The 72089-nt window shown below is 38.3% G+C and overlaps 1 protein-coding gene, 1 non-coding gene and 2 pseudogenes across 2 annotated transcripts; 1 reads left to right on the forward strand and 3 right to left on the reverse strand.

Moving 5' to 3' along the window:
* Positions 1–7945: 7945 nt before the first annotated feature.
* Positions 7946–14744, reverse strand: LOC104425697 (long-chain-alcohol oxidase FAO2). Its single transcript, XM_010038468.3, is given in 6 exon segments — positions 7946–8268; positions 8271–8753; positions 8756–9073; positions 9076–9910; positions 11123–11395; positions 14456–14744. Coding segments are annotated over 6 exon segments (2238 nt in total). The 5' UTR covers positions 14675–14744; the 3' UTR covers positions 7946–8158.
* Positions 14745–33842: 19098 nt separating this feature from the next.
* TRNAM-CAU lies at positions 33843–33916 on the reverse strand. The gene has a single exon. It is a non-coding gene; the product is annotated as a tRNA-Met (tRNA).
* Positions 33917–33937: 21 nt separating this feature from the next.
* Positions 33938–34739, forward strand: LOC120289865 (annotated as a pseudogene).
* Positions 34740–42108: 7369 nt separating this feature from the next.
* On the reverse strand, positions 42109–49414 carry LOC120289520 (annotated as a pseudogene).
* Between the last annotated feature and the right edge of the window lie 22675 nt (positions 49415–72089).

A 72089-nucleotide genomic window follows, 5' to 3' on the forward strand; every position in this document is an offset into this window, starting at 1 on the left:
ATTGTCAAATTAATATTCTGAACCATCAATTTGAACCCATTTGTCACCGGCCCAATGTAAATGCAAATTAAAATGGATGCACCAAAACTATATGCTATGCAATTAATTAATTAACTAATATTTTTTTAGGGGTTAAAATTAATCCCTAATTTTTTAATGCAACTAATAATTAAAATGGTCACCAAAATTTAGGTGTCAACAAGGGGCTATACTTCCCTTGTAAGTTTTAGCAAGCAGGAAAATGCTCTTGTCCGTTGTGGGGATGGCAAAGCCTTTTAACAGGTAGAGATGCTATTGCCCCACAAATTATATGGGCGGTTAGGAATGGAAAAAGAATCTTGATTCGAGAAGATAAATGGCTGAAGAATGGACCTTTAGGTGGCCCAATGACTAGAGATGAGCCACTTAAAGTGGCAGAGCTAATTTGTAAATGGAATGAACATTTGTCAAGGTCTATGTTTGATGATCATCTAGTCTCGAAAAATCATAACTATCCCTATAGGCCTCCCGTTCATTGAAGACAAATTGGTTTGAATAGACAACAAGTCGGGGAATTATACAGTAAGAAGTGATATCACTGCACCAAAATAAATTCAGCCGGCCCACAAACATCGACTCCAACAACTTCCTACCATGCTAATCCAGAACTTTGGAAGCTCATCTGGAAATCAGTAATAACCCCCAAGATTAAATTCTTTCTATGAAATGTCCTGCCAACCATGGAGAATTTGTACAAGAGGAAAGTAGTACCTACACCCATATGCCCGATTTGTAAACTTGAACCGGAAACGAATGAGCATACCTTGCAAGTAAAAATCTCAAGAGTGGGTTTAACCCACTTTGACGATTGGTTGTATAGTGTGAAAGAAGATCCATGGAGCTTACCAAAATTTGATTAGATCGCTACGGCTTTGTGGTGTATTTGGAAGGACATAAACCACTTTATCTTCAAGAAAAGCCCTCTGAATCTGTATCATACCCTGTTCAAAGCCTCAACATTACAAGAAAGCTTTGCGAACTAGAATTTAAAAACAAAAGATCAACAAAAACGGGATACCTCATCTCAGAAGTGGCGACCTCCAAATCCAGGAACGATCCAAATCAATATAGACGCCTCCTATGTTAACACCCTCAACGACTACCAAGCCGCTGAAACAGATCAAGGCGAGGGCACCTTCAACTTAGATACCTCCCCAATATCAGATCTACCAAGAGGATCCTCTTTCTCTCAACCCAATGAACCCCCAGATTCTGTAACAACCTCAGCACCTGTCTTCTACAACTCGGGTCCTTCTATTGCCCCAAATCTGACGCAAAGAACTAGTCACCATCAAAGTCACAACTCCCTAGCCTTCGGACCCAATGGTGTGCTCATCCCTAGTAATGCTTCAACCTGTTCAATAGCTGATCTTGTCAGAATTGTTGCCGACCCATGTGGAGGAGCAGCCATCTGCAACAATAGGGAACGATGCACACCAACAAGAGGAGTAGCCCACCTAGACTCGAACTCAAATAGGGAAGCCGCCCCCTACGATTCTGACCCCTCCAAGGTAGCAGATCTATCTTGGGCAGATGAACACCCCACCCTCGGAGCAAACAGAGGAGATGTCCCCTGCAACGTGAGCCATTCTACTACTGCTAATAGGAACAAAAGGGCTGTTGGGGACCAGTTTTGCACCTCTCCAGCCATCAATCCCACTAGTGGGCTCACCTCCAGCTGCAACACAACACGACCAACCTCCACCCCAAGCCGAGGAGCTGTCGCTTGCATATGTCGAGATTTTCTTGGAAGAATAGTTGACGGGTTCACCAAATCAATAGCAGTTAGCTTGGCGAAACAATCAGAGGCTGTGGTGTTCGTCAAAACCCTAGATTTTCTCCTCCTCAAGTTTCCCCTGAATAGAACTCAACTGAAATTGAAGGTACACTCTGACTGTTGGAGACTTGTGCGAAGCATCGTAAATTCAGAGGAGTTCAGCTGGGATGCACAACCTTTGGTGGATCGGGCCAAGACAAAGATGCTAGCCTTACCGGGCCTAACACTAGCCCATTGCAAAAGAGAGACTAACAAAGTAGCAGATTGGCTTGCGAAAGTCCATCGCATGAATTTTCTTCCTACAAATTGGGTCTCCCAACCCCCGTTTGCTCTATTAGATTTGCTATGTACTGATTCCCTAGATGTATTTACCAAGCACTCGGCTAATTAATATATTTCATCCGTATTTTCGACAAAAAAAAAAATCTTGCAAATGGAGCGCGAGAGCTCAATAGTGGCTCAAATTTGTTTCAACGAAGTAAAAAAGAAGGTGAGTGTTATTGTTATTTTTTTTTGGTAAAGTGAGTGTTATTGTTATTATGGGTTACCAAATCCAAAAAGAACATTTTGGACTCGATTGAATCCCAAGAGAAGATCCATGGATATTCTAGGTGTAGAGAAGGCTCAAAGTGCAAATATTTTAAATGAGTCGATGTGAAATTTTCCAATTGAGCAAGAGAGGTGATCTTAGAAAACCACTTGAAGGACGGTATCAACCTCCATCTATAAAAGTACGAGTTTTTGGATGATATTGACTCAATGCAAGTTGAAATGAAGACTTTAGCATCTTTAGCTAACCATTTAAAAATGGAAGTTTAAAGAATGAAAAATGAAAGGAAGGGTCATTGAGCGTTAATTGTGTTGTTATTCTCTTGTATAACCTATTTTATGATCAAATGTAAAGTAATTAATGAAAAGAAATTTCTCAATCTACCATAGTTGAAGATCAATGGAACATGTACTTGTATTAGACCATTTATAAATATAGTTGTATTGGGCAATTTTTGTATGGAACAAAAGGCTTGTTGCAATCTATGAGTGATCCTGATCGCTGAGGACCCGTGCATGGCCTTTATAAACCCTAGCTTGCGGGTTGGGACTAGAGTTTGAGCATTGGGGACTCCAGCATAGCTTTTATGAACCCGAGCTCAGCTATCAAATAATTGGGATTTCAAACTTGACCTTGATGTACTCAGGGATGGGTGACGAGACCCAAGCTTGAGCATTGGGATCTCGGGCCCAGCCATAAGAGACCTAGTCTTATAAATTGGGACCTGAAAACCAACGTTGGGATTTTCATGTTCAAGTGTAGAGTTTCGAGTTTAAATGCCGATACCTAGTTATATTTTGGAAAATATTTTTTAACTTTTACAAAGAGAAAACCATTTTCCTAAATTTAAGCTTTGATAAGCAAATGGGGTCTATAAAGATTCGAACTGGGGACCTTTAACTTTGATACCATGTAAGATTTTATGGCACTACTGATAACTATTTTAAAAACTTAAATTATTAGATAAAGATGTGATTTATTATTTAAATATTCTAACAATTTAAATGAAAATCATTATGCAGAAAAGGAGTTTGAATTTAAGCTTCTTGTGTCCTTGAGATTATATATAGAGAAAAGGGGAAAATTATCGAACAGGTTATAAATATATTGCATTTTTATCAATTCAATTATAAATATTTTAATTTTACCAATTGAATCTTGAACATATTCATGTTTGTTGCGACTAAAATTCCGAGTGCACCACCTAGAGTTTGCCTATTGGATTATTAAGTCTATACTTAGCTCGAGTTCTCCCAAGCCCATACCAATTTGCAACTTAGGTTCAAATTTCTTAACATGCAAATACATTTTATCCATGAGTCGCCACTAATCAGTTTATGATAGGTAGATTAGACACTTAAGTAAAATAATGGGATAATTATTTTACTCCTGCGAACTAGAGACTAAAGGTACGGGGACTTGGTTACACTAAACTTCTTTAATGCCATTTCGGTACCATTTCTTCTTCTTTTTTTCTCAAAAAGTTTTTGCAGACAGTTTGGATTGATTTTAAATCTATTTCCCTAACATATGAGGTGATTATGCAGGTGCGTAAACCACCAATTTAACACCCAAGAAAGCAATGAATAAATTACGGAACTTATACCACCGCTTGCGGTGGTCTAGTTGGATAAGGCTCTCCAATGAAACTAACGAAAGTGGAGGGGGTCGAATCCCGCTGGCCGCACGGGGTTTTAAGTGCGACATCGGGGTGGTGGGTCCTCCGCTAGCGTCGCTCCAAGTTTACCCCCGGTTACCCAGTGTACGGGGTTCCACAGGTATAAAAAATAAAAATAAAAATAAAAATAATAATAATAAATTACAAAACTTATTTTGTAGAAGAACGAAAGCATCTATAATGTTAGATCGAATTACATCATCAATCCTAAACATGATTTTTAATTAACACGCAATTTCTTTTTTTTGTTTTCACTTATTCAATGAGAATCATGCAATGCGTGCTACTAATCTAACATGAAATGATATGGCACGTCAATATGATGACATAAATAAAATATAAGCATACGGTCTATCCTAAAGAATGAAATTGATTTATTCTAAGACAATTTTTTTTTTGTTTTTTTCATGAAATTCGAAAATAGGAAAAATGTGAAAATTGTCTAACTAGATTAAGATTCTATTCAATTTGTATTAGAAATTAGGTTAAGCCAAATCCTAATTTAAACTAAGATATTATCTTAACTTAGCAATTTCTAACCTAAGATGCAATCTATCTAAAAAATCAATCTAAACTAAAAATGAAATATCCTAATGTGTAATGACGTACAAATGATGCCCTAATTCTACATGACATGCATGATGATTTTTTTTTGTTGTTTTTCTTTTTATTAATTTCGAAATTAAAAAATATGTCAAATAATTAAACATGCAATTTAAGCTAATGAAACGAAAATCTAATATCCTAAATTTATTTTTTTTAATTTCGAAAATTCATGATAAATTAAATGCTTAGTCTAAATATACAAATAACCCTATGAACCTAATCTATCTCAAACATATTTCAAGATAAATAAAAAAATCAAAACGAGACAAGCACCAAGCCATTGAGAATCATCAAAGATATCATATATCATTCAGATCAATGAATAATATTTCGCTAATCAAATCGATAAATTGATCTTAAGCTTAAAGATCAAAATATCAATTTTATTCCCGCTTGATTAATTACTCATTCTAAAGCCTTATAAATGAAATAAAAAACCCATATGTGGTTGCGAATCAAGTGGTTTGTCGGAATTTCCAATTATGCATATAGAGAAATATTTCAAACAAAGAGTCCTTACCAAAAATATTTCAAACAAAGAAACCAAGATATAAAAAATAAAATAAGATAAAATAAATTTGCCTAATAAAATAAAGTAAATCTACCTAATTTGATTTTTTTCCCTTTTCTTTTTTAAAGGGCAGCCGGTTCGGAGCTCCAGCGAGGGCACAGCAGGCGCGCGGCGAGGAGGCTCGGAACGGAGATGGCCGGCAGCAGGGAGGTCGCTCGGGCGTGAGGTGCGGTGCGCGAGCTGCTGCGGACGACGGGGCTGTGCTGGCCGCCGGATCTGATGGCGTCGGGGAAGGGCAGCGGCGTCGTGGACCGGCGCGGGTTGGAGGTGAGGCGGAGCGCGGAGGGGCTGGCGTCGGCTTATGGGGACGCGAGCAGCAGCGGCGTCGCGGGCCGGCACGGGCTGGAGGCGAGTTGCTGGTCGGAGGCTCTGCGAAGGTCGGCAAGCCTCACGGACGGCAGGAGGTCGCGGGTTGCTCGCGGAGGAGGCGCGGCGGGGCAGGACGGCAGATCCCGGAGCGGCGTGGGAGCGGTGGCTTCGCGGGCCGGCGCGGTTGCAGGCGAGGCAGCGCGCGACGGCTTCGGGCTTCAAGGCAGACGCAGTGACACGAGCTCGCGGGCGAGGGCAGCGACGAGCAGCGGTGGTCGACGGGCGAAGACGCGGCTGCTGAGGGGCGTCGCTGGTGACGGTGACTTGCTGCGGTTGCAGGCTGCTGCGGCGGTTCGGTGACAGGCGAGCGGCGCTGCAACGAAGGGATGAGCGGCGGTGGCCGGCCGAGGCGGAAACGCGGTGGTGCGGCCGCGGCGACGCGGGCGCAGCAGTCAGCGGCTGCGCAGGGGATCGGCTACGGTGGCTGAGGCGTCGAAGAAGATGAACAGTCCCCTTCTTTTTTTTTTTCTTTTTGTCTTTTCCTTTATCTTTCTTCTCAGCTGCACACGTCCGGTCACTTCCTCTCTCTTTCCTCTGCACACTTGCTTTCTTTTCTCTTTCTTCTACGTTGCTTTTCCCAAAGGAACCGACGGAGCAAGGGGAAACTTTTCCTCTCTCTTTTCTTTTGTGTCGAAATTTTTTTTTGACCTAGCAATTGAGAGAAAAAGCCCCCACTTGAAACCCTACCGTTTTTCCTTTTATAGGGTTTTAATCTTCCCAAATCAAAATTCACGAAGATTCTTTTTCTAAATGCAATATTCATTTTGTCAAACGCAATATTTACTTTTCATATCTACCTTATAAAAAAAAAATCATCATTAATTTTTGAGCCAATTTGCTCGCCGTGAGTTTAGTCAAGCTTGCCAAGTTAAAAGCTCGGAACCATTAATTCGAATCCACTCATTACGGGTAAAATTACCATAATTTTCTATACAATAAATAAATAATTAGATCGCCAAAATTTAGGTGTTACCAATGTTTTGCCAATTGAGTTCATTTAGTCAAGTTTTACCATAAAACATTATCGTCGATACTGGTCATTCTACATGACATGGTCAATGCTAATATTGATAATTCTTAATAATATTTTAATATTTTCTTAATTATGTATTTATTTATTATCGTCTCTCTTTTTCTTTCTTTTTCCTCCCTTCTTCTTCCTCCACCTAATCATCCGGCCTAAGCGATAACCAAAGACCGGCTAAATGCATCCACTGTTGAAGGGCGACCCCATTGAAAGCTGGCGAGGCTCGACCTCACCTAATATGATGAGGGTAATCGTCGTCGATTGTTTCCTTTTGTTAGTTACTGAACATCGCCCAAGCTTGCCATACCACGCAGACATCAACGTCCACGTTCTTGATTTCTAACCAAAATGAGTCGGATGGACTAAATTGGCAAATCATAAAAAAAGTTTGGGATTTAGTTGACAAAATTAAAAGAATTACGACCAAATTGGCTAAAGTGTAATAGGTTTAAAAATTTTTGAACAATTTTCCCGTAGAAAAAAGTATTCAAAGCGAACTCGATCTCATTATTTAATGATCGACTCTATTAAAGTCTCAAAATAAAAAGTCTAGCTACATTTTAGTCATAATTACTGGCAGTAAAGTAACAATAGGTCCAAATAGTGTGTGCTACAATCCATTATTTAACGAGGCTTTTTGATTGCTAGTTCAAATATACTATGTCATTTTTGGAGACAAGGACAAGATTGGGAACTTTCTCCAATATTGGGAATAATATATCAGCCCGAAATATTTCTGGGGCCTCTTGTAAGAACTCGGTCCACTTCTCTTATGGCGTTCTCTGCACTTTCCAGCTACCTGTTCTCTTGTGGCGTTCAGCTGATTTGGCTTATTTTTTTGGTTCGTATATTGAAGGAGGTTCTTGCGTCGATTCCTTTTGCTCCAAAAATATCCAATTCGAGATCGCAGCAGTAGGCACCCAGTTTGGCAGGCAACTAGATAAGCAAGTGATGACATTTGATTTTTGGAAAATTCAGTTGTTGATCCAATTAGATCAACCCCAAGTCCAGCTTCTGTGATATTTAGAAGATGGCGAACTTGTACAGCGAAATTGTTTTCAACATTCAACATGCGGAGTTCGTTAACCGGTCTTCCTAGTTTTGCTGAGTCTTCTATCCTGTCTCAGTTGCACAAGCTGAGGAATTTGTCTAGGCTGCTCGATTCTGCACTGGACTGTTAACTAAACTACTACCCAATTCCCACCTAATTTGCTATGATGACGAAACGTTAAACCTCCTGAGTAACCTCCTGAGTCACAACTGCCTAGAGGAAAGCTTCAGAATATAGAGACCAACACAGTGAAGCCTTTGACAGACACATGAAGGAATGGATGTACTGCTAAAAAGCATTATGCAGAAACAAGATCCTACACCAGTAACTTCACATCGTCTTCAACTAGAAAGATATAGTAGACATAACTTTCACCGGACATTATATTATCTTACATCACGATTCATTTGGATCCGGGAAGCGACATATTCTAGTATTCAACATCAAGAACGAGATGCAGCATATGTGAATCATTTAGCTCAGTCATAGTTCAGAGGTCTTCTTGTTTACTGCTCAAGGATTCTGCAATCTTCTTGGCAATGCAATATGCAGTGGACTCAATGGTGATCATGGGGTTGACCCCAATTGCTGTAGGCATCAACTTCCATCACAGACAAACAAGCCCTTAGCTTCCCAGCTCTCCCCGCTCTCATCCACTGCACCATCTCTCTCGCTAGCCCCGATCCTACAACTTCCCATGGGATGTGCACAGCAGTACAAGTTCCACAGCTCTTCTCTTGACGTGGGCCCTCCACTGATCACGATGTCGTTCAAGAACTCTTCGATGTCTTCTTCCTTAGTCCCTTGGCATTTCATCCTCTGCCCATCGCTCCTGTGCGTTCCCACTTCCTCAGCGCCTGCAGCAATCAGTATCCTCAGGGCTTGCCTCAGCCCGATTTTCATGTGCTCCTTGTCGAATTCGCTTAGGTTGTAGACGATTTTCCCCTCCTCTCTCACTTCTCCCGAGCCCTTGTCTCGGACCAGTGTAAAGAGATGGGCAGTCCTCGAATACTTTCTCATTCTTTCCTTCATGTTGGCGCCCGAAGTCCAAGGACATAAGGCAGAAAATAGGCCGGGCCCGAGGAAGGAGTTTCTATAATCGCTGGGACAGGGGCGCCGGTTTCCGAGACAACCCTGTTGAGCGAAGTGATGATTCCTCCTTCGTATACTTTGCCTTGGATCCCAGTCAGATTCTCTGGGAAATACCCCCAAGCGAAAGCGCACGGGTGCAAATGCAGGTTCCTCCCAATGTTTGGGTTCTTCAGGCCGCTTGAGATCAGCAGCGGTGGTGTTGAGACTGCGCTGCACGCAGCGATCGTCACTTTAGCCTCGATGTGAAGCTCCTTTGTGACGTCCTTGTTGAGGACAGATGATGCAATCACTCCTAAGCATTTTTGGGTTTTTCTCCATGTGGGGTATTTTCCAGAATGAGCTTCTTGGCCTTGCAACCCGTTAAGATGACCGCTCCATTCTCTACTGCGTCCACCAACCACGTTGAATCGGTCCCCTTCTTGTCCCCTGTCCTACACCCATAACAGCAAGATCCACAGAAATGACCCTCTGATGAGTTCCTAGCGACAGCTTCGACTTTCAAGCCAAGACTCTCACACCCTTTCCTGAGAATTTGATTCTGAAACCCTTCCTGTTCACATTTCTGAGTGACACCAATCTTCTTGCACACAGCATCCATTGCAGAACCATAGTCAGGTGTTCCGAAAAGCCTTATCTTGTGATCCACCGACCATTCCTTCAGGACATGGCTCGGAGTCCTGATGCAAGCCGACCAGTTCACAGCGGACCCGCCGCCCACAGTGGAGCCGGCTAGGACCACGATTTTCCCGTCGACAGTGGACAGCAGTGCGCTGGATTCATACAGCTGATCCAGTGATGGCCCTTCTAGTGACGAGTAATCCTGCGGGACGAAGTAATTGCCCTTTTCAAGAACGACCACTTTTTGGCCTGAGTGTGCGAGGACTGCGGCAGCAACGCCTCCGCCACAGCCGGAGCCGATGATGACGACGTCACATTTGATCTTGAAGGCGTTGTGCTGCGGAATTTGAGTGACTTTGAGTCCCTTCTGGGTGAGGGATTGAATGAGGGATGAGTCAGTTTCATGCACGGTTTCCACAAGGCCTCTTTGAAGGGGCCTCTCTTGCTTGTTATGGGACTCGTTGGGTTTCTGTCTCTTGTCCACTCGGTACCCGATTGCTTCCCATGCTAGGTTGTTTGAGTTTTCATCTGTCTGCAAGAGGAAACGAGGAAGATAAAAGAAGAACAGAATTAAATCAATGTCTACGTATTATTTTAGCGTGGCACACTAATCTTCAAAAGTTCTGGACGCCTACTTGACCCGTTTCAAATAAGAACAATTTCTTTCAAAGTTGTAGATTTCAAAAAAAAAAAAAAAAAAACTGTTGGCGGAAGAAAGATTATATGTCACAAGTTTTCCTATAACTTGGATAACCACTTGTACAATATGAACAAAAATTGTCAATAATTCTTATACTTTATCAAATTTTATTCGCTTTCTTATATTTTATCAAATTTTATTCGCTTTTCTTATCAACACCTTTAATTAATTAACTGTTATATGATTTATCAACTTTTTTCCAATTAAATTACCATTACCAACTCTCATTTGACTGACTCAATAGCCATTTTTTTTTTAATTTATCAACTTTTGTCACCGTTTACAAACTCTTATTTGTATTCTTTTACAAACGCCTCTTACCATCTTTTTTCCCCAACTCATTTTTTTCTTGAATTTACCAACTATACTATTGAGTTGCCACTTTTCATTGATTTGCTTATCAATCATATTTCTAGGATTAACTTTCGAACTAATTTTATATTTCGAACTCTTATTTAAACTAGTTAGAAATGTTTATTTGGTTTTTTAGACTACCAGTTTTCTCACCAATGCCTTTAATTTATTGATTGTTATATGAAATTACTAGCATATATTTGAGTGACTAACTAACTTTTCGGGTTAAGTAACCCAATAGAAAAATTATCAAATAAACGTTTGTAACCAATTCGAGATGAGAGATGGTAACTAAATAACAATTTGGCATAATTGGAGAAAATTTTATAAAACTTTTAAATTATATTTACTAATTTATTATAAAAATAGATTACCCAATAGCATGTATTTGCTTCATATAAAAAATCATCTATCGGTTTTTTTACCATCACTAATTAAAGTCTACGAGCATGGAAAATGATTTGTATTTTTTAGCACGGAACAATAAAAGTTCTCCCCTTTATTGAATTTGGTTTACGAAATCAATTCACAAAAAATGATGCGATTTGAATTTTAATTAACCGTTTCATAGGATCCACTATTTAAAGTGCACTTTGCCAATTTGCCATTGTCATTTGTGAAATAATTTGGTGCAAACTATAGAGACACTAAAAAAAAAAGAAAAAAAAGAAAAAAAAAAGGTAACCTTACCCTAGTGTAGAAGATGAAGAGACAATAAATTTTGATCATCACGAAGACAACTCTCAGGGGAACCACGAACTTCTGTCTCGACCAGTTCATGAGAACTCTCTCTCTCCTCTCCACAGGCATTTCAGAGAAGTTGAGGATGAACGGCCATGTCGAAGCCAAGCACGAGCCCCAGCACAGCACGAGCATGCCCAGCCTGAAGGACAGCATCTTCAGCACTATGCTCACCATCACGACAACTTGGCGTTGAGCCCTCTTTGTCAAAATCTCTGCAACCTGCTCTCCATTATCATGGAAGGAATCAGAAACGAACACCTGCCATGGGTTCTGATAGAAGTGAACTATATAATAGGAAATTAGGGTCATGTCGTATGTATTGAGATTGGTCTATGAAATTGGTTTGGTGTAACGATTAGTTTTCCACGAGAGAATTAGATCACTAACGGTTCGAAGTGAAACAACAAGAAAGGGGCAGACTTTTGGAATTTCGATTAAATTTCTTGTAAGAAAACAAGACAATGCACGGTCTTGGATAGAAGAGAATTGCATTCTTTCCACGCCAAGATTTCCATCCATCAATCTAAGAAAAAAAAAATAGCTAGATAAAATCACTTTTCTAAATTGTTAGAAATAAAAATTTTCTATTCTTAATTTTGAAATAACTGATCTTATCCATAAGTATCCAAATGAAACTTCATATGAAAAGCCTTTTTTTTTTTTTTTTTGCTTATAATATAAAATAAAGAATCAAGTTAGGGATTGGCTCTCACAGCACGGATCAGCCACTTCTCCGGACAAGATAAAGCGATCCTACAGAAGGAAATTTCGAGAACCAGTGAGTCAAGAATCAAAGCGTGCGCGTGGACATGAATTTTTGGATGAAAGGGAGACGGGAAACTGCCAACAGCTGCAGCAGTCCCACATCGCCCAACGCATAAGGAACTGAACAGTTTATTAACTTCACGAAGAGCCCTGCCGGCCTTCAGGTCTCCGAGCTCAGTTGCGCTGGCTGGAGACCCAAGTGGGGCCAATACAGTGATAGAAAATGGGCCGGGCTCTTGGTGGCTAATTTTCTCTGCCGCCGTTCCAAGCCCGGAGTAGATCCGTGCAGGCCGAGCGAAGGCTCCCAACAGTGAAAGGATAACGGGACGATGCCGCTCGGGCCCATCATGACCCAATGGGCTAAGCCTGCCAAACCCCCACTTTTATTTTTTATTTTTTATTCTATCTGTTTTCCCTCTCAGAAAATACTCTTCAAAAGCCTCAGGCTGGATGTGAGACCAAAATTCTCTGCGCCAGACCCCAAAAATAACATTGAAATTGCGGTTGTGAGCGATGACGTGCCCATAGTTTTGCAAGAGAATTTTGATGCCTACCTCTTCTTCTTGTTTTTGCAAGGTTTGATGCTCATACTTCATCGTTATGTTTTTGTTTTGTGAGTATTTTAACCGCTCACATTCTCACTAAACACTGAACAAACGGCGAAAAAAATTGCTTGCGAAGATTCATTGCTTTGCTGACAACGCATGCTCTAATTACTCTCCTTCCAGTGGCCTGCCATCTACTTAGGTTCCATTTATTTTATAGAAAACAACTTTCCGGGAAAAAAAAAATCAGCGTTTGGTTAACAGGAAATAAACAGTCTAGAAGAAAAGACACTTTCGAAAGTAGTAGATTTTCTCCTCTTTCTTTCAGTTAGACCAAGCATGTTCTTCCGTGCACTCATTATTATTGTTTTTTCTATTCTTTTTATTTTTTATTTTCTTTTCTTGAAATATCAAATTTTCAATTATTTATTTCATTTTCTTTCTTTTTCTTTTTCTTCTTCCTCAAGTAGTCGTCGGCCATGATGACGGTCAACAACCAACCACAAGCAAGCTTGAGCCTCATCGAATTGTGGTGAGCTCAAAGGTCACCGATCTTGCAAGGCTCAAGACCTCACCAGATGCCTATGGCAAGGCTCAAGCTCACCTGTTTGGTGTGGCCTCTAGGCTTGTTGGCCTATGGCGAGCTTTAAGCTCATCGGCCTTGAGTGAGCTTGACCTTGTTAGATTTGGTGAGTGGAGCCTCGCTTGAGGTTGGGAAGGCTTGGCTCGCTAGAATTTGGCAAGCTCAAGGTCGCCGATGACCAATCACTATCCATCACCACAATAAAGGAAGAAACAAAAACAAAAACAAAAAAAATAATTAGGGAACTTTTTGATAATTTTCCTCAAGAATAGATTTTCCATACCAAATGGCGAAAATATTTTCTAATTCATTTTTAAGTTTCAATCAAATATCGGAAAATATTGTCATTTTCTTATAAAAAGATTTTTGGAAAATATTTTTCAAAAAGCGATACATTGTACGTGAAACAAATGGATATTATTATTGATTCCAATTTCGGGAAGAGGAGAGGAAGAGTACGTTAAAGCTTCATTCATTTTGCAGAAAATGTGGCATTTTTGAAAAATATTTTCTAAGAAGCTATTTTCTAGAAAATGTAATTATTTTCTAATATTCAAATGAAATATGAAAATAAAGTGGAAAATATTTTCTTTTGTTTTGTAAGGAAGATCTTTTCCTCCATACACTCTTTTTCATTTATTTTATTTTTTAATTGATTTTTCCATTGCTTGTTGGCCTCGAGGTTCACCGGATCGATGAGCCTCGAGCTAGACACTTGCGCTCGCCAATTTGCCAAGACAATGGCCAGCGACTGGCCAATAAAGAGAACAAGGAAAACAAAGAAAAGAAAAATAAAAATAAAAGTAAAAAATAATTCGAGTTAAAAAAGGAGGAGGATGAGGAGGAGGAGGAGGAATTGAGGGTTTGTATGGGTATGAGATAATAGATACCAAGTGAGGAATATATTTTTTCCAAGCAATTTATTTTTCGTGAAACAAATGCATGAAAATATGAAAAATAATTTTCTGTAAATTGTTTTCTGCAAAACGAATAGAAACTTAGAAGAAGATGTGAGGCGCTTAACAATTTTCTCTCAATTAAAAGGTAGATGAAATGGAAGAACGGGGAGTAATCTCACACTTAGAGATAAATAAATGAGTGGCACGAAGAAACCGAACTGATAATATCATGTCAAAACATCTAAAATCCTAGACAAATTACATAAAGCACGTGACCAAAATATACTGCCAGTACGTGGTTCAAGCAACATGAGTCTAGACAAAAATACCTGTCGAAACTAAAAAGTGTCGGAGGCTATAATTGGCCGCCAAAGATGTATTAATTAAAGGTTATATGCTTCATGAAATGTGATAATAAAAATAGCTAACTACTTTTTCTGTTTCTTCGAATTTTCCCCTAATAAAAAATTGAGAAAGATAATTTCACCTCGTCGGGAACAGAAGGCTGAGACCCAGAAGCGCTGTAGAAGCCATGCAGAGCCGGATCATCATGTGGTATTTTGGGGTTGATGGAGTCGAGCGAGACGGAAGGGATTAGGGTTTCGCAGATGGCGGCAAGAGCTTGAATCTGAGCTGGAGAGAATCCATGGCCGTATCTACTCTCTCTCCTTCCTCCTCTCAAGAGAGGATGGCACTCCCCCGCCATTCTTTTTAGCTTCTGAAGAAGAAGAAGAAGAAAGGATAAGGATCCCAAATTGGTGAGTATCGAGTGGCTTTTGGTGGCTTGCCTATATTTTGCTCCAAAGGCCAAGCATCTATTTTTACACACTCGCACACAAATATTTCGTTCTTGGAGCTATTGCCTAACCAGCATTGGCACTGTGCTAACGAAAATATCTCCGCATTTTGCACATTTGGCTTCTGTTAATTTCACAAAAAATGAAAGATTGAAAAAAAATATTTCTCCAAAAATAATTAATTATATCTCTTGAAATAACCAATCGATTGAAAATGTTCTCATTATATAAAATAATTTATATTTTAAAAAACTTTTGTAGACGATAGAAATATTTTCCTTTTGTTCATCTAAGCAATGGGATAGAGAATTTTTAAGATAGATATTTTTCAAGACCCTTAGCATTGCTCTTGTCCGACTGATTTGTTGTGGTTCTCCGACTTTTCCAAGCTGGGGTACTCTTCTTGTCTCTTTTATGCGTTGGGGGTCCTGAAGCTTTATTGATAAAACGATCAATTAAGTGTATATATATTTATTAGTCTCTTCAAAGCCATCAGTACCATCATAGATATAATTAGAGGTACTATCAATGACGCTTTCAAAAGATACAATCGTTAAGCAAACGACAAAAACAAAAGAGAGAAAGAATCACCGACTGTTTTTAGAATCACTGAAACTTATTAGTCTCTTCAAAGTCATCAATACCATCATACATATAATTAGAGGTATTGTCAATGACGCTTTCAAAAGATAGAATCGTTTGCTTTTAAGCAAAAGACAAAAACAAAAGAGAGAAAGAATCACCAAGTGTTTTTAGAATCATTGAGTGTTTTCGGCCCTAATCATTAGTTAAGGAGGGATTAGTCATGCACCAGAAAGACATACATTTCCTCCTAAGCAGTCTCATATATAGGAGCCGTGATCCTTCATCATCTTCTAAGTTGTCTAGTTCTACTTGCCTTTTCCCTCTGACTAAGGGTGGAGTTTTTCGTGATCAATAAATCTATCAAGTGTGCTTGGAAGACACAGCGTATAATCTAGAAGACGAGTAATCTCTCTGTAGTTCTCAGACTTGTCCAAGCTGGGGTATTGTTCTTATCTCTTTTATGTGTTGGGGTCCCGAAGCTTTACTAATGAAACGATCAATTAAGTGTATATATTTATTAGTCTCTTCAAAGTAATCGGTACCATCATAGATATAAGGATTAATATCTTGAAAAATCCCAATCTGGTACACCCGTAACAAATTTACTCCAAACTAATTTTTTGACCATTAAAACCCCAAACTAGTACAATTGTAACAAATTTACGCAATGTTAGTTTCCGTTAAATTTTACTATCAAATTATTAAGTTGAATAACACGTGACAGTTAACTGATATATTAATTTAGGATTTTACTTTCCATTTGTCATAGTTTACAATTTTTGTGTTTTTTTTTTTTTTGTGGTGATCCAAACAGAGAGTATATTTGTCACAAATATCAATTTGGGGTTTTTTGCGGTCGAATAAATTAGTTTGGGTAAATTTGTTATAGATATATCAGTTTAGGGTTTCTTATAGTCAGTTAGGGTAAATTTGTCACAGTTGTACAAGTTTAGGGTTTTTCATGATTAAAAAAATAGTTTGAGGTAAATTTGTCACACGTGTACCTAGTTTGAGATTTTTTAGAGTATTAACCCTAGATATAATTAATCAAAGGTATTGTCAATGATGCTTTCAAAAGATAGAATCATTTGCTTTTAAGCAAAACACATGAACAAAAGAGAGAAAGAATAACCGAGTGTTTTAGAATCACTGAGTGTTAAGGAGCGATTAGTCATACACTAGAAAGACGTAAATTTCCTCCTAAGTGATCCCATCTTTAGGAGCCGTGATTCTTCATCATCTTCTAAGTTGTCTAGTTCTACTTGCCTTTTCCCCCTGACTTAGGGTGGAGTTTTTCCCGACCAACAAATCTATCGAGTGTGCTTGGAAGACACGATGTATAATTCAAAAGATGAGTAATCTCTCCACGGTTCTCAGGCTTTTCCAAGCTAAGGTACTGTTCTTGTCTCTTTTATGCGATTTTTATACGTTGGGGGTCCCGAAGCTTTATTAACGAAATGATTAGTACCATCATAGATATAATTAGAGGTATTGTCACTTTCAAAAGATAGAATCACCAAGTGGTCCCATCTTGAAAACGCGAGAGAGAGAGAGAGAGAGAGAGAGAGAGAGAGAGAGAGAGAGAGAGAGAGAGAGAGAATCACCAAGTGTTTTTAGAATCACTTAGTGTTTTTCTGCCCTAATCATCAGTTAAGGAGGGATTAGTCATACACTAGAAAGACGTGCATTTCCTCCTTAGTGGTCCCATCTTGAGGAGCTGTGACCCTTCATCATCTTCTAAGTTGTCTAGTTCTACTTGCCTTTTTCCCCCTGCCTAAGGGTGGAGTTTGTCCCAATCAACAAATCTATCGAATGTGCTTGGAAGACATAGCGTATGGTCCAAAGAAGAGTAACCTCTCTGTGGTTCTCAGACTTTTCCAAGCTGGGGTATTGTTCTTGTCTCTTTTATGAGATTTTTATATGTTGGGGGTCCCGAAGCTTTATTAATGAAATGATCGATTAAGTGTATATATTTATTAGTCTCTTCAAAGTCATCGGTACCATCATAGATATGAGGATTAATATCCTAAAAAATGCCAAATTGGTACATTTGTGACAAATTTACTTTAAAGTAATTTTTTGACCATAAAAACCCCCAAATTAATATACATTTGACAAATTTATTCCAAACTTGTACACTTGTGACAAATTTACCTTCTGTTAGTTTCCGTTAAATTTTAATGTCAAATTATTAAGTTGAATGACATATAACAATTGACTAATATACTAGTTTGGGATTTTACTCTCCATTTGTCACAATTTATAATTTTTGTATTTGTTTGTGATATTAATCCAATTTAACAAATGATATATTTGTCACAAATGTACCAGTTTGAGATTTTTTGGCGGTCAAATAAATTAGTTTGGGTACTTGTCAAAAAAAAATATACCAGTTTAGGGTTTCTTATAGTCAATTGAGGTAAATTTGTCACAGTTGTACTAGTATGGGGATTTTCATGGTCAAAAAAATAGTTTGGGGGTAAATTTGTCATACGTGTACCAATTTGAGATTTTTCAGGATATTAACCCTAGATATATTAATCAGAGGTACTATCGATAATGCTTTCAAAAGATAGAATCGCTTGCTTTTAAGCAAAACATAGGAACAAAAGAGAGAAAGAATCACCAAGTGTTTTTAGAATCACTAAGTGTTTTTCGGCCCTAATCATCAGTTAAGGAGGGTTTAGTCATACACTAGAAAGACGTAAATTTCCTCCTAAGTGATCCCATCTTTAGGAGCCGTGATCCTTCATCATCTTTTGAGTTGTCTAGTTCTACTCGCCTTTTCCCCCTGAGTTAGGGTGGAGCTGTTGCCGACCAACAAATCTATCTGAGTGTGCTTGGAAGACACGGCATATCGTCCAGAAGAAGAGTAACTCTCTCCGCTCAAGAAAACGACTTGGATCCGCTGTCTCTTCTTAGAGTCCAATCTGCCGTCTCCGAGCACGAGATTATGACACTTGGAATCTTCGTTTGAGCTCATTCACGTCAAACCTAACAGTCCCCTTCTCTCCCCAGTACAAACCTAACATTAAGGTCTTGGAGGGCCTTCCATGGCCAATCAATTTGCTTCAAGATATCTACAAAGGGAAAGGGGATGGGAATGGGACGCAACCTCCAGCTGTGCCTCGTAGTCATACATCAAGTGGACATTGATGTTTGTCTATTGGATGTAAGCTTTGTTTTTCATCTCGTGTTCTTATTTATATTCCAATTTTGCAGTCATTCCATTCATTTACCCGCGGGGAACATTGACTCCACACATGTTCTCTACCCATTTCACCCTCCGCAGCTGCCAATATATCTCGCGATAACAGGTCCCTCATTGTGAGATTGTGCGCATAAAAAGAATCGACCAAAGACACATATGATTGTCGAATTGATTAAGATTATCATCTCCTCGCCAGCATGGAGCCATCGCGCGCGATTCTTTCTTTTCCACGTTTATCTTCCACCGAACTTCGCCAGACCCATAATCTTGGCTTCATTGATTCTGACTTTCGAGAGGTCTGCCAATATCATTTCCTTAGACACCAAAAATTAGCGAGATACACATTGAACTGTAATAAGAATTAAAGATAAGTTTCCCATCTTACTTTACATAGTTATTTACTAATTGAAAAGAGGTCTGGCGATATCATTTCCTTTATCCATTGAAAGCTCGTGGGCTTTGATGGCCGATAGTTTTCTACGGAACTCGTAGTATATAATTTCATACTAATGAAAGTACTAATCCAACTCTTGTATTGTTTATGTTGGAAAGATATCTATGCAGCAGACTCCAAATTTAGTAGGAGATTTGGCTCAAATCTATAAAGAAGGAAATAACAAATTGTATTTGCTTTTCCAGTAGATATTCATATTTATAACTAGAGGTGTATTCTATCTTATTTAAGGATAATGAAACCCCCCAAGGTGATATGATGAGTTGGGGGTTTCTCATTGTGACATAGGCTTCCATGGGTTTTCTCCTTGGTTAATTGAACCACGTTATGTGACACCCAAGGTACGTTACGCGCTACACGTGTCATTTCTATTTATACTCATAATTGTAATTTAGCATGCGGAAGCACTATAATACGTCACCATATATCATACAAGAAAGTCGTACGAGTTTAATACATATTGCTTCTTCTATATACGACATGAGTACTTATTATCACCACATAGTCTTAGGACTTGTGGGTTGCAGGCCACTACTACTACTTCTCCCATACTATTACACAATCAAGCCACCATCTAATTTAGGGGTTGGTGGTCTCAAGCATCACCTTGTCCCTTCCACTGTTATGTCTAAAGGGATCCTCTTACACACTGAAAATAAGGTCTGCCCAAAGCTTAGTAAATGAAATCATTAGGTCTAAAGTAGGAGATCGTCTTAATACTTAAACCATAATTGTTATTTAAGTGATCACTTTAGCCAAACTTGGCATTCAAACAATCATTATTTACAACTTAAGGCACTGAAATAATCACTCTTGAACTTGTTACCACTCCATAATTTGACTAGCGTTTACAGCAAATCAGCAAACCGTCACCAATAAACCATTTTAGCAAACCAAATATCTCAAACAAAAACTAAGCATACCAAGATTGAGAATAGACAACTAAGAAAGAGAACTTGTAAGTGTTCACAACCAATGAATTCCAACCTTCTATCTCCACCTGTTTCCTCACCCGAGCATGAAGTTTGGGATTGGATGGATCATGAAATCTATGTGAATCTAAGTCCAAAGGAACTTAATAAAAAGATTGTGAGGAATTTAAAATACATTGGAGTCGAAGTACGTTTAAATGGAATATATGTTTGAAATTGGAAATTATATTACTATTAACATAAAAGTGTTGAAAATAAAAAGTACGAGGACAGGAAAATATATAAGATAAAAATAAACTCTTGGACGAGTTGATAGCATTATATGAGATGAGATATTCTACCTCCGTGGACGTCTCCTTTCGATATCTCATCTATCCAAATCATAAATCAAACAAGGAGGATATAGATCCTCTAACATCTACGGTGCTCCATCAGATGCCTCAATTGATCTCAATTATTAATTAATAATATAAGACATCGGTTCAAATGAGTTAATCTAGCCAAATATCCTCTCTCTTCTTCTTTTTTTTCCCCATTTTTCCCTATCAAGGTGAGGCTGGTTGAGAGTTGCAACCCTCGTGGCTCCAACAATCCTTGCTGACCACATAAAGGAGAAAAGAAAACGGAAAAAAAAAGAAGAAAAATCATTAAAATTAAAATTTTTGAAAAAATATAAAAATATAGAAATTATCCACATTAGTGTCATACATACTATTTAGGATAGTTGACATCCACTTCAATAATTGTAGAAATTTTAGAACTTAACTAGCTTAATAAAAAAAGTTTAAAACTCAATTAGCACAAATATAATGAATTTAAAATTATTTTGATACTATTTCTTATTAGATAGCCGTGGGCGCTCGTTTGATTCTTTTTATGATATACGCGACGATAGACGAAAATTACGTAAAAAATGCATACATCAATGCCCTCTTGATTTGTGACAGCGAGGTACGGCTTGAGTGTGTCGCATTCGCATTCCCTTGTGGTCATCTTCGTTTGCACGGATCCACAGACAAAGCCAATTGGTTTCCTCGATGTGCACGACGTTGGGGATCGAATAGACTGTGAAATCTATGTGAATCTGACAGTTTATAAATGTAAGGCGGTGTTGAGCTCAAGCCATCGTGAAAACGAGGGAATCGCGTGTCATAACTCCATGCTGGCCACGAGACGAATAAATTTTAATTGATTCAATATTCATATTTGTCCTCGGTCGATTTTTTTTTTTACTGTTCATTTATTTTGTGAAAAACATTTTCCTCATTTTTTGGCACTTGATTCGCTTAAAAACTAAGTCAATAGAAATTTTTTTCCTACCTACCAAAACTTGAATTAAGAAAAATAATATCCTCTTCAAAAAATTTGGAAAACGTTTTCCAAAATATGACTAAGGAACTTGAAACTCTATTTTTGAGCATGAAAACCCCAATGTTAGTTCTCGGATTCTAACCTTTAGGATCAAGTCTTTGGCGACTAGGCTTGGATCCCTAGTGCCCGTGCTCGATACCCTAGCACTTGAGCCCGGATCCATAAAGGTCATGCACTAGTTCCCAACACTCAGGTTGGGCCCATAAACTTCTTGTGTTGGTCCTCGATGCTCAGGCTTAGGTCCTTGGTTAATGAAACATTTGTTATTTATTTAAAAAAAATTGAATTTTCATTATTTTTATTTTAAGAAATTCGAATTTTTTAAATTATTTTTTAATTTTCTTTTTTCTTATATTTTTGCTTCTTCTTTGGCCAGTCGTCGGCGATTGGCCACAAGCAAGCTCAAGCCTCGTCAGTTTGAGGTGAGGCTCCACCTTACTAGATCCAACAAGGTCAAGCTCCCTTGAGGTTGGGAAGGCCGAGCCTTGCCGAAAGTTGGTGAGCTAGGTGAGGCTTGAGCCTTGCTAGGCTCAGGTGACCTCGGGTGAGGTGAGGTGAGGCTCTAGCCTTGCCGGCTTATTCGCCCAAGGCTTGATTCTTCATTCAAGCTCATCGCCGTCCACGTGAAACCCTTTGCTTCGTCCATCGTTAGCCTTATTCAAGCTCGTGCTCACCAATCCAATGAGGTAGAGCCTCATGAACCTAGGGGGAGCTCACCCATCACGAATTGGCTAGAGACAAACCGCCAAAAGGAGATGGGGATGGTGGCAAGGAAGCAAAGGAGTGATGGAGAGGTAGAAAGAAAAAAGAAAAAAAAATTAAAGAAAAAAAAATTTGAATTTTTTAGTAATTTTTTCTGAGAAAATCAAATGAGATTTTCCACATTAAATGGTGGAAAATATTTTCTAATTGATTTTTAGGTTTTAACTAAACATCGGATAACTAAATTATTTTTCTGGAAAAAAAGATTTGGTGGAAAATATTTTTCAAAAATGATACAATTTTTGCAAACAAACGGACCTTATGATACATATATTAAAAAGCTTACGTTAAAAAAAAAAACATTAATGGCCACTTTATTTGGGATTATGAGGCACAATAGAGGTGTTAAATGGGTCATTGACCCATTTCTAGTTAAATGGGTCGTTAATGGGTCAAGCCTCATTTCTCAAAACACCCATAATGAGTTTTGAAAATAAAAAGATTGAGATATATGGGTCTTAAATGGATCTGCTAGTCTTAAATGGATCGAGAGCGGATCCATTTAAGACTCATTTATCAATCCACTAAAAATGAACTCATTTACAGAGAAAGAGTCTCTTTTCTCTATTTAACTTTACAAAAATATTTTTTTAATAAAAAATGAAATTATAATTAATTTTTTATTTTAATTTTATTTTCTTTCCTTTTTATTTTCTTTATTCTTCCTGCGGTCGTCGGCATGGCGATGGCCAACAATCGGTCATGCGAGCCTCGAGCTTGCCGGATTGGGCGAGCTTGAGGCTTGCTAGCGTCGGGCGAGGCTTGAGCTCGCTCGACGCCGGCAAGCCTCGAGCTCGCCGGATCCGGCGAGGCAAAGGCCTTGCCGACGTCGGCGAGGCTCGAGCTCGCCAAATCTGGCGAGGCAAAGGCCTCGCCGATGTCCGGCGAGGGGCAGACTCAAGCCCACCCGACACCGGTGAGCCTCGAGCTTGCTAGATTTGGCGAGGCGGAGGCCTCGTCGACGGTCGGCGAGGCTTGAGTCTCATCAATCTTGCGAGACTCAAGCTCGCCTATGGCCGTCCGCCGGCCGTCATCGTGGCTGGCAGACATCCAAAGAAGAAGAAGAACAAAAAGGAAAAAAATAAAATAAAAATTAGAAATTATATTTAAAAAATAAAAAAATAATTAAAAATTTAATTTAAAAAATAAAAAATAATTAAAATTCGATTTTTAAAAATAATTATTTTAAAAATGATAAAAATTTTCCATTAAATTTGTGTTGTATAAAACTATTTTAGTAATACCATTTTTTTTTAAAACATATATATAAGAAATAAGCTTTTTAAAGTTTAGTTAAATGGGTCGGGTATGGGTCGGAAATTTACATTAAGCATAACTGGGTAATAAATGGGTTAATGGGTTGTTGACACCTAAATTTTTGCATAATTTTTGGGTTAATTTTTATTAAAATAAAAATAAAAAACACACATGGCATATAGTTTAGAAACATTTTATTTTTAATTTTAATTTTATTTTGCTTTATTTTATTTTAGGTTGCCGATGAAGGGAATATTTTTCACATATTCCATTTATATTTTTCATATTTTTAGGTAATATACACTAGGGGTGTATTCTGTGCAAAGAGGGAATTTTTCTGGATAGAATATACGAGAAATACAAAAGGGAATATTGCGTGGGGTATGTATATTTCAATGACATATTTAGGGGTATCGTGCGCAAGCAAAAAAAGGAAAAAATATATGTCGTGAGGATACTTTTTTTGGACCTATAAAATACATTGCGCGCAAAGTAATTCTTTCGGGTGAAAAAGTACATAAAAATTAAAAGTTGAAAAAGTGACGTGAGAGAGAGACCAAACCAATAAAAAAAAAGGGATAATACCCTAAAAAACCTCAAACTGGTACACTTGTGACAAATTTATCCCAAACTATATTTTTGATCACCAAAAATCCCAAACTGGTATACTTTTGACAAATTTACCCCAAACCTGGTACACTTGTGACAAATTTACCATACGTTAGTTTTCGTTAAATTTTATTCTCAAATTATTAAGTTAAATAACACGTGAAAATTAACCAGTATACCAATTTAAGATTTTACGTTCCGTTTGTCACAGTTTGCAATTTTTATGATTTTTTTGTGGTATTAATCCAATTTAGCATAGAGTATATTTATCACAAATTTACCAGTTTAGGGTTTTTTGTAGTCGAATAAATTAGTTTGGGGTAAATTTGTCATAGATGTACCAGTTTAGGGTTTTTTTTTATAGTTAGTTGGGTAAATTTGTCACAAGTTTACCAGTTTGGGGTTTTTCATGGTCAAAAAAATAGTTTGGGGTAAATTTGTCACAAGTGTACCAGTTTGGGGTTTTTTAAGGTATTAACCCTAAAAAAAGAAGAAGGAAAAGCCCCCATGCGACTGTTCATCTTCCTTGTGGGGGTGTCCCTGCCGACGTCGGTGCTGCTTGCCCGCACCGTCACCGTCTCACTCGCCGCCGCCGCCGTGACTCGGCCGCACTCGCGACGCCGGACCATCGCTCCGAACCTCCACCCGCGAGCCCGCGTCGATCCGAAGCCCCTGCTCCGTCGCGCTCCGCCTGCAACCTCATCGCGATCTCCAATCGGTGACCTAACGCCACAGATCCAGTGACCTGACGACCCGGGGTTGCTCTCCGCCTTGCTTGTGATCGACGCCAGGAGATCCGAAGCTCCTACTCCGCCCGCAACGCTGCCCGCCGGTCCTGGTCGTGCCACCCGCGACACTCTCTGTTGCCTCGTCGCCCGACGCCGTCTCCGCCTTGCCTCTGCCGGCGCTCGGAGTCCCTCGCCCGCACCCGGACTGCGACGCTTCCTGTTGCCTCGCCGCCGTCACGCCATCTCCCGATGTCCTCGCTGGAAACCCTCGCTAGCGATTCCCCCTAAAACCAGCGGCCAAGATTTCTTTTTTTTTTTTTTTTTTTTTAAAGAAAAAATTTATTAGGTATTTTTGCTTTACATTATTAGGCAAGTTTAGGTTTTTTTTTCTCTATTTTATATTATTATTATCTCTTTATATGTTGTTTTCTTGGGTTGAAATACCTATCTATGCATAATTGGAAATCCCAATATATCATCTAATTCGCAACCGTGCCAGGGTTTTTTTTTTTTTTTTTTCATCTATAAAGCTTTAGATGAAATAATTAATCAAGTAGAAATAAAATTGATATTTTGATCTTTAAGGGTTAAGATCAATTTATCGATTTTATTAGCGAAATATTGTCCCTTGATCTGAACGATGTGTGATATTTTTTTGGGTAATTTTGAATGTACTTGATTGCTTTATTTATCTTGAATATGTCTGAGTTAGAATATTGCATGTTTTAGGGTTATTTACATATTTAGGCTAAGCATGCAATTTATCATGAATTTTCGAAACAAAATAAAATAAAAAATTTCAAATCAATCAATTTAGGTTGCTAGATTTTAATTTGGATTGCATGTTTAATTATTTGGCAATTATTAATTTCGAAAATTAATAAAAAAACACAACAAAAATCATCATGTATATGTTATGTAGAATTAGGGCATATTTTGTACGTTATTGCATATTAGGGTTAAATTGCACTTAGTTTAATTTTAGATAATATTTTTTCTTAATTTATTATAAGTTTAGGTATTTTTAGATATATTGCATTTTAGGCTTATTTAGGTTAAGATAATGTTTTATTTTAAATTAGGATTTGGCTCAATCTAATTCCTAATATAAATTAAATAAGATCTTAATCTAATTAGGTAATTTTCACATTTCACCAAATTTCGAATTTCATGAAAAATACAAAAAAAAATCATAGGTTAAATTAGTTTTATTATTTTGGATTAAAATGCATTCTTTTAGGAAAAAAATGTCATATGCACGTCATTAGGGTTAGATTCACCGAGATGCATGTCATTCAGTATTTTTGCTAGGCCCATTTAATTAGAAATTACATGTCATTAGAATTAGGTCATTTAGTTAATATTGCATTGCATATTGCATGATTCTCATTAATTAAGTGAAAATAAAAAAGAAATTGCGTGTTAATTAAAAACCATATCGAGGGTTGTTGATGTTGATTTTAATTTAACATTGCAGATGCTTTTATTGCTTTGAGGTAAGTTTTTGCAATTTATTTATTGTTTATCTGGGTGTTAAATTGGTGGATTGCGTACCCGCATGATCACCTCACATGTTAGGGAAATATATTTAAAATCAAGTTAAGCTGTTTGCAAAAACATTTTTTTGGAAAATAAAATAATGGTACCGAAAGGGCATTAAAGAAATCCACTGTAACCAAGTCCCCGTACTCATAGTCTCTGGTTCGTAGAAGTAAAGTAAAACTCTCGTTACTTTACTTGGGTTTCTAATCAACCCATAAAAAATAAATTAGTGATGACTCCTAGATAAAATCTATCTGCATGTTAAGAATTTGAACATAAATCGCGAATTGGTATGGACTTGGGAGAGCCCCAGTTAAGTCTAAGCTTAACAATCCATTAGCCAAACCCTAGGTGATCGACACTCGAAAAATTGGTCGTGACATGGGTCAATTTGGGTCGGACCATTAATGAGCCGACCCAAACCTGACCTGATCCACCCATTTAACACCTCTAGGCACAGCTTGAGGTTGCCGCACCAATCAATTAGAGCTATTCAACGAGATGGTGTGAGGGTTGTGGGAGGCATATAAATAGGACAAAAGTTGGATTAGTACTTTCATTAGTATGGGATAAAATAAATTTGCCTAATAAAATAAAATAAAGTAAATCTACCTAATTTGATTTTTTCCCTTTTCTTTTTTTTAAAGGGCAGCCGGCTCGGAGCTCCAGCGAGGGCACCGCAGGCGCGCGGCGAGGAGGCTCGGAACGGAGATGGCCGGCAGCAGGGAGGTCGCTCGGGCGTGAGGTGCGGTGCGCGAGCTGCTGCGGACGACGGGGCTGTGCTGGTCGCCGGATCTGATGGCGTCGGGGAAGGGCAGCGGCGTCGTGGACCGGCGCGGGTTGGAGGTGAGGCGGAGCGCGGAGGGGGCTGGCGTTGGCTTATGCGAACGCGAGCAGTAGCAGCGTCGCGGGCCGGCACGGGCTGGAGGCGAGTTGCTGGTCGGAGGCTCTGCGAAGGTCGGCAAGCCTCACGGACGGCAGGAGGTCGCGGGTTGCTCGCGGAGGAGGCGCGGCGGGGCAGGACGGCAGATCCCGGACCGGCGTGGGAGCGGTGGCTTCGCGGGCCGACGCGGTTGCAGGCGAGGTAGCGCGCGACGGCTTCGGGCTTCAAGGCAGACGCAGCGACATGAGCTCGCGGGCAAGGGCAGCGACGAGCAGCGGTGGTCGACGGGCGAAGACGCGGCTGCTGAGGGGCGTCGCTGGTGACGGTGACTTGCTGCGGTTGCAGGCTACTGCGGCGGTTCGGTGACAGGCGAGCGGCGCTGCAACGAAGGGAAGAGCGGCGGTGGCCGGCCGAGGCGGAAACGCGGTGGTGCGGCCGCGGCGACGCGGGCGTAGCAGTCGGTGGCTGCGCAGGGGATCGGCTACGGTGGCTGAGGCGTCGAAGAAGATGAACAGTCCCCTTCTTTTTTGTCTTTTCCTTTCTCTTTCTTCTCAGCTGCACACGTCCGGTCACTTCCTCTCTCTTTCCTCTGCACACTTGCTTTCTTTTCTCTTTCTTCTACGTTACTTTTCCCAAAGGAACCGACGGAGCAAGGGGAAACTTTTCCTCTCTTTTCTTTTGTGTTGAAATTTTTTTTGACCTAGCAATTGAGAGAAAAAGCCCCCACTTGAAACCCTACGCGTTTTTCTTTTTATAGGGTTTTAATCTTCCCAAATCAAAATTCACGAAAATTCTTTTTCTAAATGCAATATTCATTTTGTCAAACGCAATATTTACTTTTCACATCTATCTTATAAAAAAAAATGCAAAAATTTCAAATAAGAACCTAAAGTGAATCTATTTTTTCAAATAAAAACTCAAAGTGAACTTTGTGTCAAATAAGGACCTGAAGTTGACCTATTGTTTCAAATAAGGACCCGAAGTGAATTTTGTATCAAATAAAAACTTGAAGTGATCAAATTAATCTCGATTGAAGACCTTAGCTTGCCGACAGATATTTTCTAGTGATTAAAATATGGGCAATTTTGTCAGAAATTTGTGATTGAAAAAAAAGAGGAAAATTCTAAATTAATTAAGTTTAGGTTATTCATTTAGATGTTTACGTTTTCTTCTTTCTTCTCCTCCACTGCTCATCAACCAAATCGCTACCCAATCATTGTTGTGACTCGATTCTTGTCGATGCTTGCCTTGCTTAACTAGCGGAGAATTTGGGTCTCCACAAACAAAGAAAGAAGCATATGGTTTTCTTCTTGTTTTTGAATTCATGCCTCAACTGGCAGAGAATTTGGGTCTTCAACTTTGTGGAGGATGGGCACAAGGAATGGGGTGACCGTAGAAAACCTAGAGTTTTTTGTTTCTATTTTAAGATTTGTTAATTTTCCCTGGATTTTTTTTGGACAAAATTGCCCAAACTCTAGTCATCGGAAATGTTTTTTTTTTTTTTTTTTTTTGGTAAAGGTAAGAATAGTCATCGGAAATGTTGCATGCTTGATAGCTAGCGAATATTTGGCTGACTAGCAAGCTCAGGTCCTTATTTGGAATTGATTCAACCACTTCGGGTCCTTATTTGAGACAATGGGTCTACTTTAGATCTTTATTTGACACAAAGTTAATTTCGGATCCATATTTGAAAAAACTGATCCACTTCGGATAAGCACTATTACCCCCTCGAAGTCCCAGAAGAAGCACCACCCACTTCTTCTATCGCTATGTTCCAGGATATCGACTTTCCTCCTCTTGTCAAGGAAAGTTCTAAACTCTCATTCCCTGCTGCAGAAGAGTTTATTGATCCCCATGGTAGATACCGTCATGTTCCTAAAATCCCTACTCCTACTGATGTGGATGAACATGGGAGACAGAAAAAAAACCTCTGCCGCTGAAGCTGTTCTAAATTGGCAATTAGAGACTCTGTTGGCACAAAACAATGCCTTCAAGGCAATTGACTCCAAAATTGGAAATGTGCAACAAGATCTCCGAAGGTATGATGAAAGTACCGAAAAGATACTTTCTGAATTCCAGAAAAGGCTTCACGCTTTGGAATCAGGACAACATATTGGGTACCATTATCTTGAAAGTCCAAAGCCAGAAATAGAGAAGCTCAAGAGGCAAATCCAGCTTCTTGAAGAAGGGAGGTTCAGACCGTTTGACCCATTGGCACCTCCTGTTAAAACCGGGTATTTACCCCCACCGCCACAAACATCCATTTTTGCCACTATCCCAACAGATCCTTACAGAAGAGAACCGGATATGACAAACATACGAAATCACCTCAAAGCCCTCCGAAGGAAAAGGGGAAAGAAAAAATACCACCTACAGAATCAAGTTCCATTGTTATAAGAGAAAGGTTAGATCAGATGATGCTATCAAATCCATTAGAATCTTTTCTAAAGGATTTAGGCACCTAGGAACCTGACTCTGTTATCCAACAGCCTGAACAGCCTGATTATGTCATTCCAAAAAAACAGACTTTGCTCCCTGTAGAGCAAACTTCTCGTGATACTGAATCAGATTCTTCGGTATCCCTCTCCTCTTCTTCATCCTTCTCAATTCCTACAGTTGATTCCCTCCCCATTGCACCAGTAACTTCATCAATATTCATGGCTGACCCCCCAGATGATGAAATGGAATCAAACTATTATGAACCAGAAATTGGTCAGATAAGCAATCCTGCTCAGCATGTATCCATAGCATCAAAACAATTCTTCACCATTGATGATATTCCTTATCACAAATGGCCAATAAGGCTTGAAGAATTTCATACTTGGTTGAATACCCAGTCTATCACTAACCATGATATGAATGACGTCTTGTACAACTTTGTTACAAGGTTCACGAGAAGCTTAAAACTCTAGTGGCAATCAATTTCAGAATAAGACCAGATCCATTTTCTGATGTCACCAAATTTTAGCCATGCCATCACTCTCTTATATCATGTCTTTGTGGGAAAACCCATTGATCTCATAGAGATAAAAAGAGGAGAGTTTTTCGAAAGAAGATGCTGCTCCCTCCAGGAAAAACATCTTGATAAGCATTATCGAATAATGCTTCAACTTTTTTATCAAGTCGGAGCAGATCCAAATCTGAAGCATGTTTTCCTTACTTCTATCCCTAAAGAATTATCCCAGATGGTTGAAAGATCTTTCTTCGGAAAACAAAGGAGAATACAAAATGTTCCCTTAGGCAAAATACAGCAAGAAGTTCATTTATGTCTTGAAGAATTGTGCTTAAAGCGCCAGATGGTCCGTACTTACATCACAGATGACAAGCGCCTTGAATCAGCTTGTTCTCGTTAGAAGTTAAAAATCAAATGCTCCAAGGAAGACTATCATGGTACTTGTGGCAAGTATTCCCGGAAGAAGAAACACTATAAGAAGTTCTGGATAAAAAAATCCAAACATGGCTCCAAGCATTTCCGGAAGAAGAAGAAATGGCGATACCTACGCAAAAGGAAGGATCGCACAAGCCACAAAAAATCAAACCGTTGCTACATTTGCAATCAGAAAGGACATTTTGCCAAAAACTATCCTCAAGCGAGAAAACGTCAGAATCATCTAATTCATCACATTGAAAACGAAACATGTATTTCTCTTGAAAATGATGATATTGAATCCTTATTTTCTGCTGATGAAGAGCCATCTGAACAAACTCTTTGTGTCATTCCCTCTTACCAAACTTCCAGTGAGATTGAGTCAGACTCAGAGTCTGAAGATATTTTCCATATATCATCATCATCCCCAGAACCAAACCTTGACATATTTTCAAGTCAAACTACTGTCCCCATTTCCCTGTAAAAATCCTCACTTCAAAGTTTGCCAAACCCATCACTGTTATTGCTCTCATTGATACAGGAGCAAGTTGTTCAATATTAGACACCAAAGTTCTTCCTGAAGAATTCTGGACTCCTTACACCCGATATTTCAATTTTGCTTCAGGAGATACTTTCTCCACAAATGTCAGAACCACTTCTGTAACTGTCCAGTTCTTCCCTCAGTGCTCTATAACTGCAAAAATCTTTGGATCAAACCTTCCCAATAAAGATCTAATAATTGGGTGGGACATCATGACTCAAATCTCTCAGCTTCGCATCATTCCTGGAAAATGTCTTAGATATAAAGATCAATTCTCTGAGTTCGTCAATATTCAGAGACTCTTTTCCATTCAGATGAGTTTACTAGTTCCAATTATGCAAAAGTTGTTAGAATCTTGTTCAGAATCCCATGCAGAATTCACTCAAAAGTGTTCCCATCCTTTATGGGAAAATCCAGAGTTCTTTGTTCGCCTTCCTTTCAAGAAAAATGAAGACATAAACCCAACCGGGCGAGCCACATGGGAATGAAGCGAGAACATCTGGTTTTAGCTCAAAGGGAATGCTCGGAACTATAGCAACAAGGTCTTATTGAAATCTCTGATTCACAATGGGCTTGTGAAGCCTTTTATGTCAATAAGCGCGCCGAGCAAAACAGAGGAAAAATGAGATTGGTGATCAACTATCAACCCCTCAACCTTTTCCTCCAAGATGATAAGTTCCCTTTACCATCTAGAGATTCTCTCTTTAGTGGTCTAACCAAGGCCCACATCTATTCTAAATTCGACCTCAAAGCCGGATTTTGGCAATTGGGCATCCATCCTGAAGACAGATCTAAAACAGGATTCTGTATCCCGAACCAGCACTTCCAATGGAAAGTTCTTCCTTTTGGCTTAAAGGTAGCACCATCCCTCTTCCAAAAGGCCATGTGTCGTATCTTCCAACCGATCTTATCAAGTGCAGCCGTATACATTGACGATATTCTGCTCTATAATCCTGATGAGCAGTCACACTGTCAACTCCTTGAGCAGTTTGCAGAAATCGTGAAAAGGCATGGTATTATGCTTTCTCAAAGGAAGATGAATATTGCCCAGACAGAAATCGAATTTCTTGGTATGCACCTTAACAAAGGTACATATTACCCAGGGCCACATATCGCTCAAGAATTATTGAAGTTTCCTCAAGACAACTTCACAACAAAACAAGTTCAGCAATTTCTTGGGATAATTAATTATCTCAGGGTTTTTGTCCCAAACATTGCAAAGCTTCTGATTCCTTTGCAATCCATGCTTTGAAGAAGAATTCCCCACCTTGGGGAAAAGCTCGAGACAAAGCGGTTGCTGAACTTAAGGAGATTATGCGAGAATCTCCCACCATTACAAATACCATCAACAGGAAAAAGGATTCTCCAAACTGACGCCAGTGATGAATACTGGGCATCCATTCTTTTTGAAGAAATTGATGGTAAGAGACACCTCTGTGCTCATAAAAGTGGAAAATTTTCCCAAGCTAAAATGCATTACCATTCCATTTTCAAAGAAATCTTAACAATAAAAAATGGAATCAAAAAGTTTGAGTTTCATCTCATCGGCCACCACTTCCTGGTGGAATTAGACATGGCATCTTTCCCTCAGATGACCAAGTTTAAACAAAAACAGATTCCAAATTCCCAACTGCTTCGATGGGCTGGATGGTTCTCAAAATACTCATTTGAAACTAAGCATATTCCTGGAAAGAAAAATGTACTTGCTGACTTCTTATCAAGGCCAAAAGCACCAGCCGAGATCAATATGTACATCAAGAAACCTGCTTTCCATATGCTCAATCATGGAGTGAAATACAAAATTGAGAACATCAAAGATTCACAAAGCTGGAAATACCCCCAGGAGATTATTCATCAAATCCAGAACGACAGTCTTGTTGAGAACCTGGAGAACCTCATGTGTTGATTTCTAGGTTTCGTCGTAAACCTAATTGGTTACTTCCAATTACGTAAATCAATAGTTCAAACCGCACTCAAAGGTAGGGCATTTCCCATTTTTATAGGAACTTTTGTACCAGAAACAATGGTATCTCCAATTATAGCCCCTACGGGATGTAAAATATATCTCTTCTCACCATCCCCATAGTGTATGAGACAAATGGATGCATTTCGATTAGGGTCGTATTCTATGCTTACAATTCTACCATATATGTCTTTTTCATTCCGTCGAAAATCGATTTTACGGTATAGACGCTTATGACCTCCCCTCTATGCCCTGCGGTAATGATTCCTCGGCATTACGACCTTTACTACAACGATGCTGTCCATAGATCAAATTATTTCGTGTATTGGATTTCACTTGACTGTCTATGGCTCCATTGCGTGTGCTCGGGGTAGAAGTTTTGTATAAATGTATCGCCATGCTATTAATATTAAGTATTTTGATTTAAGTTCTTTTCTTTCTAAGAGGTGGAATAGAATAACCCGGTTGAAGGGTAATGATCATACGTTTGTAATGCATTGTATGTCCTAGAATAGGGCCCATTCTTCTACCCTTTCCGGGTAGTCGATGGCTATTCACAGCTACTACCTTAACACCAAAGAAGAGTTCGACCCAATGCTTTATTTCTGTCCTAGTTGATCCTGATTCGACATTAAAAGTATATTGATTTTTCCCCAATAACCGAATACTTTTGTCTGTAAATACTGCATATTTGATTCCATCCATAAATCGATTTTCTTCCCTATGAGTTCGAGTCTCAATAAGAATTGGAGTTCTTCTTGTTTGTTCATATGTTATGATATGAATATACCACATCAATTCATTATGTATGGATGATCGATTCCATTGATACGAGCCAATTCCAATAGACTTATTGTAGGGTCCCATTGGCATGCATCCAGTAGGAATTGAACCTACGAATTCGCCAATTATGAGTTGGGCGCTTTAACCATTCAGCCATGGATGCTTAGCGGGGATCCTTGTACATGGTGAATAACCAAATTCCAATTGAAATGAAATCTTTAGGAGAAATCAATGCAATTTAGGAGAAATCAATGAAAGGACATCAATTCAAATCCTGGATTTTCGAATTGAGAGAGATATTGAGAGAGATCAAGAATTCTCACCATTTCTTAGATTCATGGACCCAATTCAATTCCGTGGGATCTTTCATTCACATTTTTTTCCATCAAGAACGTTTTATAAAACTCTTGGACCCCTGAATTTGGAGTATCCTACTTTCACGCAATTCACAGGGTTCAACAAGCAATCGATATTTCACGATCAAGGGTGTAGTACTATTTGTAGTAGCGGTCCTTCTATATCGTATTAACAATCGAAATATGGTCGAAAGAAAAAATCTCTATTTGACAGGGCTTCTTCCTATACCTATGAATTCCATTGGACCCAGAAATGATACATTGGAAGAATCTTTTGGGTCTTCCAATATCAATAGGTTGATTGTTTCGCTCCTCTATCTTTCAAAAGGAAAAAAGATCTCGAGAGCTGTTTCTGGATCCGAAAAGAGAGTACTTGGGTTCTCCCAATAACGAAAAAGTGTATCATGCCTGAATTTAACTGGGGTTCGCGGTGGTGGAGGAACCTGGATCGGAAAAAAGAGGGATTCTAGTTGTAAGATATCTAATGAAACCGTCGCTGGAATTGAGATCTCATTCAAAGAGAAAGATATCAAATATCTGGAGTTTCTTTTTGTATATTATATGGATGATCCGATTTGCAAGGACCATGATTGGGAATTTTTGGATCGTCTTTCTCTGAGTAAGAGATGAAACATAATTAACTTGAATTCGCAACAGCTATTCGAAATCTTAGTTAAAGACTGGATTTGTTATCTCATGTTTGCTTTTCGTGAAAAAATACCAATTGAAGTGGAGGGTTTCTTCAAACAACAAGGAGCTGGGTCAACTATTCAATCAAATGATATTGAGCCTATTTCCCATCTCTTCTCGAGAAAGAAGTGGGCTATTTCTTTGCAAAATTGTGCTCAATTTCATATGTGGCAATTCCGCCAAGATCTCTTCGTTAGTTGGGGGAAGAATCCGCCCGAATCGGATTTTTGAGGAACATATCGAGAGAGAATTGGATTTGGTTAGACAATGTGTGGTTGGTAAACAAGGATCGGTTTTTAGCAAGGTACGGAATGTATCGTCAAATATTCAATATGATTCTACAAGATCTAGTTTCGTTCAAGTAACGTATTCTAGCCAATTGAAAGGATCTTCGATCAATCCAGAGATCATTTCGATTCCATTAGTAATGAGGATTCGGAATATCACACATTGATCAATCAAAGAGAGATTCAACAACTAAAAGAAAGATCGATTCTTTGGGATCCTTCCTTTCTTCAAACGGAACGAACGAGCTAGAATCGGACCGATTCTCTAAATGCCTTTCTGGATATTCCCGGCTATTCACGGAACGTGAGAAGGAGATGAAGAATCATCTGCTTCGAAGAAATCGAAGAATTTCTTGGGAATCCTACAAGATCCATTCTTTCTTTTTTTCTCGACGGATGGTCGAACTTCATCCGGGTTCGAATCCTACCGAGAGGTCCACTAGAGATCGAAATTGTTGAAGAAAGAACAAGATGTTTCTTTTGTCCCTTCCGGGCGATCGGAAAATAAAGAAATAGTTAATATATTCAAGATAATTACGTATTTACAAAATACCGTCTCAATTCATCCTATTTCATCAGATCCGGGATGTGATATGGTTCCGAAGGATGAACTAGATATGCACAGTTCCCATAAGATTTCATTCTTGAACAAAAATACATTTTTTGATTTATTTCATATGTTCCATGACCGGAACAGGGGGGGATACACGTTACACTACGATTTTGAATTAGAAGAGAGATTTCAAGAAATGGCAGATCTATTCACTCTATCAATAAGCGAGCCGGATCTGGTGTATCATAAGGGATTTGCCTTTTCTATGGATTCTTACGTATTGGATCAAAAACAATTCTTGAATGAGGTATTCAACTCCGGGGATGAATCGAAAAAGAAATCTTTATTGGTTCTACCTCCTCTTTTTATGAAGAGAATGAATCTTTTTATCGAAGGATCAGAAAAAAATGGGTCCGGATCTCTGCGGGAATGATTTGGAAGATCCAAAACCAAAAATAGTGGTATTTGCTAGCAACAACATAATGGAGGCAGTCAATCAATATAGATGGATCCGAAATCTGATTCAAATCCAATATAGCACCTATGGGTACATAAGAAATGTATGGAATCGATTCTTTTTAATGAATAGATCCGATCGCAACTTCGAATATGGAATTCAAAGGGATCAAATAGGAAATGATACTTTGAATCATAGAACGATAATGAAATATACGATCAACCAACATTTATCGAATTTGAAAAAGAGTCGAAGAAATGGTTCAATCCTCTTATTTTTATTTCTCGAACCGAGAGATCCGTGAATCGGGATCCTAATGCATATAGATACAAATGGTCCAATGGGAGCAAGAATTTCCAGGAACATTTGGAACATTTCGTTTCTAAGCAGAAGAGCCGTTTTCAAGTAGTCTTCGATCGATTACGTAGTAATCAATATTCGATTGATTGGTCTGAGGTTATCGACAAAAAAGATTTGTCTAAGTCACTTCGTTTCGTTTTGTCCAAGTTACTTCTCTTTTTGTCCAAGTTTCTTTTTTTGTCTAACTCACTTCCTTTTTTCTTTGTGAGTTTCGGGAATACCCCATTCATAGGTCCGAGATCCACGTCTATGAATTGAAAGGTCCGAATGATCAACTCTGCAATAAGTTGTTAGAATCAATAGGTCTTCAAATCGTTCATTTGAAAAAATGGAAACCATTATTATTGGATGATCATGATACTTCCCAAAAATCGAAATTATTGATCAATGGAGGAACAATATCACCATTTTTTTTCAATAAGATACCAAAGTGGATGATTGACTCATTCCCATACTAGAAATAATCGCAGGAAATCTTTTGATAACACGGATTCCTATTTCTCAATGATATCCCACGATCAAGACAATTGGCTGAATCCCGTGAAACCATTTCATAGAAGTTCATTGATATCTTCTTTTTATAAAGCAAATCGACTTCGATTCTTGAATAATCCACATCACTTCTGCTTCTATTGTAACAAAAGATTCCCTTTTATGTGGAAAGGGCCCGTATCAATAATTCTGATTTTACATATGGACAATTCCTCAATATCTTGTTCATTCGCAACAAAATATTTTCTTTGTGCGGCGGTAAAAAAAAAATACGCTTTTTTGGAGAGAGATACTATTTCACCAATCGAGTCACAGGTATCTAACATATTCATACCTAACGATTTTCCACAAAGTGGTGACGAAAGGTCTAACTTGTACAAATCTTTCCATTTTGCAATTCGATCCGATCCATTAGTTCGTAGAGCTATTTACTCGATCGCAGACATTTCGGAACACCTCTAACGAGAGGACAAATAGTCCATTTTGAAAGAACTTATTATCAACCTCTTTCGAGATATGAATCTATCGATTCGAAGGGAAGAACTTGTATCAGTATCTCAATTTCAATTCAAACATGGGTTTGATTCACACTCCATGTTGAGAAATATTTACCATTCGAAAAGAGGAAAAAACGGAGTCTTTGTCTAAAGAAATGCGTTGAGAAATGACAGATGTATAGAACCTTTCAACGAGATAGTGCTTTTTCAACTCTCTCAAAATGGAATCTATTCCAAACATATATGCCATGGTTCCTTACCTCGACAGGGTACAAATATCTAAATGGGATATTTTTAGATACTTTTTCAGACCTATTGCCGATACTAAGTAGCAGTCAAAAATTTGTATCCATTTTTCATGATATTATGCATGGATCAGATATATCATGGCAAATTCTTCAGAAAAAATTCTGTCTTCCACAATGGAATCTGATAAGTGAGATTTCGAGTAAGTGTTTACATAATCTTCTTCTGTCCGAAGAAATGATTCATCGAAATAATGAGTCACCATTGATATCGACCCATATGAGATCTCCAAATGTTTGGGAGTTCCTCTATTCAATCCTTTTCCTTCTTCTTGTTGCTACATATATCGTTCGTACACATCTTCTCTTTGTTTCCCGAGCCTATAGTGAGTTACGAGACGAGAGTTCGAAAAGGTCAAATCTTGGATGATTCCATCATACATGATGGAGTTGCGAAAACTTCTAGATAGGTACCCTACATCGAACTGAATTCTTTCTGGTTAAAGAATCTCCTTCTAGTTTCTTTGAAAAAATTAGGAGATTCTCTAGAAGAAATACACGGTGCTCCTGGTGGCAACATGCTATGAGGTGGTGGTCCCGCTTATGGGTTCAAATCAATACGTTTTCAAAAGAAATACTTGAATATCAATCTCATCGATCTCATAAGTATCATACCAAATCCCATCCATCGAATCACTTTTTCGAAAAAAGATGAGACATCTAAGTCATACAAGTAAAGAGATCTATTCATTGATAAGAAAAAGAAAAAATGTGAATGGTGATTGGATTGATGATAAAATAGAATCTGGGTCGCGAAGTGATTCGATTGATGATAAAGAAAGAGAATTCTTGGTTCAGTTTTCCACCTTAACGACAGAAAAATGGATTGATCAAATTCTATTGAGTTTGACTCATAGTGATCATTTATCAAAGAATGACTCTGGTTATCAAATGATTGAACAACCGGGAGCAATTTACTTACGATACTTAGTTGACATTCATAAAAAGTATCTAATGAATTATGAGTTCAATACATTCTGTTTAGCAGAAAGACGGATATTCCTTGCTCATTATCAGACAATCACTTATTCACAAACCTCGCACACAGACCTATTCAGATTCAATGGAGGTTCGATGCTTTATCCTTTTGGGTTAAATATGAATTATCCATTCATTCATCCTCTTATCTGGAAGGAAGATGATTTCCCTGAACAACTCAAAACGTTATTGTGGTACTTAACAAATAAGTACCTAATAACTTTTGAAATTCCAACCAGAAGATTCATTGCCAACCTCACAAGGATATTCCTGCTCGGAAGAAATATCGAAAAAGAATGTGATAGAAATCTTTTAGATTTTCTAAACTGGTTCTATCATCCTACATGTTGGAAACAAGACTTGGAAAAAGAATTGAGATCCATGACGCCAAATCCTGAGGTCCACACCATCCTGTTTTTCCGACGTCCATGGAATTTTTGCAGAAATAATGGTAGTATTCTCGATGCACCACTAGAAATAGGAACCACATCCTATAAACCTAATTTGAACAGCCGAGAAGCCCGGATTTACAAATCTTATCCTAGATCTGTTCGACTTTGTGAACATGAATATCAAGAACTCCAGAGAATCCTATGCCAAGAAAACAAGACCATTCCTGAAGATGTTTGGAATAATGTACCCACTACGTGGGATCATTATGACCTAGCACCAGAAGCTAAGGAAGCACTCGGACAATACAGACAAGCCACATCGTCCCAAGAGCCTGAAATGACCAACGAAGATGACATTGTCCAATCCACCCAGGACCCTATGCACGCTTTGGAGGACCTCTATCTCAGGATCCCTACGAACAATTCCAAAGCATGGACACATCTTTCTATGCACAGCCATCCAACTGGCCTCAGCCAAGAATTCCTGACCCTCAAGAAGATGAAAATACAAACTGGGCTGAAGAAGAAGCATCACATTGGGCTCATGAACAAGCATTCTTATCACGAAGGCTGAATCAAATTCTCTCACCTGAAGACCTTAAAGCCCTTGAATAGAAATACGAAGCACATCTCCTAAAAGATAGCTCAGATGACTCAATTTGTAACTATAATGCTCGTGACGGACGAGACCGTTGAGTCCGTACAATGTCACTGTAGCAAAATCACTGTTCACTTTTACTATAGCACTAGGCTAGGGAAAGTATTGTTCACAGTAGAGTTACTGTTCATAGTGTGCGAATATTTCCCTCCCGAAAGTTTTCAGTGCCTCTGTTTGTATTTGGACCCGTGAGCTAGGTTCCTGTGTGTGTCATTGTGACCTCTTATTGCCTATATAAGGCAAGGAGGGTGTATTGTTTTGGGCAGAGTCCCCTGAAGTAAAGTGTGTGCTTTGTGAAAATCTCTCCATGGCTTTCTAATTCCCTCTTCTTCTCAAGCCTGGTAGGATCCTTCAAGAAATGCAGCTTGGGTAGGTTAGAAATGTTTCCATCCTAGCATCTCTGAGTGTCTCTAGGCTCTGAATTAAAGGGTTGAGTGGTTTTCTGCTAAAAAGCTGTCCTTAAAGGGCTTGAACGGGAGTTGTTCGCCCACTGTGGGATGCATACCTGCAGGAAATTTACTCTCCTTCCCTGGTTCTCAGTCTAGGTCTAAAAAATTCATCATATCTTGAAAAAAATTCAAAATTTTTTCATTAATTTTTGAGCCATTTTACTCGCTTCGTGAGTTTAGTCTAGCTTGCCAAGTTAAAAGCTCAGAACCACTAATTCGAACCCACTCATCACCGATCCAATAAATAAAATGTAAAAAATGCAAATTAAAAATAAATGCATTTAAATCTATATGTTATGCAATTAATTAATTAATTTTTTTTAGGGATAAAATTACCATAATTTTTTATATAATAAATAAATGATTAGATCGCCAAAATTTAGGTGTCACCAATGTTTTGCCAATTGAATTCATTCAGTCAATTTTTACCGAGAAAACATTATCGTCGATGCCGGTCATTCCCGCATGACATGGCTAATTTTAACATTGATAATTCTTAATAATATTTTAATATTTTCTTAATTATGTATTTATTTATTATCGTCTCTATTTTTCTTTCTTTTTCCTCCCTTCTTCTTCCTCCAGCTAATCATCTAGCCTAAGCGATAACCAAAGACCGGCTAAATGCATCCACCGTTGAAGGGCGACCCCATTGAAAGCTAGCGAGGCTCGACCTCACCTAATATGGTGAGGGTAATCATTGTCGATTGTTTCTTTTTGTCAGTTACTGAACATCGCCCAAGCTTGACAACTAGTTGGAAGAAGAAGGGACGGGAAAAAAAAAAAAGAAAGGAAAGAAAATATTTAATAAATAAGGAATTTGAAAAATATTAAAATATTATTAAAAATTATCTACCTTAATACTGGTCATACCACGCAGACATCAACGTCCACATTCTCGATTTCTAACCAAAATGAGTCGGATGGACTAAATTGGCAAATCATAAAAAAGTTTGGGATTTAGTTGACAAAATTAAAAGAATTACGACTAAATTGGCCAAAGTGTAATAGGTTTAAAACTTTTTGAACAAATTTCCAGTAGAAAAAAGTATTTAAAGCGAACTCGATCTCATTATTTAATGATCGACTCTAGTAAAGTCTCAAAATAAAAAGTCTAGCTACATTTTAGTCATAATTACTGGCAGTAAAGTAACAATAGGTCCAAATAGTGTGTGCTACAATCCATTATTTAACGAGGCTTTTTGATTGCTAGTTCAAATATACTATGTCATTTTTGGAGACAATGACATGATTGGGAACTTTCTCCAATATTGGGAATAATATATCATCCCGAAATATTTCTGGGGCCTCTTGTAAGAACTCGGTCCATTTCTCTTATGGCGTTCTCTGCACTTTCCAGCTACCTGTTCTCTTGTGGCGTTCAGCTGATTTGGCTTATTTTTTTGGTTCGTATATTGAAGGAGGTTCTTGCGTCGATTCCTTTTGCTCCAAAAATATCCAATTCGAGATCGCAGCAGTAGGCACCCAGTTTGGCAGGCAACTAGATAAGCAAGTGATGACATTTGATTTTTGGAAAATTCAGTTGTTGATCCAATTAGATCAACCCTAAGTCCAGCTTCTGTGATATTTAGAAGATGGCGAACTTTTACAGTGAAATTGTTTTCAACATTCAACATGCGGAGTTCGTTAACCGGTCTTCCTAGTTTTGCTGAGTCTTCTATCCTGTCTCAGTTGCACAAGCTGAGGAATTTGTCTAGGCTGGTCGATTCTGCACTTGACTATTAACTAAACTACTACCCAATTCCCACCTAATTTGCTATGATGCCGAAATGTTAAACCTCCTGAGTCACAACTGCCTAGAGGAAAGCTTCAGAATATAGAGACCAACACAGTGAAGCCTTTGACTGACACATGAAGGAATGGATGTACTGCTAAAAAGCATTATGCAGAAACAAGATCCTACACCAGTAACTTCACATCGTCTTCAACTAGAAAGATAAAGTGGACATAACTTTCACCGGACTTTATATTATCGTACATCACGATTCATTTGGATCCGGGAAGCGACATATTCTAGTATTCAACATCAAGAACGAGATGCAGCATATATGAATCATTTAGCTCAGTCATAGTTCAGAGGTCTTCTTGTTTACTGCTCAAGGATTCTGCAATCTTCTTGGCAATGCAATATGCAGTGGACTCAATGGTGATCATGGGGTTGACCCCAATTGCTGTAGGCATCAAGCTTCCATCACAGACAAACAAGCCCTTAGCTTCCCAGCTCTCCCCGCTCTCATCCACTGCACCATCTCTCTCGCTAGCCCCGATCCTGCAACTTCCCATGGGATGTGCACAGCAGTACAAGTTCCACAGCTCTTCTCTGGACGTGGGCCCTCCACTGATCACGATGTCGTTCAAGAACTCTTCGATGTCTTCTTCCTTAGTCCCTTGGCATTTCATCCTCTGCCCATCGCTCCTGTGCGTTCCCACTTCCTCAGCGCCTGCAGCAATCAGTATCCTCAGGGCTTGCCTCAGCCCGATTTTCATGTTCTCCTTGTCGAATTCGCTTAGGTTGTAGACGATTTCCCCCTCCTCTCTCACTTCTCCCGAGCCCTTGTCTCGGACCAGTGTAAAGAGATGGGCAGTCCTCGAATACTTTCTCATTCTTTCCTTCATGTTGGCGCCCGAAGTCCAAGGACATAAGGCAGAAAATAGGCCGGGCCCGAGGGAAGGAGTTTCTATAATCGCTGGGACAGGGGCGCCAGTTTCCGAGACAACCCTGTTGAGCGAAGTGATGATTCCTCCTTCGTATACTTTGCCTTGGATCCCAGTCAGATTCTCTGGGAAATACCCCCAAGCGAAAGCGCACGGGTGTAAATGCAGGTTCGTCCCAATGTTTGGGTTCTTCAGGCCGCTTGAGATCAGCAACGGTGGCGTTGAGACTGCGCTGCACGCAGCGATTGTCACTTTAGCCTCGATGTGAAGCTCCTTTGTAACGTCCTTGTTGAGGACAGATGATGCAATCACTCCTAAGCATTTTTTGGGTTTTTCTCCAAGTAGGGTATTTTCCAGAATGAGCTTCTTGGCCTTGCAACCCGTTAAGATGACCGCTCCATTCTCTACTGCGTCCACCAACCACGTTGAATCGGTCCCCTTCTTGTCCCCTGTCCTACACCCATAACAGCAAGATCCACAGAAATGACCCTCTGATGAATTCCTAGCGACAGCTTCGACTTTCAAGCCAAGACTCTCACACCCTTTCCTGAGAATTTGATTCTGAAACCCTTCCTGTTCACATTTCTGAGTGACACCAATCTTCTTGCAAACAGTATCCATAGCAGAACCATAGTCAGGTGTTCCGAAAAGCCTTATCTTGTGATCCACCGACCATTCCTTCAGGACATGGCTTGGAGTCCTGATGCAAGCCGACCAGTTCACAGCAGACCCACCACCCACGGTGGAGCCGGCTAGGACCACGATTTTCCCGTCGACAGTGGAGAGCAGTGCGCTGGATTCATACAGCTGATCCAGTGATGGCCCTTCTAGTGACGAGTAATCCTGAGGGACGAAGTAATTGCCCTTTTCGAGAACGACCACTTTTTGGCCTGAGTGTGCGAGGACTGCGGCAGCAACGCCTCCACCACAGCCGGAGCCGATGATGACGACGTCACATTTGATCTTGAAGGCGTTGTGCTGCGGAATTTGAGTGACTTTGAGTCCCTTCTGGGTGACGGATTGAATGAGGGACGAGTCAGTTTCATGCACGGTTTCCACAAGGCCTCTTTGAAGGGGCCTCTCTTGCTTTTTATGGGACTCGTTGAGTTTCTGTCTCCTGTCCACTCGGTACCCGATTGCTTCCCATGCTAGGTTGTTTGAGTTTTCATCTGTCTGCAAGAGAAAACGAGGAAGATAAAAGAAGAACAGAATTAAATCAATGTCTACGTATTATTTTAGTGTGGCACACTAATCTTCAAAAGTTCTGGACGCCTACTTGACCCGTTTTAAATAAGAACAAATTCTTTCAAAGTTGTAGATTTCTAAAGAGTCAATAAAAGTATATATAAAATAAAATTAAAAAACTGTTGGCGGAAAAAAGATTATAAGTCGCAAGTTTTCCTATAACTTGGATAACCACTTGTACAATATGAACAAATTGTCAACAATTCTGATATTTTATCAAATTTTATTCGCTTTTCTCATCAACACCTTTAATTAATTAACTGTTATATGATTTATCAACTTTTTTCCAATTAAATTACCATTACCAGCTCTCATTTGACTGACTCAAGAGTTGCCACTTTTCATTGCGTTGCTTATCAATCATATTTCTAGGATTAACTTTCGAACTAATTTTGTATTTTGAACTCTTATTTAAACTAGTTAGAAATGTTTATTTGGTTTTTTTAGACTACCAATTTTCTCACCAATGCCTTTAATTTATCGATTGTTTTATGAAATTACTAGCATATATTTGAGTGACTAACTAACTTTTCCGGGTTAAGTAACCCGATATAAAAATGATCAAATAAACGTTTGTAACCAATTCAAATGAGAGATGGTAACTAAATAACAATTTGGTATAATTGGAGAAAATTTTATAAAACTTTTAAATTATATTTACTGATTTATTATTAAAATTGATTACCCAATAGCATGTATTTGCTTCATATAAAAAATCATCTATCGATTTTTTTACCATCACTAATTAAAGTCTACGAGCATGGAAAATGATTTGTATTTTTTAGCACGGAACAATAAAAGTTCTTCCCTTTATTGAATTCAGTTTGCGAAATCAATTTACAAAAAAGGATGCGATTTGAATTTTAATTAACCGTTTCATAGGATCCACTATTTAAAGTGCACTTTGCCAATTTGCCATTGTCATTTGTGAAATAATTTGGTGCAAACTATAGAGACATAAAAAGAACATGACAACAACGTAACCTTACCCTAGTGTAGAAGATGAAGAGGCAGTAAATTTTGATCATCACGAAGACAACCTCAGGGGAACCACGAACTTCTGTCTCGACCAGTTCATGAGAACTCTCTCTCTCCTCTCCACAGGCATTTCAGAGAAGTTGAGGATGAATGGCCATGTCGAAGCCAAGCATGAGCCCCAGCACAGCACGAGCGTTCCCAGCCTGAAGGACAGCATCTTCAGCACTATGCTCACCATCACGACAACTTGGCGTTGAGCCCTCTTCGTCAAAATCTCTGCAACCTGCTCTCCATTATCATGGAAGGAATCAGAAATAAACACCTGCCATGGGTTCTGATAGAAGTGAACTATATAATAAGAAATTAGGGTCATGTCGTATGTATTAAGATTGGTCTATGAAATTGGTTTGGTGTAACGATTAGTTTTCCACGAGAAAGAATTAGATCATTGACGGTTCGAAGTGAAACAACAAGAAAGGGGACAGACTTTTGGAATTTCGATTAAATTTCTTGTAAGAAAACAAGACAATGCACGGTCTTGGATAGAAGAGAATTGCATTCTTTCCACACCAAGATTTCCATCCATCAATCTAAGAAAAAAAAAATAGCTAAGACAAAATCACTTTTCTAAATTGTTAGAAATAAAAAATTTCTATTATTAATTTTGAAATAACCAATCTTATCCATAAGTATCCAAATGAAACTTCACATGAAAAGCCTTTTTTTTTTTTCTTATAATATAAAATAAAGAATCAAATTAGGGATTGGCTCTCACAGCACGGATCAGCCACTTCTCCGGACAAGATAAAGCGATCCTACAGAAGGAAATTTCGAGAACCAGTGAGTCAAGAATCAAAGCGTGCGCGTGGACATGAATTTTTGGATCAAAGTTATGTTTTTGTTTTGTGAGTATTTTAACCGCTCACATTCTCACTAAACACTCAACGAACGGCGAACAAAATTGCTTGCGAAGATTCATTGCTTTGCTGACAACGCATGCTCTAATTACTCTCCTTCCAGTGGCCTGCCATCTACTTAGGGCGCGTTTGTTTTGCACCGTGTTTCTGTTCCCAGGAACAAAAATTTCTGTTTTTTTGTTCCTGGGAACAAAAAAGGAACAGAAACGCGTTTGGATGCGTTTCTGTTCCTTTTTTGTTTTTTTGTTCCCAGAAACAAAAAGGGAACAGAAATAAGAAACAAAAAAATTTTGTTTCTTATTTCTGAAACATATTTGAGGAATAAAAAAGAAACAAAATCGTGTTCTCCTGCGCGATCCTCTCCTCCTGCAAGCGTCTCCACCGTCGTCTTCTCCGGCGCCTCCCACTCTCCGGTGCCGACAGCCGCCTCTGTCTCGAGACCATCCAGCTTCTCCACCGTCGTCCTCTCCGGCACCGACAGCCGCTGCGAGCGTCTCCACCTGTGAGCAGGTAATGTAGCTAGGTCGCGGGTCGCTGGGCGGCGACGGCGGCTGCGGTGCGGGGCTCGGCCGTGGGGTCTCGAGCGGCGGACGTCTAGGAGCGGAGCGGCAAGGATGGCCGGTCGAGTTGTGGGCCGGCGCGGGGTCGACGATCGAGCGGATCTCGAAGTCGTGGGTCACGGCGCGGTGAGATCGATGCGGCGATCACGAACGAAGGCTCGAGACTTGCAGATGCGTCGATTGGGCATGAGGCGGAGGGGCGGTCGCCGATGCGGTGCCGGCGAGGAGGTGTCGAGCGCGGTCGCCGATGCGGTGGAGGGAGACGACGGTGTGGCTCTAGGTCATCGTCGGCACGGCGCGGCGAGGCCGACCTCGCGCCTGGCTGGGCGAGCTCGATCTCGCCAAGATCCGGCGAGGCCGAGCCCGCCCATCGGCCGGTGAGCCTCGCCGTGGCCGGGCGAGGCCGCCGGCCCTCGTTGCCCGGTCGCCGGCCATGGCCGAGGCCAGCGATCGGCCAAAAGAAGAAAAAAAGGAAAAAGGAAAAAGAAAAAGAAAAAGAAAAAAGAAAAAAGGAAAAATAAATAAGAAAAGTAAGAAAGAAAATATAAAATAAAAATAAAAATATTAAAAAATTAAAAGAAATAAAAAAATTATACAAACTTACCAAACATGTTTATATTCTTTTTATATTTCTAGAAGCATTTACCAAACGCGTTTTTGTTCAAAAATTGTTCCACGGAACAAACACTTTTTTATTTATGTTCCGAAACAATTTTTAAACAAAAACGTTACCAAACGCACCCTTAGGTTCCATTTATTTTATAGAAAACAACTTTCCGGAAAAAAAAATCAGCATTTGATTAACAGGAAATAAACAGTCTAGAATAAAAGACACTTTCAAAAGTAGTAGATTTTCTCTCCTCTTTCTTTCACTTAGACCAAGCATGTTCTTCCGTGCACTCATTATTATTGTTTTTTCTTTTCTTTTTCTTTTTTATTTTCTTTTTTTGAAATATCAAATTTTCAATTATTTATTTCCTATTCTTTTATTTTCTTTTTCTTCTTCCTCAAGCAGTCGTCAGCCATGATGACGGTCAACAACCAACCACAAGCAAACTTGAGCCTCATCGAATTGTGGTGAGCTCAAAGGTCACCGATCTTGCAAGGCTCAAGACCTCACCAGATGCCTATGGCAAGGCTCAAGCTCACTTGTTTGGTGTGGCCTCTAGGCTTGTTGGCCTATGGCGAGCTTTAAGCTCATTGGCCTTGAGTGAGCTTGACCTCGTTAGATTTGGTGAGTGGAGCCTTGCTTGAGGTTGGGAAGGCTTGGCTTGCTAGAATTTGGCAAGCTCAAGGTTGCCTATGACCAATCACTATCCGTCACCGCAATAAAGGAAGAAACAAAAACAAAAAGAAAAAAAAAAAAAATTAGGAACTTTTTGATAATTTTCCTCAAGAATAGATTTTCCATGCCAAATGGCGAAAATATTTTCTAATTCATTTTTAGGTTTCAACCAAATATCGAAAAATATTGTCATTTTCTTATAAAAAGATTTTTTGGAAAATATTTTTCAAAAACTGATACATTGTCTGTGAAACAAATGGAATATTATTATTGATTCCAATTTCAGGAAGAGGAGAGGAAGAGTACATTAAAGCTTCATTCATTTTGCAGAAAATGTGGCATTTTTGAAAAATATTTTCTAAGAAGCTATTTTCCAGAAAATGTAATTATTTTCTAATATTCATATGAAATCTGAAAATAAAGAGGAAAATATTTTCTTTTGTTTGGTAAGGAAGATCTTTTCCTCCATACACTCTTTTTCATTTATTCTATTTTTTTAATTGATTTTTCCATTGCTTGTTGGCCTCAAGGTTCACCAGATCGATGAGCCTCGAGCTAGACACTTGCGCTCGCCAATTTGCCAAGACAATGGCCAGCGATTGGCCAATAAAGAAGAACAAGGAAAAGAAAGAAAAGAAAAAAAAAAGAAAAAAATAATTCGAATTAAAAAAGAAGGAGGAGGAGGAGAAATTGAGGGCTTGTATGGGTATGAGATAAGAGATACCAAGTGAGGAACATATTTTTCCCAAGCAATTTATTTTTCATCAAACAAATGCATGAAAATATGAAAAATAATATTCTGTAAATTGTTTTCTGCGAAACGAATAGAACCTTAGAAGAAGATGTGAGGCACTTAACAATTTTCTCTCAATTAAAAGGTAGATGAAATGGAAGAACAAGGGAGTAATCTCACACTTAGAGATGAATAAATGAGTGGCACGAAGAAACTGAACTGATAATATCATGTCAAAACATCTAAAATCCTAGACAAATTACATAAAGCACGTGACCAAAATATACTGCCAGTACGTGGTTCAAGCAACATGAGTCTAGACAAAAATACCTGTCGAAACTAAAAGTGTCGGTGGCTATAATTGGCCGCCAAAGATGTATTAATTAAAGGTTATATGCTTCATGAAATGTGATAATAAAAATAGCTAACTACTTTTTCTGTTTCTTCGAATTTTCCCCTGATAAAAAATTGAGAAAGATAATTTCACCTCGTCGGGAACAGAAGGCTGAGACCCAGACGCGCTGTAGAAGCCATGCAGAGCCGGATCATCATGTGGTATTTTGGGGTTGATGGAGTCGAGCGAGACGGAAGGGATTAGGGTTTCGCAGATGGCGGCAAGAGCTTGAATCTGAGCTGGAGAGAATCCATGGCCGTATCTACTCTCTCTCCTTCCTCCTCTCAAGAGAGGATGGCACTCCCCCGCCATTCTTTTTAGCTTCTGAAGGAGAAGAAGAAGAAAGGATAAGGATCCCAAACTGGTGAGTATCGAGTGGCTTCTGGTGGCTTGCCTATATTTTGCTCCAGAGGCCAAGCATCTATTTATACACACTCGCACACAAATATTTCGTTCTTGGAGCTATTGCCTAACCAGCAATGGCACGGTGCTAACGAAAATATCTCCGCATTTTGCACATTTGGCTTCTGTTAATTTCACAAAAAATGAAAGATTGAAAAAACATTTCTCCAAAAATAATTAATAATATCTCTTGAAATAACCAATTAATTGAAAATGTTTTCATTATATAAAATAATTTATATTTTAAAAAAACTTTTGTAGACGATATAAATATTTTCCTTTTGTTCATCTAAGCGATGGGATAGAGAATTTTTAAGATAGATATTTTTCAAGACCCTTAGCATTGTCCTTGTCTGACCGATTTGTTGCGGTTCTCAGACTTTTCCAAGCTGGGGTACTCTTCTTGTCTCTTTTATGCGATTTTTATGCGTTGGGGTCCCAAAGCTTTATTAATAAAACGATCGATTAAGTGTATATATATTTATTAGTCTCTTCAAAGTCATCAGTACCATCATAGATATAATTAGAGGTACTATCAATGATGCTTTCAAAAGATACAATCGTTTGCTTTTAAGCAAAAGACAAAAACAAAAGAGAGAAAGAATCATCGACTACTTTTAGAATCACTGAAACAATCGATTAAGAGTATATATTTATTAGTCTCTTCAAAGCATCAGTACCATCATAGATATAATTAGAGGTACTATCAATGACACTTTCGAAAGATACAATCGTTTGCTTTTAAGCAAAAGACAAAAACAAAAGTGAGAAAGAATCATCGACTATTTTTAGAATCTCTAAAATGATCGATTAAGTGTATATATTTATTAGTCTCTTCAAAGTCATCAGCACCATCATCCATATAATTAGAGGTATTGTCAATGATGCTTTCAAAAGATAGAATTGTTTGCTTTTAAGCAAAAGACAAAAACAAAAGAGAGAAAGAATCACCGAGTGTTTTTAGAATCATTGAGTGTTTTCGGCCCTAATCATTAGTTATGGAGGGATTAGTCATACACCGAAAGGACATACATTTCCTCCTAAGCGGTCTCATATTTAGGAGCCGCGATCCTTCATCATCTTCCAAGTTGTCTAGTTCTACTTGCCTTTTTCCCCTGACTAAGGGTGGAGTTTTTCCCAATCAATAAATCTATCAAGTGTGCTTGGAAGACACAGCGTATAATCCAGAAGACGAGTAATCTCTCTATGGTTCTTAGACTTTTCCAAGCTGGGGTATTGTTCTTATCTCTTTTATGTGTTGGGGTCTCGAAGCTTTACTAATGAAACGATCAATTAAGTGTATATATTTATTAGTCTCTTCAAAGTAATCGGTACGATCATAGATATAAGGATTAATATCTTGAAAAACCGCAAACTGATACACATCTAACAAATTTACTCTAAACTAATTTTTGACCATTAAAAACCCCAAACTAATACAATTGTGACAAATTTACGCTATGTTAGTTTCCGTTAAATTTTACTATCAAATTATTAAGTTGAATAACATATGACAGTTGACTGATATATTAATCTGGGATTTTACTCTCTGTTTATCATAGTTTACAATTTTTGTGCTTTTTTTTTTGTATTAATCCAATTTAACAGAGGGTATATTTGTCATAAATATCAATTTGGGGTTTTTGGCTATCGAATAAATTAATTTGGGTAAATTTGTTATAAATATATCAGTTTAGGGTTTCTTATGGTCAATTGGGTAAATTTGTCAAAGTTGTACAAGTTTAGGGTTTTTCATGATCAAAAAAATAATTTGGGTAAATTTGTCACACGTGTATCTAGTTTGAGATTTTTCAGGGTATTAACCCTAGATATAATTAATCAAAGGTACTATCAATGATGCTTTCAAAAGATAGAATCGTTTGCTTTTAAGCAAAACACATGAACAAAAGAGAAAGAATCATTGAGTGTTTTTAGAATCACTGAGTGTTTTTTGGCCCTAATCATCAATTAAGGAGCGATTAGTCATACACTAGAAAGACGTAAATTTCCTCCTAAGTGATCCCATCTTTAGGAGCCGTGATTCTTCATCATCTTCTAAGTTGTCTAGTTCTACTTGCCTTTTTCCCCTGACTTAGGGTGGAGTTTTTCCCGACCAACAAATCTATCGAGTGTGCTTGGAAGAACGATGTATAATCCAGAAGACGAGTAATCTCTCCGCAGTTCTTAGACTTTTCCAAGCTAAGGTACTGTTCTTGTCTCTTTTATGTGATTTTTATACATTGGGGGTCCCGAAGCTTTATTAACAAAATGATCAATACCATCATAGATATAATTAAAGGTATTGTCAATGACGCTTTCAAAAGATAGAATCATTTGCTTTTAAGCAAAACACAGAAAAAAGAGAGAGAAATAATCACCAAGTGTTTTTAGAATCACTGAGTGTTTTTCCGCCCTAATCATTAGTTAAGGAGGGGTTAGTCATACATCAAAAAGATGTACATTTCCTCCTTAGTGGTCCCATCTTTAGGAGCCGTGACCCTTCGTCATCTTCTAAGTTGTCTAGTTCTACTTGCCTTTTCCCCCCTGCCTAAGGGTGGAGTTTTTCCCGATCAACAAATCTATCAAGTGTGCTTGGAAGACACAGCGTACAATCCAGAAGAAGAGTAATCTCTTTGTGGTTCTCAGACATTTCCAAGCTGGAGTACTATTCTTGTCTCTTTTATGAGATTTTTATATGTTGGGGGGGTCTTGAAACTTTATTAATGAAATGATCAATTAAGTGTATATATTTATTAGTCTCTTCAAAGTCATCAGTACCATCATAGATATGAGGATTAATATCCTAAAAAATGCCAAATTGGTATATTTGTGACAAATTTACTTTAAACTAATTTTTTTACCATAAAAAACTCCAAATTAATATGCCTTTGACAAATTTACTCCAAACTTGTACACTTGTGACAAATGTACCCTTTGTTAGTTTCCGTTAAATTTTAATGTCAAATTATTAAGTTGAATGACATATAACAATTGACTAATATACCAGTTTAGGATTTTACTCTCGATTTGTCACAATTTACAATTTTTGTGTTTTTTTTTGTGATATTAATCCAATTTAACAGATGGTATATTTATCACAAATATACTAGTTTTTGATTTTTTGGCGGTCAAATAAATTAGTTTGAGTACTTGTCAAAAAAATATACTGGTTTAGGGTTTCTTATGGTTAATCAAGATAAATTTATCACAGTTGTACCGGTATGGAAATTTTCATAGTCAAAAAAATAGTTTGGGATAAATTGTCATACGTGTACCAATTTGAGATTTTTTCAGGATATTAATCCTAAACATTTATTTTTCAGAGGTACTATCGATAATGCTTTCAAAAGATAGAATCGTTTGCTTTTAAGCAAAACACAAGTACAAAAGAGAGAAAGAATCACTGAGTGCTTTTAGAATCACTAAGTGTTTTTCGGCCCTAATCCTCAGTTAAGGAGGGGTTTAGTCATACACTAGAAAGACATAAATTTCCTCCTAAGTGATCCCATCTTTAGGAGCCGTGATCCTTCATCATCTTTTGAGTTGTCTAGTTCTACTTGCCTTTTCCCCTGATTTAGGGTGGAGTTGTTGCCGACCAACAAATCTATCGAGTGTGCTTGGAAGACACGGCATATAGTCCAAAAGACGAGTAAATCTCTCCGCTAGTTGAGAGTTGCAACCCTCGTAGCTCCAACAATCCTCGTTGGCCACATAAAGGAGAAAAAAAAAAAGAAAAAAAGAAATGAAAAATCATTAAAAATTAAAAATTTTGTAAAAAATAAAATATAAAAATTATCTACATTAATGTCGTCTACACTTTTTAAGATAGCCGACATCCATGTCAACGATTGTAGAAAGTTTAGATCTCAATTAGCTTAATAAAAAAGTTTAAAACTCAATTTGCACGAATGTAATGAATTTAAAATTGTTTTGATACTATTTCTTATTAGATAGCCGTGGGCCCTCGTTTGATTCTTTCTAAGATAATACGTGATGATAGACGAAAATTAGTAAAAAAATGCATACATCAATGCCCCCTTGATTTGTGACAGCGAGGTACGGCTCGAGCGTGTCGCATTCGCATTCCCTTGTGGTCATCATCGTTTGCACGGATCCACAGACAAAGCCAATTGGTTTCCCCGATGTACACGACGTTGGGGATCGTATAGACTCTGAAATCTCTGTGAATCTGACAGTTCATAAATGTAAGGCGGTGTCGAGCTCAAGCCATCGTGAAAAACGAGGGAATCGCGTGTCCTAACTCCATGCCGGCCACGAGACAATAAATTTTAATTGATTCAATATTCATATTTGTCTACTGTGGATTCTTTTTTATGTTTAATTTATTTTATGAAAAATATCTTCCTCATTTTTTGGCATTTGATTCGCTTAAAAAAATAAATCAATAGAAAAGATTTTCCTATCAAAATTTAAATTAAAAAAAAATAATATACTCTTTAAAAATTTTGAAAAATATAACTAAGGGACTTGAAACTCTACTTTTGAGCATGAAAACCCCTTTCTCGGATTCTAATCTTTAGGACCAAGTCTTTGGCGACTAGGCTTGGATCCCTGGTGCCCGTGCCTAATGCCCTAGCACCTAAGCCCGTATCTATAAAGGTCATGCTCGAGCACTAGTCCCAGCACTCAGGTTGGGCCCATAAACTTCTTGTGCTAGTTCTCGATGCTCAGGCTCAAGTCCTTAGTTAATGAAACATTTGTTATTATAAAAGTTTTTTTTTAAAAAAAAATTGAATTTTCATTATTTTTATTTTAAAAAATTGAAAATTTTAATTATTTTTATTTTTCTTTTTCTTATCTTTTGCTTCTTCCTTGGCTAGTCGTTGACGATTGGCCACAAGCAAGCTCAAGCCTCATTAGTTTGAGGTGAGGCTCCACCTTACTAGATCTAGCAAGGTCAAGCTCACTAGAGGTTGGGAAGGCCGACGCTTGCTGAAAGTTGGTGAGCTAGGTGAGGGTTGAGCCTTGCTAAGCTCAGGTGACCTTAAGTGAGGTGAGGTGAGGCTCTACCCTTGCCAGCTTATTCGCCCAAGGCTTGATTCTTTATTCAAGCTCATCGCCGTCCACGTGAAACCCTTTGCTTCGTCCACCGTTAGCCTCATTCAAGCTTGTGCTCACCAATCCAATGAGGTAGAGCCCCATGAACCAAGGGGGGAGCTCACCCATCATGAACTGACTGGAGACAAACCACCAAAAGGAGATGGGGATGGTGGTGAGGAAGCAAAGGGAGCGATGGAGAGGAAGAAGGAAAAAAGAAAAAGAAAGAAATTAAAGAAAAAATTAAAAATTAAAAATTAAAAATTAAAAATTAAAAATTGAATTTTTTAGTAATTTTTCCTAAGAAAATCAAATGAGATTTTCCACATTAAGTGGCAAAAATTATTTTCTAATTGATTTTTAGGTTTCGACTAAACACCAGATAATTAAATTATTTTTTTGGAAAAGGATTTGGTGGAAAATATTTTTCAAAAATGATACAATTTTTGCGAAACAAATGGAACTTATGATACAGATATTAAAAAGCTTACGTTAAAAACAAAAACATTAATGGCCACTTTATTTGGGATTATGAGGCACAGCTTGAGGTTGCCGCGCCAATCAATTAGAGCTATTCAACGAGATGGTGTGAGGGTTGTGGGAGGCATATAAATGGGACAAAAGTTGGATTAGTACTTTCATTAGTATGGGATTGCATACTACGAATATCGCAAAAAACTTCCGGCTGCGGAAGACCCGAGCTTTCGATGGGTGAGACAAACGATATTTGATATTTTTTTGGTGTCTAAGTGATCAGCTCTTTGTAAAATGAGTCTATGAAGCAAAAGATTTGGGTCCATTTCACTGAAAATGACGAAATATATTCCAAGAATGTCTATGGATCGATGAGTGATCGATAAAGGGTTGCTAAGGATGCTTTGTTGTTTTAGATAGAATAGTAAATGATAAGAAAATTAAAGGCATAAAGACTTACGTATTTATAATGCTTTATAGACAGTGGTTATTGAATTTGAAAAAATAAATTACTTATTAATCCTATCTTCGATCACAAGCAGTTACTCTGCAATTTCATACTATTAAGCAACACTTATATGTAAGAAATTATAAAATAACCATCCAACAGTTTTGTTCCAATGTCACTTCATCATTACTACTTTTGAGTTCTAATATTTAGTAAAATTTGAAATGGCTATCGAGGACTTTGCTGACTGGAGAAGGTTCTCGTCGATAATTGATGTTTGGTGTTGATGATTTTATCGAAGAGTTGTCGATTCCTGTCAAGTTGTCGATTGTTTCAACCAAACTATTCAACTCAGTTTTTTTTTTTCTTTTTCTTTGGTAACTGAGGATCCGCCTGAGACTCCTTCGGGGTCACACCGCCCGCTAGTGCCCGGTGGCACGGTTAGATGTCGTCAGAAGCCACTCTTCGCCGTCAATACCTCAAGGGAGATTAGCACATGACCCCACCACCATGGCCTCCCACTTAAGACATGTATTGACAATGCAGGAGTTCGAACCTTCGACCTCATCGAAGAAGGAGAGAACGCCCAACCAACGTAGCTGTCCACCGGTGGGTTCATCAACTTAGTTTGTCACTTGTTAATAACCAAAAAGTTTATTGTTTTTGGGTGCCAATAGGGTCTGCATTAATTGAATGGGAGCTAAACATGGGTTGTGTCCAGCAGATCCATGCTGGTGTTAAGATGATAAACTTAGTTGATCTTATATTGACGGGGAGAAAGACGAAATCGCATGCAGCAAGTCCATGTTGGCGTTAAGATGACAAACTTAGTTGATGTGATATTGATGGGGAGAAGGACATAAGAAGTATAAAAAAATTATATACAACACTCACTTTAGTACTAAATTTTATGAAAAATAAAAAAATTTGTTAGTGCCAACTCCAATATACTTGGTCAAAAATCTGACATGACCTTTTTCTTATACTAATTTCTTAAGCTAACGTGGCTCATCAAATGGTCTAGTCAACATCTAAAGTATAAATAACATCATGTAGTAGTTTTCCCTAAATAAGAACTCTAAATTGTCTAAATGATAGAGATCCACAATTTCAAACCCTAATCGGCCATTTCCCCAAAATTCACATCGTATTTTGGTTTGCCCCCAAAATTAACTACTCAATCTTGCAAATGGAGCACAAGAGCTCAATAGCGGCTCAAATTCGTTTCAACGAAGTAAAGAAGAAGGTGAGTGTTATTGTTATTATGGGTTACCAAATCCAAAAATAACATTTTGGACTCGATTGAATCCCAAGAGAAGATCCATGGATACTCTAGGTGTAGAGAAGGTGTTGACACCTAAATTTTGGCGACTCGGTTATTTATTTATTGCATAAAAATTAGGGATTAATTTTATCCCTGAAAAAAATTTAAAATGCATATCATATAATTTTAGGTGCATTTATTTGTTATTATTGCATTTGCATTGGGCTGGTGATAGATGTGTTTGAATTAGTAGTTCTGAACTTTAATTTAACGAGTTGAACTAAGCCCACGAAGGGAGCAAATTAGCCCAAGCCATTTTTTTTTAATTATCTTATGAGAAATGGAGATTTGATATGATATTACGATGGATTTTTCAATATCCTCGAGGGTAGATCACGAGCTCATCTTCATAAAATTTGGAATTTGAGAAAATCGCATTGCAAACTTATCTTTAGCAGTATGCGATAAAATCAGTGGAAAATATTCACTTTTTGCAAAAGAGATCTAAAAGAGATGTGGAAAATAAAAATGAACATTATGTTCGAGAGGTTATAGGCGATCTTCATGTATATTGAAAAAGAGATGAAATATTTCATGAAGATCACTTTTTTTTTTTGCTTATAAAAGGAGTCGTGTACGGTGAGAAAGGGAGGCCTTTCTTCGTTCATTGAAAAAGAAACACAAGACAAAAAGAAGAAAAGGAAGAAGGGTCTCTTTTGGGGTCCCTTTTTGAGGAAAAAAGCAAAAGTTAGTAGAAAGTCTTATGCTGACAACAGAGAAGACAACGACATGAACAGAGAGGGAGGCGTGAGGGACATGTGGCCAGAGGAAAAGGAAAAAAGCAGAAAAGCTCATGTTCATCTTCTTCCCCTTGGTTCCGCAATCGCTTCGCCCCACAGCCGCTTGAGGCTTCCACTGTGTTGGTCGCCATGCGATGTCGTCTATGAGTCACCGCGTTATCGCCACCTGTCCACCTTGCTCGCGTCCATCTGCCATTGCCATGCCTCTTGCTCCGTCACTGCCCAATCTGTTGCACTAGAGCGGCAACCTGAGACCAGAAGACACCACCACGTCCCACCTTGCTAGAAGCTACTCCTGACCCACGTCTGCCACCCTGCCTCAACCTAACACACACATCTTTAAGGGAAGAATGATTGCAAATCTACGCAAATCATGGTGCAATCAGAAAAGTATCTCATGCGAAGATTGCTAGTTTGATCCTCAAAATCAGAGGAAGGAGGCTAAAAAATTATCTTCCTTGTACAAAGTTTTTGTAAATTATTGAGAAAATCCCTTATGTGTCGTACGAAAGGAGGAGAAAGTGAATTCAAAAGGAAAGAAAAAGAATAGTGATCACCTAAAAAAGGCAACAAATTGAGGGGGAGCATTGACCATTTATGGAAAAATCTTTTCGAATCAATCATGATCTTGGTTATTATGGAAGGAAGGAAAAGGTAAATATGACAGAACTTGTCAAGTTCTAAAAAAATCTGGTTAGTGCATTTTTTATCACCTTTTATCATTAACAAATCTCTTATTTATATTATCGTTTTATTATGACAAAAAGGGTAAGTGAATTTTATAATGCATCCGTGATTTTTATTGGATATTTGCTAATATATATGATCGAAGTGAGCTGTATTACATATCTTTAATATTCGACTTACTTTGTAAAAACTTTTTTTGGGAAATTGTGTTTCATGCAAAATATATTATCGCTTTATATTCTCTACGTGATACTTTTTCTATTGTTATCTCTTTTTGATTATGACAAAAAGGGGGAGATAATATAAATATGCATATGTGTTAATATTAGTTATTGAACTGTGATTATCTCTCCATATATAATTATGCTCAATCTATTTTCTATCTTCTGCTATCTTTTGATTCGAATCACACTTTTTGAAAATCTAAAATTTGATGATTGATTTATTAATATTTTAGAAAGTGTAATTACACATCTGCTTATTCAGAGATTGTTTTGTCATCATAAAAAATGGGGAGATTGTTAGGAAAATCCCTTATGATGTTTTGAAGATGACAAAATAAATCAAAGGCAACTAACGTGTTTAATTGTTGAGTAATAGACTATGCAGATGATAGAACATGTAAAAGATATTATCAAAGTCTATACTTGGAAGAACCAGAAAACAGACTCTATGCTGAAGCTGAACTTATTCAAACTATGTCCAAACCCTAAAGCTAAATTTGTTCAGAAGCATAATATGTTCAGACTTACGTCCATATTATAAAGTCTATTGCACTCAGACTGAAGACACTCAGACTCTACTTCAAACTAAAGACACTTAGATTCTGCTTCAGACTGAAGACACTCAAACTCTACTTCAGACAGAACACTCTCAAACTTTACATCCAGAACGAGACACAAGTCCAGAATGTGACAAGGTCTAGAATGAGACACAAGTTTATAACGTAGTAGATTCATAACAAAGCATGTTCAGAACAAAACAACTTGACAGAACGTAATACAAGCCCAAATGTATAACGGCTAGTAATCTGGTTTGGATTTTACATCAAGATAGATTTGATTAACTCAATCTAATTGATTGACAATTGAATCTTGAAGACAAGAACTTTCTAAACGAAGAAGTTTTACTTGTGAAAACCAAGATTCTATTTGTATGGGCGATCAAAATCAATTTGGGATTCTACTTCTATCACTCAACGGCTACTAAATATTCTAGATACAGATCTATCCAATGGGTAGATTGGAAGACGATTCTCAAGATACTGTCCAACGGCTAGTTTGGAAGTGGAGGAATATTTAAGGAGACCAATGACCAATGAGCAAGTAAGAGACAAAGTGTAGAATTTATAATTCCGAAGTCTGAGCCAACTTCGATCATACACTTGTCTCTTGTGAGCTTAAACGTTTGTGATCGTGAGAGAAATACCAAAAGAGTGACTTAGTGAGATAGTGTGATCTATCACTAAGTGTTTGTACTCAAAGTTGTAATTACTTGTTGATCGCATAGTGGAATCCAACCAAAAGGCTGTTAACGTGGGAGAGTAAACGTAGGCTTAATCTAAGCCGAACCACTATACGTTCTGTGTTCTTATTCTCTTCCTTGAACTCTTTTATTTTGTTTGTAGTTTTATTTAACTGATAAAGTCTGAACTCGCTCAAAGTCTGTTCTTCTTCAGACTCGGTTTCAAAAGTAAATTATTTCTACTATTCTTTACGAAAAATTTTCTTTCACCTATTCACCTTTCCTCTAGGTGTTCATACTAACACTTATAGTTTGTGCCCCCGCATGATCACCTCAGATGTTAGGAAAGTGAATTAAAATTAATTCAAGCTGCCTGCAAAATATTTTTTTCGAAATAAAAAGAGAAAGGTACCGAAAAGGCATTAGAAAAGTCTAGTGTAACCAAGTCCCCGTACCCAAAGTCTTTGGTTCGTAGGAGTAAAATAATTCTCTCATTATTTTACTTAGATATCTAATCGACCTACCATAAATGATTAGTGGCGACTCCTAGCTAATCTTTTGCATGCAAAATATTTGAATCTAAGTCACGAATTGGTATGGGCTTGGGAGAGCCCGAACTAAGTTTAGACTTAGTAGTCCATTAGCCTAATCATAGGCGGTGCTCGAAATTTAGGTCGCGACAACTTGACGACTCCGCTGGGGACTTGAGTTAATACTCTTAGTGGACTTAGGCCAATTTTTCTTTTCTTTTGAAAAAGTTTTTGTTTGGCAGCGAGGATCTCAAATACGTCCCTAACATTCAATGTGTTAAATGTTCTTGCATGATGGGAGGTATAAGCGGAAGTGTTTGCTAACCTTTGTTTTGGAGGAAGGTGTAGGAATGTATGGTTTATTTTCATGTTGAAGTGTTGCTTGATATAAACTGTTGTACATGCCCTGCATTTGCACTACACTCTAGCACACACAACCCGCCGCCGGACCTAGGCCACATAAGATTATCTAGGATGGTATCGAGATGGATACCACTCTACCGCATGCCCGTGGTATGAGTCACCCATCTTGATCCCGAACTTTCTCTTTTGGTGTCAAGAGTACCCACCTCGATTCGCATGCCCGCAACCTAGGTTGGCTCTTTAACCAAGCCGGAGTCATGAGGACTCGATGTAGTCCGCATGCTTGTGGCTAGTCTGATCATCCTTGTGGCTCCACTTTGTTTTTTTTTTTTTTTTTTTTGGTAATGGTAAGAATATATAAATAGCTTTAACCAACTGTACAAAAAGACCGGCGGCAATAACATTCACTCAAAATGACAGACATAATGAGTGAAAGGGAGCCGATGTAAAAGGAGACACCCGAAGGAATAAGGGGTCGAGCAACAACCACGAGAAAACAAGCTAAAGTAGGAAACAAAGTAACAAGCAAAAAGCAAGATGACACTAATCGAGAGGAACGAAGATGGCAGAGTCAAGCCCCCAACGTCGTTGGAGCCTCCCGTTCCTAGTGTTGTCTGGCACATTGTTGAAGGTAGGCGCCTTGTCCTTAACTACTTTGATGAGATGATTCTTCAAAGCCGGCAATTCCAAGGTCTCCCCCCCAAAGATAATACTATTGTGTTTCTTCCAAATTAAGTGGCACATGGTACCAAAAGAAAACCGGGCTATGCAATGGAAGAAATCCTTGCCGGGTAGGAATTTCAAGGCCCAAGTAAGGTTCTCAGACCAAGATTTGTTTCTCCAAGGTAAATTACATCTAGCGGCCCAAAAAAATGCAAGACTAGTCAAGATGTGGCAATCAAAAAACAAGTGATCAATAGAATCCGATCTGGAATTGCAAAAAGCACATGCCCACTTTCTATTCTACCATAGGAAAGAAGGAGAACCTGGGTGGGTAAGCGATTCCGAATAATAAGCCTGGGTGGCTCCAGTTTGTTAAGCTTTATAAACTAGAAATCGAGCCACTTACCATGCGCATGTCTCTGTGATTGCCCATTGTTTATTGGTAAAGTAAGTTTTCTAAATTCGCACCCTTGTAATCTACTTACTTTATTATATCATTTTGTCAATCCATGGCATTAGGATTTTTATATCATTTTGTTGATCCATAGCATTAGGATTTTTATATTATTTTGTCGATCCATGGCATTAGGATTGTCCTGAGTCTTGGTTAATATACAATGGGAATACTGGACATTTGAATTATTCTCCCTTCAAAGGAAGAGCTTTGCACATGGTGGGACAAGTTAGACCAAGTTGGCCGTCAATTTGTAGAGTCACACATTAGTTGACTACTTCCATTTTTGCGTATCAACATCCATGGCGGCCTCATCCAAGCACTTGCCTATTGTTGGTGCCCCGAGATTTCTACTTTTATCTTCAACGGTAAGCATGAGCTCACTCCCACCTTGAAAGAGTATAGCATTGCTGTAGGAAAATCTTTGAAAGCTGAATTAATTAGTCTGCCCATCAAAATAGATCATGTTGTGGCCTTACCTGATTTTTTTAGAATTAAGGAGGACAATATAAGAAAGATTTTAAAGGCTCACTGCAATACATGTCCTTTATCTTTTCTAAAGAATGTTTTGAAAATGGCACTTCATTTCAAATGCGTAGAGTTTTCCTTTTAGCTTTCTTTGGGCTTATAGTTTTTCTTTACTGCAAGAATGCTATTAACCCTTTGATTGCTCAATTAGTTAAACAAGTGTTGGAAGGAAAAAATTTCGTAAACACTATTCTAGCTAAAACTTTTCTTTCCCTCACTCGATTTAAAGGAGGCGGTGATAAGAATTTCCATTCCTCTTTTGAGCTTTTGCAAATTTGGTTTCTTTCTCATATAAAAGGGTTTGGTGGTTTAATGACTATACATGATATCAGTAATTCTAATCACCCTATTATGAGATTTGAGAACAACCAAAAACATGCACCGGATTACCATTATTCTATATGGCTGGCTTTCATGAAAAAACCAACTTCCAAGGATTTCCTATGGCATGCTAAGTGGTTCCAAGTTCGTGTGGCGAGACTTTCATGTGGAGGTGTTGGCCCAATACCTTTACTGGGATTCACTAGAGCAATGGAATACTATCCGACTAGAGTGACCCGTCAGTATCAAGTTGTGCAAGAGCTTTCCTCGGCATTGCAAACAGATCCGCTCCGAGTAAGCTTCGTTGATGGAGATCAAAACCATGAGGATTCCATTCTCACGATCAAATCAATGCGGGACATGTGTCATCCATGAAAGCTCAATGGCCTTAGGAGGAGCTGAAGGGCAAAGAAAGGAAGTACTATGCCTTAACTAAATGCATTCAACAACACAAGGTTCTAGAGGAGCTACTTTCAAAGATACCAGAGGTGCCACTGAAGACCACCAACCGCGCTGAGAATAGACGTCTCAAAAGAGTTGCCGAAAAAGCTCAAGAGGAGAATAAACGATTGCGCCGAGTGGTGTCCTGAGTGTATATTGATCAAGCTAGACGAAGTGGCTTGAATCAATCTAGTTATCTTCATTTCTAGATTAATGCTTAGGAAGTTGAGTCATTTACTTTTCTAGTTTATTTGTTTAGGGCACTTCAAGTTTCTACTTTGTTAGGCTGTGTCAAAAACTCCATTAATGAATAAAAGATTCTAGACCTTTGCCATGGACTGGCGTGTTTTATATGAGATGCTTACGTTGTTCACTTCTTCAAATTAAGTGATAATGGATCCCTCACGTTCGCCCATTCTTACACGATCAAGAGCTAGAATGGCTGATCAAATTGAAATGCGTGATCAAAGGGAAGCTGGTCTCTGTTTATAGCGAAGAAGATCACCGAATTTATCATGAGCTAGATGGCTATCCCCTATGTGGAGCCGGACTCTAAGTTCGAATCAAGTTATCACTCATTTGAATTGGTGTCCACCATACATGCTTCTCAAGATTCGTTACCACCCACTCTTGAGGTTTCAAATGCTGCCCTTATGGTAGGAAGGGTGATGGTTGGGAATGATTTTGTTCCTGGCCGTGGTCTTGGAAGAAGGGGTCAAGGTATTCGAAACTCCATTGAAGCCCCTTGGAGAACCCGTTCTGCTGGATTAGGGTACCATGGAAGATGTGGATAAAGTTCTGGAAGGCAAAGATAGGAAAGGCAGAACTCGCCACTTGAGCAAGGGCGAGGGAGGCAAAACTTACTACCTTCGAACATTCGCGAGACGTTCCCTGGTCCTCCAATTATGATGCAGGATAAAGCAGAAGTAATGGACACTTTAGGACTGCCAAGTGGCAAATTTGACTATTTGGTGAAGTATTTGGCCCATCCCAGCTCTTACATTGACTCCCATGACATAGTCCTAGATGGATGGGATGGCATGGACGATCCAACACCTCCAAAGACAGAGAGCCCTAATGACACCCTAGAAGGAATCACAAGTTTGTTCGATGACCTCTTCATAGGAGCTATTGATGAAGGACCTCCGAAAGAAATGGGCCCTAGCCCACAAGAGGATGATCATATAGCATCTAAAGGTGTGGAAATGGTCCAATCCAATGCAATAAGTGCTAATACTGATGATCCCGAAGACTCGATCAAAGATTCCATTGAGGTGCAACGTAGTTGGGAATAACATGAAAAAGCCAAGGCTCTTACATCCGAGCAAACCATCACTATTAATTTAGGTGACATTGAAGAAGCCAAGGAAGTGAAAATTGGGGGCAAATCTCCTCAAAGACGAGGCCGAGCGCCTAATTTAGTTATTGAAGAAATATCAAAACATATTTGCATGGACTTATGTTGACATGCTTGGTTTAGACCTGTCAATCGTTGAACATTGCTTGCCTACTAATCCGGATGTGCCACCTAAGAAATAGAGGCTATGGAGAACTAAACCTGAGCTCTCAAATAAGATAGAGGAAGAGGTGATGAAGCTTCTAAAAGTGGGATTTATTGAAGTGTCACAATACCTTGAATGGGTGGCTAACATCGTACTGGTGATGAAGAAGTGTTGGAGAAAACTTCCTTATTTGTTTTGAAGTTGACAAAACCTTTCCATTAGTCTAGTTTGAAGACTTGCAGACTCTATACTCAAAGTTTGAAGACCTCCAAACTCAAGATTTACAGTCTACCCTCACTGATAGTTTCCAAACTGATAAAGAAAAGATTTATCCAACAAAGAAAACTTAACCAGATGCGAGTATATCTTTAAGGATTTGGTTCGTACGGTTGAAGAAGATCTCACAATTGGAGAAAGCATCTCGTGATCAATTATTCTTATTGAAATCAATTCGAATAATTAAATATATTGATTAGCGAAGTATACTTGGAATGTTCTATTTATGCAAACCTAGATCCTGGTTGTATGGGCGAGTAGGATTGGTGGTCTATCATCACATTCCTTAAATAACTCGAGATCTCCTTAATTAATTCTGTCCAATTGGTAGATTGGAAGAACTCTTTTGGAATGTGTCAACGGTTATAATGGCATGGAGTATATAAGGAAGACACTCAAGTTATTCGAGTGTGTGCGTGAAAGAGAAATTTCAAAGTCTGAAGCTCCTAGTTCTTTGCTAATTTAATTGTTGAGCTTAAGTTGTACTCAAAAGAGAGATTAAATACTTGTGAGACCTTAAGGAAGTGTAGTAGAGTTTTTACACTATGTAATCAAGGACGAGAGATTGTAAAAATCTCTTTTGATTCATATTGAAATCTAGCCAGTGGGCTGTCAGTGCGGTAGAATGGACGTAGGCTTAGTCTAAGCCAAACCATTATAAACTTTGCGTTTCAATTCTCTTTCCCTAAAATCTTTACTTTAATTCGTCGTCTTATACAACAGTTTACAGTCTTTTACATCTTCAGTTTATTATTCTCAAAAGACGAATTAAGTTGTTAAATCTTGCAAAAACTTCTTTAACACCTATTCACCCCTTTAGGTATTGTTACTAGCCCTATCAATTGGTATCAAAGCCTGTGTAATCATTTAATTGAAGTGTTTTACTTCTAAATTAAAGATCTATGGCTAGTATGTTGGCTCCAGGTTTGGTTGAAGGCCAGAACAACACCAGACCTCCTTACTTCGATGAAAAGGAATACAACATATGGAAAAACAAGATGAAGACATTCCTAAGATCGAAAGATCCTTTGAAATGGGATGTGGTAGAAAAAGGAATCATTCCTAAAGCTACATCAGTTTCAGAAAGAGGAAAAGAAGTTGCAGACGCTAGCGAGATGACTCAAGAAGAAATAACCAAGAGACAAGCTCTTGATACTAAAGCAATTTACTCTTTATATTGTGCGTTATCTCCTATTGAGTATAATAGAATATCTTCTTGTGAAACAGCTAAAAAAGTCTGGGATAGGCTACACATTACATATGAAGGAACTGATTGAGTGAAAGAAACAATGATTAATATTCTACTCGGATAATATAAAGCCTTCAAGATGAAGCCATGAGAATCTATCACTGATATGTTTAGTTGTTTTACTGAAATTGTAAACGGTCTAGAATATCAGGGACAACCAATCTCAGGACCAATGAAGGTCAACAAATTGCTATGTGGACTTTCTAAAGATTGGAATCATGTAAAGACCTCAATAAGGGAAACACAAAAGATCATGCCGCTTTCTGTAGATGAATTAGTTGGCACAGTTCAGTCCTATAAAGTAGAGCAAATCAACGAAGAGGAAGATCTTAAAGGTAAAAAGTCAATTGCTTTGAGATCTAACGATGATTCTGATGTTACAGATTCTGAAGATGACATGAACGATGAAGAATAAGCTCTTATGATAAAGAGGTTCAGGAAACTGAACAAAAAGGGAAGAAGATTCAATTGGAAGAAACAAAGCACTCAAAAGTTTCAAAACAAATCAACTGAGGATGATGAAGCCAATAAAGATGTGATCCGTTTTGAATGCAAGAAAAAGGGACGCATCAGATCCAACTGTCCTCTGTTGAAGAAAAAGAAAGAAAAAGTTGAGAAATACAAGAAGGCTCTCAAAGTAGAGACATAGAGTGATACTGAATGCAAAGAAAGTAATGAAGATTATGCCAACATTTGTTTAATGGCAAAATCAGAATCGGACTCAAATTTTGAGATAGATACAAACTCAAACTCAAATAGCGAAATCGAGGTAAGCAATCTAAAAATTCCTACTAAAGTCTCGAAATACATTGATGAGATTTGTCTTAGTCTCAAAACCTCTCTTAAGAGAATTTCTGAGCTAAAAAGAGAGATTCTACATTGACGCAACAGGAAAATTCTTGGAAAGAAAAGTTTGAAAATTTAGACAAAAATTTTGTTGTTTTGAAAGAAAATGCAGACTCTCTTTTAAAAGAAAATACAATCTTGAAAGAAGACATTTCAAATATCTCAAAAAAGTTTTCAATAGGATCTGAAAAGTTGGAAAAGATTTTTTCAGTACAAAGACCTTATTTCAACAAATCAGGCTTAGGAATGACTTCATAAACTATTCATCTAATTGATTTTCCAAAAGTGAAGGAAAGAATCAAATAAAGACCTATAAAAACTGTTTATAGAAACCATTTTCAAAAAGTTTTTGTAAAACATGTTGGCTGAAGTGCTCTCAAATGTTTTAAGTGTAATAGCTCAGAACATTTTGAGAAATAATGTCATATGGTTTGGAGACTTGTTAAGAAGGAATGGACAAAGACTATATATCGCGCTAACTCCTTTGGACCCAAGAAAATGTAGGTACCAAAGAAAGCTTGAGGTTCTCTTTTAATTACAGGTCACTATCAAGAAAAAGGTTAAATGGTATTTGGATAGTGACTGTTCAAGTTGTTTTATAAAACTTGTTCAAATGAATTGTGGAAAAGTCTCTTTTGGTGGAAATACCAAAGGAAGAACTGTTAGGTGTGGAACCGTAAAGATTGGAAATCTCACAATCAACAATGTCTCATTGGTGGAAGGTCTAAATTATAATCTACTTAGCATTAGCCAATTGTGCGACACTAAATTCAAAATCAATTTCCAAGGAGTATGTTCGGAAACTAGTAAAGATATTTCTCATTTTTTTACTGGACGAAGACATGGGAACATCTATCTTCTGGATATAAAACTAGAAAAATCTCAATGTCTAATTTCAATACAAGATGACGCAAATATTTGGCATCGAAAGCTTGGCCATGTCAACATGAAGCAAATTGCTAAGATCTCTTCCAAGAACCTTGTTCGTGGGTTGCCCAACTTGAAGTTTCAAAAATCTGACTTATTCACACAATGTGTATTGGGAAAACAGGTAAGAAGTTCTTTTAAACCAACAAATCATATTTCTACTAATCGTGTTTTGCAGCTTCTGCATATGGATCTCTTTGGACCAACTAGAACTAAAATCATTTGTGAAAAGAGATATTGTCTAGTAATTATGGATAATTATTCATGATTTACTTTGGTGTATTTTCTGGCAAGTAAGTTTGAAACCTTTACTCACTTTTCACAATTTGTTAAGAAAGTTCATAATGAGAAATGATATGTTATTTCAAGCATACAAACAGACCATGGAGGTGAGTTTGAAAATCAAAACTTTGCAAAATTCTATGATGAATCAGGTTTTTGGCATGTTTTCTCCTTTCCATACACTCCAGAACAGAATGGAGTTGTTGAAAGAAAGAATATATCTTTGCAAGAAATGGCAAGAACTCTTTTAATAGAAAGTAATATTTCTTCTCATTTTTGGGCTGAAGCAATTTCTACAGCTTGCTATATTATTAACAGAGTATTCTTAAGGCTTATTCTAGAGAAAACTGCCTGTGAGTTATTCAAAGGAAAGAAGCTAATTGTTTCTTATTTCCATGTATTTGGATGTAAATGTTTTGTTTTGTTTTGTTTTGAAAAATGCAAATAATCGAACTAGTAAGTTTGAAGAAAAATCAGACGAAAGAATTTTCCTTGGATATTCAACCACCAGTAAAGCCTACATAGTATTCAACAAGAAGACTTAATCTGTAGAAGAATCTATGAATGTCAAATTTCAAGACTCTTTGAAAAATCAACTAATTCAGACTCAACTTGAAGTAGCTTAGACTTCTGAAGATCATCAACAAACATAAATTGAAGAATTAACTGAAGAATTAACTGAAGAAGAAGAACAACATTCTGTCAGACTGACCAGCAATTGGAAGCATAAGTCTAGTCATCCCAAAGAACTCATCATCGGTGATATCAATGAAGGGATTCACACCAAATCCAAAAAACAAGAAGAGTCTAGTACTGTGGCACTCATTTCTGAAATAGAACCCAAAAGCATAGAAGAAACTTTGACTGACGAAAGTTGGATTGAAGCTATACAAGAAGAGCTCAGACAGTTAAGTATTAACGATGTATGGGAATTAACTCCTAAACCAAAAGGCAAATCCATTATTGGAGCTAAATGGTTTTTTAGGAACAAGATGGACGAAAAAAGAAAAGTGGTCAGGAACAAAGCAAGACTCGTGGCCAAAAGTTATACGCAAGAAGAAGGGATAGATTATGATGAAACCTACGCACCAGTAGTAAAGTTAGAAGCAATTAGATTGTTACTTGCTTTTACCTGTTATAAAAAATTTCAGGTTATTCCAAATGGACGTCAAGAGTGCATTCATAAATGGATTCATCAAAGAAGAAGTCTATGTGGAACAACCTCCCGGATTTGATGATCCAAAGAGACCAGACTTAGTATTCAGACTGAAAAATGTTCTATATGGATTAAAGCAAGCACCTCAAGCATGGTACGGTAGGTTAAGTAAGTTTCTAATTCAAAATGGTTTTGTCAAAGGAAAAGTGAATACTACCTTGTTTATTAAAAGAAAAGGTAAAAACTTTCTACTTGTTCAAATCTATGTATGATATTATATTTGGATCACCTAACGAAAACCTGTGCAAGAAGTTTTCTAAGTCTATGTAGGATGAATTTGAGATGAGCATGATGGGTGAACTATCTTTCTTTCTCAGATTACAAGTGAAACAATTGAAGGAATGAATTTTCATTCACCAAGAAAAATATGCAAAAGAACTCGTTAAAAAGTTTGGATTGGAGAACTGCAAAAAGACTGAAATACCAATGTCATGTTCTTCAAAGCTGGACAAAGATGAAGGAGGAAAGAAAGTTAACTAGAAGCTCTACAAGAGTATTATTGGTTCACTTCTTTATCTTACTGCTTCTAGACCTGACATTATGTTTAGTGTTTAGATTTGTGCTAGATTTCAATCAGATCCCAAAAAATCTCATCTAAGTGCTGCAAAACGCATCATCAAATACGTCGCAACTACCTCAAAGTTAGGTCTGTAGTATCCCAAAGAATGAGACTTTACTCTCATTGGATATTCGGACACAGATCTAGCAGGTTGCAGAGTTGATAGAAAGAGTACTTCTGGTACCTGTCAATTGCTAGGAAACATGACAGTATCATGATTCTCAAGGAAGCAAAGTACTATAACTCTTTCAACAGCAGAAGCAGAGTATGTGGCCCTTGGAAGTTGTTGTTCTCAAATCTTATAGAGAAAACAACAACTGAGAGACTTTGGAATCGAAGACTTATGCACCGAGATCAAATGTGACAACACCAGTGCAATTAATCTCACAAAGAATCCAATTATTCATTCAAGAGCAAAGCACATAGGGATTTGACATCACTTTATTAGAGATCATGTTCAAAATGGAGAAGTTATGATCCAATTCATTGATTCAAAGAATCAACTAGCAGACATATTTATAAAGCCACTGGAGAAAAGCCTATTTGAGTCTATTCGCACCAGACTGAACATCATGTCTTTTATCCATTAAAGTCATAAGGTGCTCAGACTCAGAGTTAAAGTTTGAAGGTGCTCAGACTCAAAGGTAAAGTCTGAAGGTGCTCAGACTCAAAAGACCAAGAATTATGACTGTAAGTTATTTCCATACTAGTAATTCAATTTTTGGTTAAAGACTTGAAAATGCAAAGTTACTTATTAATCGCTAATTGATTGAAATTATCTTTTTAAGTTTTTCTTTTTCAAAAAGGCAGTTATCGATTTTGAAAAAAACAGTTTTTTTTTTCAAAAAGAAAGTTATTCATTTTCGAAAAGGTATTTTTATTTTTCCTTTTATGACGATTCATTTACTTCGCTTCACTTGTTTTATATACTGTTGAAATCCGTCTTCTTCGTTTTCACTCTCAAACCCTAAAATAATGAACTCCCACTTGCGGGATAAATACACTAATGGTGTCATAAGTTATGTACGGCGCTCACTTTGGTGCCAAAAGTTTCCGTCGGATCACTTAAGGTTCCAAAAAATTTGAAAAATGCTCACTTTGGTGCCAACGCCGATCTAATCGGCCGGAAATCCGACGTGACGTTTTTTTTATTAATTTTTTAGGCTGACGTGGCTTGCCGGAGAGCATAATCAGCATCTAAACCACAAAAACGACGTCGTTTGGCTTCTTTCCCCCAAATCGAAACCCTAAATCCCCAAATTGAAAGAGAGAGAGAGAGAGAGAGAGAGAGAGAGAGAGAGAGAGAGAGAGGGAGGGAGAGAGAGGAGGCACGTCGTCTTCTTCCTTGAAGAGCGACACCAGCAGCGAATGGCACCAGCAGCAACACCAACAACGCACCAGTAGCAGCACCAACAACGGCACCAGCGGCAGCGGCGGTAGTGCACCGGTAGCGGCACCTTCAACCCCTCTTCTTCCTCCTCCTCCGCCCTCACCTCCTATTCTTTCTGCCACTTTTTGCTTAAGCAACAATCTCATTCTCTCCTCGCTCACCTGGTCGAGCATCTACAATGGTGGCCGAGCGTTGGCGGGCGAACAACGGTGGCCGAGCGGCGAGGAAGAAACCCTAACCCTAATTTCAACCCATGTACGAGCTAAACGGCGTCATTTTTGCGAGGGTGTCCACGTATAAGAGCAAAACGACGTCGTTTAAAAGCCGAGCAATTTTTTTTTATAAATAAAAATGCCACGTAATCATTTTGGCCAGAATTTCTCGCCGGTGGCACAAAAGTGATCGTTTTTTCTCCGATTTGGCACTTAAGTTATCCGACGGAAACTTTTGGCACCAAAGTGAGCGCCGTACACAACTTATGGCACCATTAGTGTACTTATCCCCCCACTTGCTCTCACTTTCACTATTGTTTAATCCAAAAAGTTTTCACCCTTTCAAGCAAGTTTGTGAATTTCTCTCTTGAAGCGACAATATTTTCAAGAAAGTCTCCTAGAATTGCAGACAAGGGACCACGACACATGCCTAAGAGTCCAATACATTTCGACTTGACCGAATAAGAAGATCCTTCTCTACCTCAGCGACCAAGTCATCAACAACCTTCTTAGCAGCGTCAGTCTCTTCCACTAACTCAGCCAGAAGAGGAAATTTTGGAGGAAGTTGAGCCTATAAGAACGCTAACTCCTAAGGTTGCTTTCAAGCTTTATTCTAGTTTGAAAAGAGGAGGAATTGCTATGTCTTTAATCGATGAATACCTGAGAGAGAGAGAGAGAGAGAGAGAGAGAGAGAGAGAGAGAGAGGCTATAAGAATGA

This window comes from Eucalyptus grandis, chromosome 11 (assembly GCF_016545825.1).
Source record: "Eucalyptus grandis isolate ANBG69807.140 chromosome 11, ASM1654582v1, whole genome shotgun sequence".
NCBI lineage: Eukaryota > Viridiplantae > Streptophyta > Magnoliopsida > Myrtales > Myrtaceae > Eucalyptus > Eucalyptus grandis.